The sequence below is a fragment of the Suncus etruscus genome, chromosome 9, assembly GCF_024139225.1.
Source record: "Suncus etruscus isolate mSunEtr1 chromosome 9, mSunEtr1.pri.cur, whole genome shotgun sequence".
Lineage (NCBI taxonomy): Eukaryota > Metazoa > Chordata > Mammalia > Eulipotyphla > Soricidae > Suncus > Suncus etruscus.
In genome coordinates, this window is record NC_064856.1 from 13,098,596 (window position 1) to 13,169,711 (window position 71,116).

Consider the following 71,116-nt stretch of genomic DNA (forward strand, 5'->3'; position numbering starts at 1 on the left):
CACAGAGGTCAGCCAGGAGAGCAGGCATCCTCCACTTTGGCCTGAGGGCTTCTCAAGGCTGGGCAATAGCCTCTCTGCCCCCAATAGACTAATCATTCTCCTTCCCTCCTCTCCTTCCGCAGTCCATTTGGAGACACTTGTGGCCCCTCTGCCAGGAGAGGCTGGCAGGGTTGTCAGCAGTCACTCCATGGCGCCACCGGCCCCGCAGCCACTGGCCCTGGCTCCTGAGGGGGTCAAGTCACACAGGATAGAACCACCTTTCCTGCTGGGATGCAGCCCAGATGGGTGGAATCCCCCTTTCTTTCTTCTTGGCCAGCTCAGATGTGAGTCAGAGAGGATCCCATTGACATGTTCTTCTTGCTGCAGAAGGCTCAAAACCACACACAGCAGGGAGGAGGAGCCTCCTAGACTCTGACCTGCCCTCCAGAGCCTGGCCAGTGGTTCAGGCAGAAGGCCACTGGTGCCACTGATGTACCTGGGCCTCAGCCTCCCACCTACTGCTATACACTGGCCCTACTCAGATGAAGGGCCTCTAACTTAACCCAGCCACAGTTCCTGCCCACAGGGCCAAGTTCAAATGAGAGGTAATCAGGGTCTTAAGTGGCTGGCAGCAAAGGCCGACTGCCTGGTTATAAAATATTAAATAGTAAGAACCTGTGAATACGAACTAGCAAACGAGGCTTTGAAACAGATGTTGTCAACAGCTTGGGATCAATGGGGGAGTTGGAGTCATCATGCTGGGCTACTGACAAGCACCCTGCTTTGGTTGGACACCTGCTGGGTGCTGTGCACTGAGCTGAACATCGCAGGTAGAGAGCTGGAGTAGCTATCTGTGGACCTAATTTCTGGGGCTTGAATTCTGGCAAAACTAAGGGTAGTGCATTTCTCAGGGGAACACCTGCACAGTCCTGGGGGATGGAGGCTTCCAAGAGTGGATGAGCTGAAATTGAAGAATTTCGGGAGTCATTCTAAACCAGTGTTGAGAGCCTACTATGTGCCACACATTGTTAGTGATTCTGGAAGTATGAGAAAAAATTTAACTCTCCCCATGGCACAAAGAGCTGCAAGGGAGCTTTTTTCCTAGGGACACATAGGAGTTTTCAGGGACAGAGAGATCGTACAATGCAAAAGGCACTTGTCTTGCATGTAGTTTACCCTGAGATGAACCCTGGCATTGTATGTGGTCTCCTGAGCCTCCCCCAAAAATGAATCCTGAGCACAGAACCAGGAGTCATTTCTGAGTAGCCCAGATAGGGTCCCAAACCAAACCAAACAGAATAAAAAGACATTTAGGTGTCCCCCATCCTCAGCCTGTTTGGAAAACGAGGACAGAGTCCACAATAATTTGAAGATGAAGAAGTATAATATAGTCCAATGAATAGAGTTCAATGAGGCTGGATGAGTGTGGGAGGGAGAAAGGATGGAAGGACTCAGATGGGGCCTGGCAAGTTGTCGCCTGGAGGGTTGGAGTGAGACCTGAAGATCAAAGGACAGTGTGTGTGTTGGCTTGTGAGCAGTCCCATGGCTCTCAGGGTCCCAGGATAGGGCAGAGTCTGGCCTTGTTTGTTTGCTTGTTTTATTTTTATTATTCCTATGGGATTGCTCCCAGTGGTGCCTAGAGGACCATGAGGTTCTGGGAATGAAATTGCAGCCTCCTGCATACCAAACAGCTATTGAACCCATTGAGCTCTCCCCAGACACAGAGCCCAGTTTTCTGAGCTACCACTTGTGAGGGGGGGAAATGAGTCCTCCCTCTCTGTCCCCACAGTGGACATTCGCAGGTCTGAGTGCTGGGATAGCTCCTCAGTCCATTCCACATGGAGAATCTCCCAGGAGCTTCGACCCTTGGCTCCCACAGGCCTATAACCTCCTAAAACCAAAGTATACAGGTAGGTTTCTCTTGGGCTGCAGAAGTCAGCTGGTGAGTGGGATCACTGAGATCCCCATCAGGAAAGACAAGGCGAAGGTCAGGTTCAACTCCCTAGGAATGGATGGAGTAGTGAGTGCCCAGAGCCCTTCTCCCTCCTGCCCAAGTTAGAAAATGAAACTACCAACATCAAGGTCACTTCGGCTGTGATGTGATCCACAGAAAAGTGTGAGAAGAGGAAGAGGAGAACCCACGAAGTTCACTGCCATCCCACGGGGATCAGTTAGTGTCCTGGAATCTGATTCTGGCAGTCTAGAGTTGCGCTACGCAGATTCAAGACTCCTGCAGATCCACATTTTGAAAAGTCTAGAATTTGGTCACTTTTTGACTTGAGCTCACTTTGAGCCGGAAACACGGCCCAGCGGTCGATTCTCTTAATAATGCTCACAGCCCTGGGGAGAGCCCCACACACCGACTCTGAAGTCAGGCGGGATTGTCCCCCTCCCGTTTGCTGCCTTGAAATTGTCTTCTCACTCCTCGGTGTCTGCTCACCCGCACAACCCCCTCCGCCATCCCTCCTTCCAGCCTGGCAGCCACACATTTGCCATCTGCATAGAACCCAGTTATTAGCACAACCGAGCGAGAGAGGGAGTGCAGAACCCTTGCTGTCTGCTACTCTGGAGCCTTCAGTCAACAAGGGAGTCACCCTGAGCTCACTAAAAAGATGAGCTACTGAAGGAAAGCACAAGAATACACCAAACACACACACACACACACACACACACACACACACACACACAATAAAGGGCCTCAGGCACACCGACACACAAAGGCACAGAGGAAACCATACACAGCCCGCAGGGACCCGTGCAGACAGAATCCAAGCACCGTGTGTCACAAAAGGCACTCTCTGGAATCCACATACATCAGCGAGACAGAGGAAGATGGGCATGGCACACCTGAGTGCTTGTAATGTGGCACACATAGTCCTAGAGACACAAACACATACATGTCTCTGAATACTAGCAAGTGTCAAGTCCCAGAAAAGTAGACACATGTGACATGGGCCAACACATTCTGGGTAAGGCTCTTCTTGCCTTGCACGTGGCTGACCTGGGTTCAATCCTTGGCATCACATTTGGTCCCTTATTCCTGAGTACATAGCCAGAAATAGTTACTGAGCATCTGAGCATCCTTGAGTGTGATCCCCAACCCCTCTTCCCTGAACAAAAAAAAAATCAAACAAAAATACAAATAATATAGGTTCTGAGGATGCAGCTGAGTGGTGAGGGACTCCTTTGCAGAACTGATGAGCAAGTCATCTCCAACCTTCCCATCCTCTCTCTCCCCTGCCTCCCATCCTCTGCCACTGCCTTGGGACATGATACAGCAGGGCAGTTCTTTCTGCACTCTGTCCAGGAGAATCTATGAAGGTGACACAGAGGAATATGGGGAAAGGGGCAGAGTTCATTTCAGCTGTGGAAGTGCAGAAGCCACAGGAACACAGGAAACAATGGTCTGGGAAACTGTTTCAGTGTGATCTATAGGCACAAAACTGATGGCCTGGGAAGGTAGTGAGCTTCCCATTGCTAAAGGCGATAATCTAGAGAGATTTATGAGCCAGGTGAACATAGAACACTAGAACAATGGAAGCCTGAACATCTTTCTGAGCATAGCATCCTCTGTCAGTTCCACTGGGCTCCTAAAGGATAGTTTTCCCTCCCTCAAATTCTTTTTATCCAATTCCCTATCATTAAAAACATTTTTTAGGGGATATAGAGCTAGCACAGGGGTTAAGGAGCAGATTTTGCACACAGAATCCAGGTTTGACACCAGCCCCCCAGCATGGCTGCCCACTACCACCAATATCCCTGGAGATTCTTAGCATCTCCTGAGTACACCGTAGAGTGCACCAGCACAGCATTCTCAGGCGCTAGACTTGACTAAGTGGGGTCTGGTGGGGTCTCCAGAGCACTGTTTGGGTGCCCCCCAACAACATTTTAAATCAGAGATAGATCTCACTGGGATAGCTATTTCTGGGTTTAATCCCTATGACCACAAACCAGCATTCAAAAACAACACAAAACATGTTAAAGAGGGGCTAGAGTGATATCAAGTGTGTATGTCACTTGCCTTGCATATAGTGACCCAGGTTCAATTCCTGGCATCCCATATATTCCCCTGTGTATGGCAGGAGTGAGCCCTGAATGCAGAGCCAAGAATAATTCTGAGTATTTCTGGGTGCAGCCTAGAAATAAAAAAATGAAGAAACGTGTTAAGAGTAGTCCCAACGAGTATGTTTATTTGTTAATTTATCCATGTACATTTCAGAGAACAGACACACACAAAGAGGAAAGTTTAAATTACTGAGACAAACATACATGGACGATTCCCTGAGAGGACAGGGAAAGTGTGTGTGGTGTGTGTGACATTCATTGAGAGCTTCTGGGTGCCAGACCTGTGGCACAGATCTACTCTTCAGATTTTCCAGATAGTTCTGTAACTAGTTCTATAAGTGGCTGTGTATCTCTTCCTTCTCACAGCTGAGAAACTGAAACACAGGGAATTGGAGTCTCTCACCCAGAGTCACACCACCTGGAGCTGGAATCTGGACCTGAGAAAACTAGCTCTGAAGCCAGGTCTCTTGCTCATGTGACATAGAGAAGGAGTGAGATTGGCATACAGTGAGGAAAAGACACACTTAACTCTTCTGGGCAATCGTGACCAAGGAAGAAGGGGAGGACAGATGGGAAAAGAGGTGGATAGGTGATCATTTTTGTTTATTTGGGGCCACACCCAGTAGTACTCATGGATCATTCCTGGTAGGACTCAGAGAATTATATGGGATGCCAGAGATCAAACCCAAGTGAGCTACATGCAAGGCAAAAATCCTACCTGCTGTGACTCCAAGTGACAGTGTTCAGGACACTGAACCCTGCCCCAAGGTCTTGAACATTTTAGTGGTGTAGAGGTGAGGTAACTGTGTACATCAGAACCATAAGAGTAGGGCCTGAGAGATGCGATAGTTGGGTAGGGTACTTGCCTTTCATGTGGCCAATACTGGTTCAATCGCAGATGCCCACCCAATGTGATTCTTGAGCACAGAGCCAGGAGTAAGCCTTGAACAAAGCTGGGTGTGGTCCAAAAACCCAAACAAAAAAACCCATAAGAATAAACACCAGTGTAAGCATGTGACCAATATGAGTCAAATTAAAAAGCAGAATTTGCTAAGGGGGCAGGGTGGGGGATGGAGGGGACCTTAAAGGATCATTGGTAGAGGGAAGCTGACACTGATGGGTTTGGAACAGGAACTCTGTGTGCTTGAAATTCTATTAACTATGTTGTAAACCACAGTACTTAAATTTATTCTTAAAAATATTTAAATAAAAACAAAAATAGAACAAAATATGATTTTAAAATGAATTTAAAGAGATTCTTTAAAGTGAGTACATGTCTTTAACTACTAATTATCGGTGATTATAATTCTTGAAAAGTGTCAGGATTTCTAAGTCTTGCATCCCTACACCATTCTACCCCCTACCCAACTCTCTTGTTTTTCAAAAAGACCTGGCTAGCAATAGATTTATTTTCCTCTCTTGAAGGGGACCTCATGTTCCAGAAATAGGATGCAAAAAAAAAGAAAAAAAATCCAAGTTACAATCTTAAAAAGAATAAAAACAGTGGCCAGATTGGAAGGAAGGCACTATAAGTTTAACAGAGAGCATCAAATGAACCCTGAAGAAGTTTGCCAAGGAGATTTGGTATCAAAAGACCACCTTGTTATCCTTCACTTTTATCTCTCGGGCAGGCAGTGCAACGCCGAAAGCCTCAGTCTGCTCATTCATACAAATGGGTAGATAAGAGTAGAATAACTACGGCAGGTAAATCAAACCATCCAGTCCAGCCTTGAAGACAGCGTGGCTGAGAGGTTCCCAGGACATGGAGCTCTGGAAACCATTGGTGGAAGCATTGGGGGTAGCTGGGTGGGGACAGGTAGGTGAGGTCCCCTGGCTATGTCATGAATTGGAAACAGAGGAAGTGGTACGTGTGGCTATCCCTTTCCCTGAAGGCAGACCAGTTTCCCCCAGGGGCACACACTTCCTCTTGGAGTAGGAACGAGGCCAGCAGACATACTGGCTGCTGTGCCAGGAAAGGAAATGCAAGTTCAACATTGAGGACATTTGTTCCTCAAGAAAAAAACCCAGGAGGTGGGGTATGGAGGGCTGCACACTGAGCTCCAGTAGAGCTGCCTTCGCCTTGGGCATGGGGCTGCTTTCTGTCCAGTTCCTACAGTAGGTCTGTGGGGCCACTCTTTCCTGAGCCCCCTCTGGTGCTGGACAGGCTGAAGACACCCTGCCTGTGCTCAGTGAGTGTAGTCAAGAACCATATAACCCTGACACACAGAAATGGGGTGTGAGAGGTGAGCATTGCCCTTGTCTGTGTGAGGCTCAGAGTCCCAGCACCTCAGACCCCTGCTGCCATCAACACAGGGAGGGAGCCAGGTGGGTCCCAGAACCACCAGGTATTGGTGATTCCCCTCACCCAATAATTATATGGGGAAAGAGGATAAGAAATGACTTAGTCCTTTTGGACAGTGTGGCTGGTGCAGCAGATTGCCTGGTTAGAGCTCTTCCACTTACATCTACTGCTTGCATGGCCTGCCTGGGAGTCACAAGATCAGTGGCAAGCAACATGAGAGTTGAAAATAACCATACTGTTCCTATTCTAAAAAGAAAGACCACAGGAAGGGATGAGTGAACTAGCCATCTAAGTGGGAAGAGAACAACTGGAAAAGTGAGTGCAAAGGCCCCGAGGCAGGCTTTAGGGTGCACAGACACAAAGAACTTGGAGATGAGTGACCCTGGAGGGGAGTGATAGGGGTGAGGGAGGTGGATCAGTGAGTGGGATCCAAGGGATTTGTGAGCCACATTGAGAAGTGGGATCTGATTCCTTGAGTTGAAAGGGAAGATTACAAGAAGGTTTTGACTAGAGAGTGACAATATGGAAGCCGGTGAAGAGATTCAGAGAAGAGAAAGGGGAGCCTAGAATGATGCATGGGGAAAGTGTTCCGATTCTTTTTTGCTTGTTTGTTTTGGGGGCACACCTGAAGATGTTCAGGGATTACTCCCGGCTCTGTACTCAGGGATGGATCCTGGCAGTGCTCAGAGAAATCATATGGGATGCCAGGTATCAAACCCGATTTGACTGCATATAAGGCAAATGCCCTACCTGCTTTGCTATTACTTAGGATCTGATATGATTCTTTAGAAAGCAAGGGGGTTTATTTATTTATCCACCAAGGAGATTTATTGGCAGGACAATGAGAAGGGAAGGAAAGACAGAGAGTAGGGAAATGGGGCAACTGCCAGAGCAGAAGTGGAGAAGATAGGACAGAGGGAGGAACCCAACAGTGTTTTCAGTCACTGTTGGCCAACGCTGTATCTGCATGGCTGTACCTCCTCCTCCTCCTCCCCTACACTCTTTTTAATCTTTCAATCCTGCATTATGAGTCACAACAAAAGGACAGTGGGTAGGGCATATGCCTTGTCTGTTGACCCAGTTTGATCCTTGGCTCTCCACATGATCTCCTGAGCATCACCAGAAGCGATCCCTAAATACGGAGCCAGGAGTAAGCCCTGAGCACTGCCAGGTATGGCCCCCATAACAAACAAACAAAAACCCTGCCTTCAATTTATTTCCAGGTAAGGAAACTGAGGCTGAGACCCACCCGAGACCACCCTGTGAAAGGCACCATCTGGAGCTGGATAGGCCTTCCCAAAGGGAAAAGAAATCTTGTGCTCACTGCATTTCATCCCCTGGCCTGCATAGACCTGCACTGTATCCCTGGCTTGGTACAGGCACCACAGAGGTCCAGAAACCTCTCTTAGAGGAAGGAGACAGAGAGGAGTCCCTAGAAGAAGAACTAGAGAAGTCTAAAGGTGCAGAAGGGGGTGCAGGGGCTGAGGACAAATAATAAGTCTAGCACCCCAAGCAGAGTGCTCTTGCCAGAGTCCCTAGCATCTGAATGCCTCAGTTCCTCATCTGTTCCTTATCTGCAGAATGGGAATAAGAACTGCATCTGGGCAAGAACTTTGGGTGAGGATCCTGCTAGAGGGAAGCAGCTCAGACCTGAGTTCAGACCGTTGAGTCAGCTAAGGATTGGGCTGAGCAGAGTAAGCACTCGACTCTGAACAGTGAGGCAATCTGAGTTCTGCATCTCAGAACTTGCATCTCAGCCCTTGCATCCCCATCTTGCAGGGTCCCCGCCCAGATGTGGGGGCTAGGGAAAGGAGGGGGTGCTTTGGGTTCCATGCAGCTGGGCTCTGTACAGCCAAATCCCTGGAGCCAGAGAACAGTGTTTAGGGCCTGACAAGCTCGGTCCCACCCCTGATGCGCTCTCGGCAAGCTGCCTGCCTGCCTGCCTGCTTGCAAGTCATTTAGTCACTGACTTCCCCAGGAAAGCACTAATTACAGCGCAGCTCCCCCAGGCCCTGGCTCTGGGATCTGTCACAGTCCCTCAGCTTGGGGCACTGGCTACAATCTCTCTGAACCAGAAGAGAAGACAGAAAACAGAGGGGCAGCAGAACAGGACAGCTGGGCTGTGCTCACAGACACTCCAGTCTGGTTCTTCAGGGCTTCTTCAAAGTGTGGTCCACAGACCAGCGATATCAACATCACCTGGAACAGTACGAAAAATGTGCCTTTTTCAGACTAGAGAACTACTTAGGATAGGAAGTAAGGTGCTTGTCTTGTGCATGGCCAACTTCCAGTTTGATCTCCTGTACCATATATGGTTCCTTGAGCCCCACCAGGAATGATCCCTGAAAACAGAACCAGGTGAAGTCCCCAAACAAAGAACACATTCTGTTTTGTTTTGGGGAGCCACACCCAGTGATGCTCCGGGGTTACTCTTGGCTATGCGTTCAGAAATCGCTCCTGGCATGAGGGACCATATGGGACACCAGGGATCGAACCCAGGTCAGTCCTGGGCAGATGTGTGCAAGGCAAACACTCTACCACTGTGCTATCATGCCGGCCCCACAAAGAACACATTCTTGGGCTGGAGAGATGGCTCAAAGGACTGGAGCATATGCATCGTGTGTGGGAGCCCTGGGGTTCAATCTCCTATACACCATGGTCCCCTAAGCGTTGCAGGGTGTAGTCCCCAAATAAACTCCACCAAAATGCCCAGGCCTTACACAAGACCTCCCTAATTTAGCAACTTGGGGGTGAGGCTGGTCATCTGTGTTTTATGTCTCCTCCACATGATACTGACACCCAGGCAGGGACCTAGGGCTGGGGTTCCAGGATAGTCAGGGGAGAAGGGAAGAGGGGTTGTGAGAGGTGTGTGCAGAAGCACAAGCTCAGACAAATACATCAAACCCAAGTTCTAAGTATCTTTTAGCTAGGAGCGTGGGGCAGGCCACTGTTCAAGCAAACACTGACTTCTCCCTCCCTCCACAAGCAGCTGTTGACCACAGAAAGTTCTAGAAAAAAGCAATGGAACAGCCACATCTTTGCCCATGTGAACAAGTTTAACCTCAACTGGAAACCCCATAGGGGCCGTTCTTTCATCTCGAATTTGGGCAACTTGCAAGGTACGAAGTGGCTGAGATAACCTACCCTATGGTGGTTATCTACATCCCAGAACATACCCTGCACTACCAGCCAGGCCAATCTGTGGGGGTGAAGAAGGGCAAAAGTGACATCAAGTCAGGCTTCACTGATGGGCTTGATGCAGGGCACAAGGACACAGTGCAGGGTGCGCATTACAGGTGGTGAGAGTTGGCTTGAGAGCAAAGACTAAGAGTTTTCACCTGTAAAAGGAAGGATCTCTGCCTTTCAGTAATGGTGCTACTGGGCTGCAAGAACACGTTTCTAAAGTGCAGTGAAGACGTGGGAGTGGTTTTCATTCTTTGGAAAACTGACTTCAAATCTTGCCCAGCGTCCATCAGGTCCTCCAGGACTCTGAGCATCTGGTCCTGGCTGTTCAATGGTGGCTGTGGGCAAGAACTCACAGAGAGCTGCAGAGCAGGGGTCTGGGGGGAAAGGCCCTCTTGGCCCCACACCCACTTCCCCAGCCCTGCTTGGGGACAGGCCTTTTTCCCAGGTCCTGGCTGCCCGGGAGTCCTTGCTGGTTTTATTTTTGTTGTTCTGGCTCTACAGCTGAGGCCTCTAACTCCAAAAGGCTCCTCTTGCCCAGAAAAATAGGTCGCTGGCAGCTCCAGCCTCCTGATGGCCCCACACAAAGGCCGCCTGGCGGGTCTGCCTGTCGCCCAGCCAGCCCAGGGTTACGGGAAGAACGGAGCCTGAAAAAGGCAGCTGCCAGCAGAGTTGTGGCAGGGTCCCACAGACCCCCAAAGTCCCTCTCTGTCTCTGGGCAGCCCCTGACCCCTGGGAACACAGCAGAGATGCTGAGGTTTGGGTGAGATGGTGTCCACACAGGGGCGCCATCCCCCCATTGCTGGCAGCCAGGTTGGTTTCCACATGTGGGTCCCCTCCCACGGGCAGACCTGGATCTTCCTATTTTACAGATGCAGAGGCAGAGGCTCCTACAAATGTCCCTTCCCTTCGGGTCCCATCAGTCAAACTGGCAGGCTCTTCTCTCCCTCCTGGGGCACATTCAAAATTCTTCACCCTCCTGCAGGTCCCTAGGACAAAAGGGAGGAATGTGGTCAGGCAAACAGATCCCTCTAGCTTCAGAGGAGCAGGGGACAAGGGTGAAAAGAGGACACCCAGAGGAGGTGGAGGTGATGAAGGCTCAGCAGAAAGCAGGTCAGGTTCTGGATGAGAGGAGGAGTCAGCAGGATGTGGCTGGTGACTGTCCATGTGGAGATGCATCCAAGCACAAAGCAGAGATGGGGCCACCTCTGGGTGGTTCCAGCTCCAGCATTTCTCCCCATTACCTGATCCCACGAGGCAAAAGACTTTCTGTCCCTCTATTGGTTATTGGCTTGGTCCACAAGATGGTCAGTTCCTTGAGGAGGGGTTTGTGTGTGTGATATTTTTAAAAATGTTTCCCACCTGTCTCAGTGCTATTTCTCTCCTCACTACCTGCTACCCCAGGGCCTGGCTTTCAATGCTGCAGAAATATAGGGGGGCATGAGTGAATAGTGGCTGTACGAAGGCAATTTGGTTTTAATCCAGGGCAGTCGAAGAAGGTGGCTGATTCACCTCAATTATCTGCTCTAATCTGTTGGTGTGACCTCAGGCAAATTGTTCTCCAACCTTGGGGTGTTCAGCTGCTCATTGGTCTCTGCCGACACCCAGTCTTGAGGGACAGCCAAGGGGGGTTTCCACTTGGGCACCTACCCAGAATCCAGGGAACCAGGAAAGCATTCCCTGGGCTGGAGGCTTAAACTGGGTGCCTTTCCCAATGTGGCTGTATGTAAATAGCAGGAGATTAGACTATTTCCTTACCCTAATCCAAAGGTTCCTAATTCAAAGCAGTTTGTGTGTTATGAGGAACAGCAGAGCCTTCTGGAAGCAAAGGCCGGGTGGCTGCCTGGCTCTGACCTTCAGTGAAGCACCCAGTTTCAGCAACAACCCAGGAAGATTGGGGGTTGGTTAGAACAGGGATGACTTTCCCAGGGGCCTCAGCAGGAGACCTTGATGATCTCAGCCAATGGTGGCTTAAAGAACTAGAAACCCTGTACACCCCATCTCAGATCCTAGGGGACCTCAGAACTCTCTCCCTGAGGCTTGGTTCTATGCCCGTTTCCCAGCCCAATCTCAGTTGGCAGCCCACTGGCCTTTTGAACATGTAGATCTCACAAATTGGAGCATGGAGCTCTCCTGTTTTATAACACTTAGTCATGGGGCTGAAGCAATAGTGGGAAGGTACTTGCTTTACCTGGGTTTGAGCCCCAGAATCCCATATAATCCCTGGGTGTGGCCACAAAACAAGACAAAAATTAATATGCCAGCAGGTTTCCTTTGAGGAATAAAGGGAGGTTCTTCATGCAATCTCTAGGTCAGGCAGCTGGGGCTGGCACCCCTTGACCTTTCTCATTCTCCTACCACATGGGGGCCCATTGCCTTGTGTGTCTTTCCTGCTTCCTTGAGTCCCCTTCTTGGGGTTCTGCTGCCAACCTCCTTGCAGGGAGCCCTCACCCTTATCTAAATGCTCTCACCCTGCTTGCTCTCCGCGCAATCTTCTGTTGTTCATTAATTATTCCTGCTCGTCTACTTATCCGCCTCCCCACTGGAATGTCAATTGAGTGTGGACAGCAGCCTGCTGAGGGTCTCACCCAAAGGGAAGGAAGCCCCCTGCCACTTCCCACCCTGCTCAGACCCCAGGACACCCCCAGGACAGTGGCGCAGCACCTCTTCCATGATTTCTCCCAGGCTTGGGCAGCCCACAGTACCTGGCAGGTAGCTTCCCAAGTGCTGTACAAATAATAATTTTAATCCCCACTCCAGCACTCTCACAATGCATGGTCACCTGCATGGTCCTCCTTTCAGGCAAGGATGCTGAGCTGCAGAGGCTAAGACATTTTCTCCAGTCTACACAGCTGGTAAAAGGTGACTGCAAAGGTCTGAACCCATGAACCCAGACCCAGGCACTATGGTTTGTTGGTTATGTGCACCCAAGCTAGCATGATGTGGCATTTGAGAAGGAGGCTGGGGAATGGGGTGGGATTACTTTGCCAAGGCCTTTAGCCTGGGAATCCGGACTATAAATGTCCTCTCTAGCCGCAGAAACAAGAAAACTGCTGTGTGCTCCTTAAATAAGCCCACTCCCTCTCTGGGTCTTCGTGATCTTTGCAGTTCCAGGGCTGGCCCTTTTCCCACTGAGATGTTTTTTTGTCTTCTGTTGTCAGCGTTGAGAAGCAAAAGCATTATTGCCTAATGCTTATTTCCAAAGGCAAACTCCGACCCTTCCTATCAGTTGGGGGTCTTGGACAGTCTTCCCAAGCCATCAAAACAGAGAGGAGAGAGGACAGAGACAGAGATAGAGACAGAGACTGAAAGAGAGGGACGAGAAAGAGAGAGAGAGAGAGAGAGAGAGAGAGAGAGAGAGAGAGAGAGAGAGAGAGAGAGAGAGAGAGAGAGAGAGAGATATTTTTCTTCTGCAGGAGGCTTCACTCTAGCCCCCTCCAGGCCTGTTATCCCAGTTCGCGCCTTTCCCAGGGCCTCTCTTTCCTGGAGCCCTGGCCCCTCCTGCACCCCTCAATCGAGCCTGCTATGCCAAGCCCCTGTGTTTCCCCCTGTGCCGCCCGCCCGCCCGGGAGTGAGGGAGGAAGGAGTGGGGCACCTGGCAGCGGGCACCCACCTCCCCGGGGGAAGCCGGGCCCCTTCCCGTCTGCTCCTCGGCCAGCGCCCCCTGGCTCGCCCGCTCGCTCGGCTCGCTCCTTCTCTCCATTGCGCCTCTTTTCCAGGCGGCACCGAAGTCCTTCCTACACATACGCTATTTTTGTACCGCTCTGCTCTCCCCTTCTTCTCCCCCTTCCTTCCCTGCATCTCACTTACTTCCTGCTCGCTTTCACCTCGGCTGGGCGCAGGGGAAGCCCGGTGCCCACCCTTCGGCCCCTACTGGCCCGAGCCGAGAGGCCCTGGGTGTCGGGGACCCCCCAGTCGGGGAGGGAGGGGCGCACGGGGCAGACCTCCGGGCGGGCCGCGGGCCCCTTCGCGCGCGCGCTCTCGCACACGCGCTCTCCCGGCCTCCGGCCTCCCGCTGGCGGGCACCCCAGGAGCGCAGAGGCGGGCGCGGGGCGCGCGGGCAGCCACTTCCCCGAACCCCCTTTCCCGGGCACCCAGGGGCCGGCAGGCTAGCCGGCGGGAGGCGCGGACCGCGGAGAAGCAAGTTTGCGCTGCGCCAAGCGGAGCGCGGGGCCCGGTGCCCCCTCGCCAAGCTGCCCGCCGGAGGGGCGCAGGTCCGAGCACGGGGGTGGGATTGAGGGGCGAACGCGGCGCCGCCGAGGGAGGCCGGGGCGGGACCCGCCGGCCAAGCGGGCTGCTCTACGGGCTTTCCCCGCCGGTCCCGGCCCGGGCGGGCGCGCAGGGGCCGCCTCCCCGGCGGGTGCGGGTGTGGGCGCGGGGCGGGCGCTGGGGAGACGGGGGACCCCGCGCGGCGTGGCCGGGCGGGAAGCCGCGGTCTCGGGGCGCCCGGGGCGGGTGGGCCAGGCGGGGGTGGCCGGCGGCGCTGGCCCTCGCCCCTGCCCTCTCTCTCCCGCGCGCTCTGCTGGGTTCTGCTCGGCTCTGCGCCTCTCCGCGCGCACTTCCCCGCGCGCCCGCCCGCCCGCCCGCTCCCCGCGCTCGCCTCTGCGCGTCTGTCTCTCTCTCTCTCCCCGCGCTCCGCCCGGCTCCCCCGGGTCTGCTCCGAGCTCCAGCCGCCTCTCTTCTCTCCCTCTCTCTCCCCGCCGCCGTCCCCGGCTCTCCCCGGCGCGCGCGCTCGGGGTCCCGCTGCCCCTCGTCGGCTCCGGGGCGCGGAGAGGCTTGGCGAGCCCAGCCTCGCCTCGGGGTGTCGGGGAGGGCTCCGGGGCGATCGGCGGCGGCGGCGGGGCTCCGGCGCGGGTTCCGGGGATTGGGGGGGAAGCCCGGCCGCGGGGGGCGGGGGAGCAGTGGGGGGAGCCTTAGTCATTTCCCCGCTCCAGCCTGCGCCCGCCCGCCCGAGCGCGCACTCACGGCCGCTCTCCCTCCTCGCTTCGCTCCGCAGCCGCGGCCCATGGAGCCCGCCGGCCCGGACCCCGGCCGCCTCGGGCCGCTGCTCTGTCTGCTTCTCGTCGCGTCCTGCGCCCGGACAGGTAAGCAGGAGCCCCGCTGTCTTCCCCCCGGCTGGCTCGCCGGACACCCCCCTCTCCAAACTGCAGGCTCAGGCCGCCCCTGCAAGCAAGCCTCTCTCTGTCTCTGTCTCTCTTTTTCTGGGCGCTTGCCGAGCCTTAATGGGGTGTGTGTCTGGGGCGATATGGGGGAGAGAAGCTTCGGATCTGGCTTCTGGGGAAGGAAACCGAGACCCAGAGAGGGCCAGCGACTCGCCCAAGGTCACACAGCCGAGGATGGCACCTAGTCTCTGCGTGCGCAGCCCTGTGCCTAGGCACTGACTGGGACTTCGGGGAGATGCTGAGCGGCTTTCACCCAGTGCCTACCCACCAGTCTGATGATGGCCCAGGCAGGCTGGCAGAGGCTTTGGAAGCAAGGCGCTCCCCCCCCCCCAATGTCTTCCATTTACTTGACTTGAGAGTCTGAGAGGATTAGAATGGGGGATACTCCCCATCCCAGCTCCTCCAGGTACTGCCTGGGATGGAACCCGAGACAGGCTGTTGCAAAGGGAAGAGTGAGCTCAGCCCTCTGTCTTTCCACAGCAGAGTGGAACCGTGTTAGTCTGTGTGACGGAGACAGGGGCAGGGAGGCCGCCCCAGCCCTACCTGGGCTGAGCAGCTGGGATAACAGAGCCTGCTGTAAAAACATGCCTGTCCCCGTGGTAGCCCCAACCTTTAGCTGGGTGGTGGTACTCCCCCCCCCCCCCAACCCTTTTCCTCCTCCCTGCAGCGCCTTGCTGCTCAGGTGCTTGGCTGGGCTGTTACCTGTGGCTCTGAACCGGTCTTTTTTAGTCGGCCTACATCTAACACCTGCCTGTCTCCCAGGTGGGCTCTGGCACTACCCCAGCGTTTTTGCCAAGGGGTGAAGTCACCGCTCAGGAGTGCACCAGCACTCTTAAAGGGGCTCTTGGGAGGGAACAGGGAGTGGTGAGGGGAGCACAGAAAACAGGCATGCCAAGAGTTGGTTGGGGTAGGTGTCATGTTTTTTTTTTGTTTTGTTTTTTTTTTTAGCTCCTTGAAACTGTTTTCAGGGAAGTCTGAGCACTTCCCTTCCTGAGAAGGGAGGTAAAGATGAGCTCAGTATGTATGCACAACCCCCTTGTGTGCATTTGCCTAGAGACTGGTAACCATCTGATAGCGGGGAGATGAGGAGAACTAGCAAAAAAAAGAGTGGGCGGAGGGAGGAGTGGGGGTGGACAGCAGCTTCTCTCTGCCCTGCAGTTTCCCCTGAGCCCTGGGAATCCACGTAGGCACCCCCCTACACCACCCCTGGGTCTTTTGGAATCAGCCAGGGCCTTGCTGGGCGTCAGGGGGCACTGATGCATTGCATGTCTCTGATGAATGGCTTCTCCGAGCTGCTTCCTCCCTGAGCCTACCCAGCACACCAGCAAAAGTCTGGTGGGCTGTTGGATTGGCCTTCCTGGCCTGGAAAGGCAGGGCCTCCCCCTTCCTCTCTCTCCTTCTCCTCTTTCTCTTCCTCTTCCTCTTTCCCTTTCCCTCTTCTCTGCCTCTCTCTCCTGCATATGAGTTTCCTACAGCAAAGAATGGGGCCCAAGTTCGTTTCTGAATGTCTCTTCTAGACCCTTCTTCAGTCAGGACCCTGGGCCTCTTGTCCGCAGGGACTCAGGCAGGACTCAAATGGGGAGTCTGCCTTTCCAGGGGCAGTGGTTTGGAAAACCAACACCCATCTTGGGAACAAATCGGCCCCTTTTGCCTATAAAAACAATCTATAAAATGGTAAAGATTAGGCCATAAAACTTCCGTTCCAATCCATTCAGCATCAATAGCCTGAAAAAGTGGGAGCAACGAAGGGGCCAAGATTAACTTTGAGATAAATAAATCTCAGGCACTAAGAATGCATTTCTTGGTTGAGGGTGACAGGGAAGCAATGGGGGTGTCACTGCCATCACTCAAATCTCCTAGGATCCTTCACTCTTTCTGCCCGGGGGTCCTGGCAGGGCATTCGGCTGGTTTGGCCTAAAGAGGGGGTTTCTGGCCCCCTCCCTCAGTGATGCTCGCGAGGCATGGAATTTCTGACAAAGCAAACAGAGGCAAGACTCAAGGGTAGGAAGGTAGAAAGAAGCAGTTGTCCAATTTTCTAAGAAAATGGATTTGTTCGAGTGAGAAACTCAAATGTCAGGCTTAGGAGGCGGCTGTAGATTGAATGACTATTAGTGTCTCAGGAGGAACTGTCAGCTGGGGGTGCTGTCACATGACTGCTGGGGTGCCCTAGGATGGCTCTCTGGAGTGGGACTGGCCATGTGGATCATCTTGGGGGGGAAAGGGGGATGTGGAGGCAGGGGCTGAGTTTTCTAAAGATTGAGTTCAGTCTGAGTGTTGCCAAAGGGAAATTCTCAAAAACATATGGTGAGGTCAATACCTTGTGTTTGGTGGTGATGGTGGAGAGGGGGGTCAGCTGAGGCCTGCTCCTGTGGTCAACTTCTCAGGGGAGGTTCTGAGATTTAGAGAGGGGCCCAGGGACCCCTGGGCAGCAGTTGGTTTTAGTGACATCAGCAGCATTTGAGGCTGCAGCTGTGGTTCCTGGATGGTTGGAACTTCTAGTCACTGGGGGCTTAGGAAGACGACACCTCACAAACTCTGATTCATACCTAACTCAAGCTTGGACTCTGGCACTCTGACTGACCTCTGACCTGGATGAAGAGTGGCAGGCTGGTGGTGGTGCCCTACCATGGGTGATGAGGTTTCTCTCACATCCCCTTTCCTCAGAAGAGAGGCTCTCGGAGGGCTTTGGCAGCTGTGGGCTCACTACTGGCAGATCCTTTAAAGTCAGGGTATTCTTTGGGGACTTTCTGCCATTAATTATCCCTATCCCCTCCCTGTAGAGACTCCTGATGTGATTCATTGCTTTTCCTTGTAGTGATTCAGCACGCATGAAGTCCTGATGTGAACCATGTGGTTGGGAGGAGGGGGAACCGATGGTTGTTGGATGGGAGCTAAGTGGCATCTCTGCAATCGTCTCCTCACTCGGCAGTACCAAGCCGGAGTTGGCTTTTGTCCCCATTTTACAGATGAGGAAAATAGAGCCCCAAAGCCAGGAAGTCACTTGTTGGAGGTGGTGGCCTTGGCAGGTGGCCCTGAGGGGAAGAGCTCCTAGGATCTGTCCAAGCCCAGGGGACCTGGGAGAGGACCCTCTGGGCAGTTTGTTGAAGAAAGGGATCCTGCTAAGCCGATGGCTGTCACTGAGTCACAGCTCTGTTCTGAAATGGTGACAACCTCATGGAGAATCGTGGGAACCTGAAAAGGGCCCCCTCCTCTGGGCTGCCGAGCTCTGGAGCCCCCAGAGCTGTAATATTCCTCCTTGCATCTTCCCCATGCCCTTTGCGACAGATGGCGAGGGGGTGTGTGAGAGGAAGAGTCTAAAACTGTCGAGTGCGGGGCTCGACGCAATTCCTCGCGGCTCCCAGTGCTCCGTGCGACAGGTTATTTTCCTATATGGAGCCTTGGACTGATGGAAGGGTCCCCCCACCCCTTCTGTCTTAAACATGCCCAGATTTCAGGCCTGTCAACACAGCTACAATCCTGTCATTTCCCTGTTCCAAACTGTTGAGTGGGTTCAAGTTTTCTTTTGAAGGAAAAAAATTTTTTTTTGTTTTTTTCATTAAAAACTACCACTGAGCCTGGGTTTTCTGCCCCTGGGCCTGCTTTCTTGCCCTTTGTCTGTTAAATTGCTGACCTATTGAAATAGATGAACAAGTTAGACTGGCTTCCTTCCTCCTGGCCAAGCACACTCCAGTACTCTGGATCCTAAAAGACCCAGTGCAACCCCACAGTTGTCATCTCCCAAGTTGGATGCAGTTTACTTGTGTGTGTTGTCCAGACACACGATCGAGGGCCATCTGATAAGTGTGATACCCATGAATATGACCCGTCCTCAGCTTGAACTTTCTCCTCTGTGCCTTTGCTTATGCTGTTCCATCCATCAGAGAAACCCTTCCTTGTCACCCCACATTTTCAGCTGTCCACATCCTCCAACCCTTCTGCCCTTTTTCGCTGGCCCCTCTTTCCAAGGGAATCGCTCCTGAGACTCTCCCTTCCCCACGGAGTCTCTCCCCCCCACCCTGGCAGGGCCTATTTTAACTGCTTTCTCCTTGTTGCTTCTCATCTTTAGGCATGTTTAACACCTGATTTGCACGGTGGTTCTGCCACCAAGCGATCATTCAATCACTTTATGTAAAAGATCCTCTATCGTAGGCTGCGAAGTCTGTGAGCTCAGAGCCAGCCAGTTCCCTGGCTGTGTCTCGAGGCCCCACTGCCTGCATGGCTGCATGGGTGGACAATGCACAGAATTTCTCTGGGTCTCAATTTTCTCATCTGTGTGCTAGAGATGACATCAGCCATTCTAGCCCCAGGATTAAGTCAATGAATGCACACAGACGGCTCCAAGGCGGGAGTTGCATGTACCCGTGCAGGGCACACATTAGCCAGGCTGGTAATCGTCATTGTTTTTGTTCTATTCAGATCTCCTTGCCTCTAAAATTGGGGCTGACTTTTTTAATAAAGCACCTAGGACAGCTCTTCTGACACACGGGGTCCTCGCAAAACAAATGGCATTTATCTCGAGGAGTTTTGGGTTTTGTGGATTTTTTTTCCCCCCTGCTGCTTTTATGCTGCTGGGGGATGGACCCGTTAAGCAGAAAGCCTGGTTACTGTGATTGAATCATCAGTGGCTGCGAAGGCGCTGTGGGCCCTGCCAGCCTCTAGGTGTCTCTGTCCCAGATCCACAGGTCTGGAATTGTGGTTCTTGGACTGGAAACGCGGCAGGGGGCCTGCCCGGCCCAAGTCTCCTGGTGTGGGGGCCCAGCAAAAGGCAGTCCGAGGGAGGCCTGTCTGCACAGTCCCACTCAAGCAGCCGCCAACCCCTGCTAAGACCTGGGTGAGATGCCAATCCTTGGCCTCCAGGCCAAGGCTTTTAAAAAACGGAGCTATGCAGGAAGTTTCCATCATCTAAGCTAGAAATCTGACAGTATCCTGAATTCGGTGGGAAAATGCTAAAGGAATAATAAAGGGAACCATTGTTTCCGGCCACTTCCTGTGCTCAGCACTTGGCATGTATGATTCCAGGGTACTCACAGTTTCCCCCACTGTGGAGGGCCAAGGGGAAGGAGGGGGTACTGTCATCAGACCCACTGGGCCAATGAGGAAACTGGACTCAGAGAGGCGGAGCGACTTGTCCAGGCCACACAGCAGGAGGCAGGGTTCAGGCAGGGTGGGGTGGCCAGATCGAACCAGGGCCTGAATGTTCTCCAGAACTCACATCACCTCTTTGGCAGGTAGGGAAGGCGAGGCTCGCCATGCTGGCCCTGCTGTCTCAGATCCTCTCATATTTCTATCCCTCAATGTGACCCCTGATTCCAGCAGGCCTAGGTCGCCCCCTTCCCAGGAGGTGCTTCTGCCGTATCCTGGAGAAGGAAGCATCTATTTGCACAGCTGAAAGACTTTCCTGTGCTCACCAGGCCTGCAGAACAGGTGTTTACTGTGTCTATGAGAGATGGGCCAGCTTTGCCCCATGTCCCGCCAGGCCTTCCTTCCAGAGCAATGCAAAGCAACTGAGGTGGAAATGGGAAAGGGTGCAGAAGCTCTCTGTGTCTGTAAGATTTCCGGGCAAATCCATTGGAGAGTGCAGGGTGCTTGAGGGCTGCAGATTAGTGCCAGGAACAGTAGGAGATTAGGTGGTGGGATCAGGAGGGATAAGGGAAGCTGGGGGTAGGCATGAGGCTGCACCCAGGAGACAGGGAGTCATACGGTGGGTGCCCAGACTGGCGGTGCATCTGCAGGGTGTTTTGCCCTCCAAGAACCCGTGGTTCCTAGACCCAGTATCTGGTAGGTGCTTGCCACTCACTGCAAAGCCTCCATCAAGCCACACTCTCTTCTGGGTTTTTCCTTTTGATACTTTCATCAGGCATTTGCACAGAGAGCAGAGAATGGACTGAGGCACAGGCAATCTCAGGATCCATCTGCCACTCCTGTCTCTCTGGCCCTCTCTGTGGGGCTTACAAGGAGCCCTGTAAGGTGCATCACGGAGTCATCTTGTGTGTGTGTGTGGGGGGTCCCTGATGCCCACATCACAGATCAAGACACTGAGACTCTGCAAAGTACATTTGGGCTCCTTCCCACACCCCTCACCTAACAATTCACAGGAGTTAGAGCAGATCCAAGTTTCAGTTTGCTAACTCCTTTGCTGTCCCTATTTGGGTCCTTTCATTTACCACGCCCAGCAGTGCTCAGACGACCATGGGTACCCAGGAGCCAAACCCAGGACTCCTTTATGGAAGCAGTAGCCCTTTGAGCCAACTCCCCAGCCCGTTATGGTCATTTTAATTATGATTGTTCATTTAATGGCTGTTCTTTGCTATTTTATGTTCTCTGCTTCTTGTTTGCTTAATTATTTGTTTGTTTATTTTGAATAAATAATGCTATTGCTGAGCATTTCCTCTGTGCTGGGGTGACTCTAGGCATTGGGATTATAGCTAGGACCAGACAGACAGAAGTAGGTACTGCTGGGGACGGTGGGACCCGTTTATGAAGATGTAAAATCAGGCCCATGTTAACAAATATGGAGGGAGGAGATTTGTGCAGGAAGTGAAGTGGGACAAGGGTCCAGGCAGTGGGCAAATGGGGCCATTGAGGGCCTTGCTGAGGATCCAAGGCCTGAGGTAGAGAAGCAGACTGTGGGGGCATGCAGGGAAGGACATATCACATAGGGAGAATGGTAGGTGCAAAGGCCCTGAGGCTGGGAGGAGTTTTCTCAGTTCCTGGACCAGCAAAGAAGCTCCTCATAGTACTACCTGCCCCATTATCTGTCTGTGACCCTTCCACAGCTCTTCATGAGGCCGCAGAACAGGACCTGGGATGGGGGCAGGGACTGAGCAGGCATCAGGGAAGATCTGGTTCTGTGACTCTGTCAGGCATGGCCAGGCCTGGACATTATGTCATTGAATTCTCACCATCATTCTGAGATGGGAGTATTAGTATTTCCTCTGGGGGGCCGGAGAGATAGCATGGAGGTAAGGCATTTGCCTTGCATGCAGAAGCTTGGTGGTTCGAATCCCGGCATCTCATATGGTCCCCCGAGCCTGCCAAGTATTTCCTCTGGATCAGTGAGGAAGCTGAGATTCAGAGAGGTAAAGTGACTTGCCCTAAAGTCACACAGCAGGTCCTTACAGAGTTGGGATTTGAGCCTAGCCCTTGGCCTGTCCCATCCCCCTCTCTGCTCTCTTCCCTCCTCTCAGGCCCCTCTGGCTCTCTCCACAAAGCAGCTGGGTAGATGAATCAGATCCTCTTTGACTCTGATCCACACTTTGTGGCAGGTCCCACATCCCTCAGAATAAAGTCAGGTGCCTTCCCACATGTTTTTTTCTGTGGGTGCCCCTTCTTTGGGTTCCAATTAGAACCCCACCTCCAAAGAACTTTACCAAAGTTTCAGCCCCTCTGCTGAGATGGGGATCTGAGCTTCATGAGAATAGGGCCCAAGTCTGTCTTTGTGACGGGCCTTCCGAGACCCCCCATATATGGCCTAAGAATAATAGATGTGTGTGGCCACAATTATAGCTCAGTGGTCACTGCTGGCATGTGTGACACCCTAGGTTCAGTCTTGTAGGGCTCTTTATGCCAGTGAATTGACTGAGGGAAGAGGTGAGTGCTGAGGGCAGGGTTCACTTAGAACCCTGAGGTCAGGCCATAACCCTGGTCCCAAAGCAGAGCTGTGCTACCTCACCCCCACCTCCACTGTAAACATATCACCACTGTGGCTGGGCACATGGCCACTCCACACAACACTAATGGCGGTGTCACAGGGAATCCCCAAAGATCAGGAAACGTACAAGCCCCGTGCCAGCCAGGGTGCAAGGAAACAGCCAAGAAACCTCAGAATTTGTACTTAAAATTCTGGCAACACCAAACTCCTCACATCGATGTTCAGACCATGATAAACGAGCAGGCAGCAGCAAAGACGTGATGCAATTAGAAGCCACACAGGCCAGGCATGGTGTGGAGGACTCTGACCGCCCCAGAGGCTCCTTGTGGTGGCGGTGTGGTGGGGAAGGCTAGGCATTACGGGTGGCATCCCATGGAGGAAGAAGACACCAGTGACAGCTTGTCAGCACATGACCTTGGCCCAGGTGCCTGCACCTCTGTGAGCTTCGGTCTCGCCCTCTTTGCAGTGGGGCTGTGGCGGCCTGTCTCCCTGTCCTGTCCAGGTCTGCTGAGTCTATTCTCATTCCTGGTGATCTCGGTGCCTGAGGCTCGTTAGCAGCCCTGAGCTGCCCTTGCTATTAGAGTGTCATCACCATTTTCTGTTTGGTAGCATGAAGGAGCAAGTAGAGGGCTGGAGAGAGTCTAAAGGAGAGATGCTTGCTGTGCACTCTGGTTTGATCTCTAATACCACATACTGTCCCCTAGGCCCCTCCAGGAGTAATCCCTGAACACAGAGTCAGAAGTAAGCCCTGAGCACAACCTGGTTTGGCTCAAAATAACACACAAAAGGAAGGGAGGGAAAGAGGGAGGATGTGCAGGGGGAGTTCATCCTCTTTTGCCACAAAGGAGACACTAAACCCGAACTCCAGGCCCCAGCAAACATCAATTTCCTCTCCATTGAGTGGAGAGTCAGCAGCGTGGCTACCTTTCTGTGGGCCCCTCCCAGGACTAAGAGTCTAGTAGCCCATAGGCCTGTCCTGCCTTTGGCCTGACAACAGCCCAACGCTTTCCATGCCAAGAGGGGTGGTGTAGAAGGGACACCAGTCACGGGGCTGTTCCTGATTCCCGTTTAGGACCTGCCGCTTACTGGTAGTGTGTTCTGGAGCAAATGCCTTTGTCCCTTTAGAACCTCAGTTTCCCCTTCTGCAAACAGACACGCATGCTTCCACCCCAGGCTCCCTTGTGGGGAATGCTGAGGGTTAAGGGAATGAAGAGCCATGCAAAGTGCTTTTCCGAGCTGCAAAGAGAAGGGGGAAAGTGCTATAAAAGGCAGCAGTGAATAGTGTCAGCTTGGGGGGAAATCGTGTCCGAGAGCTATGCTGTCAGCCAGCTGCCGAGCGCTCGAAACCTTGGCAAATGCCGTTTAATAAAAGCGTGTCACTTTTAAGGCGCCTTGCTCGCAGCTGGGGAAAGGTGTGCGCTGCCATGGCTGCCTGGGGAACTGGAAGCCTTAGCTGGAGGGCACCCCCACCTGGCAGTGTTTGCCTTTGAGAGCCCCTATCCTGCCCTCTGTCATAGCCTCCTTGTAGGCTGTCTTGGGTGGGTGAGGGGTGGCCTCAGCTTTCTGCTTTGTGTTCAGAGAGCCTTATCCCACAGAGCAGTGGGGCCTAGCGGTGGTCTCCTCTTGACCTCCATTTGTCCCTCTGAGAAATGGGGAGATGAGACAAAGGTTTTTAGGTGTTGAGGCAGGAAGCTAGAACACTCAATGGGTTGTGGGACTCAGTATCTCCTCCAGGTTCCCCAGATTCACTCTATTCCCCTAGGGCTGGTGACTACACAGTTGCACCTTAGGGGTGCTGTCTCTACTGCTTTGCAGACACTGCCTTGTTGCAAACTTTTCTCCAGCAACTCCATGTCTTGTCAAAACTCTCCCCAAGCTCCCCAGAGCCTCAGTCCTCCTGGCCAGCAGCATGCCCAGATTTGCAAATTTGGGCGCCACTGCAAGTGGTCTCTGCACATGTTAGGGCCAAGCCAGCTCTGCTGCAGAGAACCTTTTGAGGCTCAGGCTTGCCTCTGTGATCACTCCCGGGCATGTGCTTATGGCCACCCTGCATGGATGCTCACATGCATTGTGTACTAGGACAAAGCCTCATGTCCTGACCATCATTATTTTCATAGGGGAATCCAGGGGATTCAGACATGGCCTGTAAGTGACAGATTCAGAGTCCAGACTAAAATAGACATGGGGCCAGAGAGATAGTATAGCAGGTAGGACACTTGTTTTCCACACAGACAATCCAAGTCTGATCCCCAGCATCTCATGTGGTACCCCCGAGGCCCAAAGGCATCCTGAACTCTCAGTGCAGAGCAGGAGTAAGCCTTGAACATGGCCAAGTGTGACGCAAAAACCAAAAACTGAAAGAAACCAATAATAGAAGAGACTATTTAGTCAACACCAGGCTCTTACAAATGAGCCTGAAGGATGTCACAGGAAACAAGACCTGCTCTCAATGGGCTTCTATGAAGGTACTTACACGTGAGTGAGTCAAGAGATGGTGCAGCGCATCAACCTTTGGGTGATGGGAGAAGAATAAAGTGAAGCAAGGGCCAGTGAGGGGGAGATTCCCAAGGGCATTCTGAGGCTCTCTAGGGGATGAACCAGGCAGAGAGCATGGTCAGTGCTACAGCGAGAGTTGTGTGGAAAATCTGGTGTGACTATGGACAAGGCTCTCAGGTCCTGGTCCCTGATCTACTTCTTTCATTGTGGCAGTAGCTGCAGGATGCTTTGCAGCCAAGAAAGAGTTTTACCTGGCTTTGATTTTAGGATCTCCTTTAGTGGCACTGGAAGACTCAGTGGTACAGCTGAAGTGATGGAGGATGGTGTGGAAGCCTCATTCAGGGCCCCATTGAGAGTCCCAGGGGCAGGAGAGGTCAAAGCAGGCAGAGGTCAGAGAGCAGGATTCTGCTTCAGAGACAGATGCGGAACTGAGGAGAGGGGGATGTTGAGACAAACTCCCTTCTCTATCTTGTTCTGTTCCCTACTGACCCCCTGACCCCAGGGACAGAGAGGATGGCACCCCTTGTTTACAGATGAGGGGGTGGTGGCTTGAAGGAAATGGCACTGCCTAGTAAGAAACCAACAGCTCTTTTGTTGACTCTCTTGACCTGAGAACTTTGCTGTGAAACAGAGGTACAGGACAGGCGTTTCAGGTCCCACTCTTCTGCCTTCCTTGGGGTGATGTGTTGGAAGAAGAGCCTGGGTCCTCCCCTCCCTATTTGCAAGCCCCCCTGTGTCTCTCTTTGCTGGCTCCTGTAGAGATGAACTGAGGATGTCACTGCCCAGTGGATTGACTTTGACCCCAGCAGACTGATCTGCTATTCAGAAGCCAGACTTTAGGGTGCTGCAGGACTCCAGCTCATCCAGCTTGTTTACATTTATAAGCATGACTCCAGGATTTGGCCCCACTCCCTAGATTATTCAGCACCCTCCTCCCACCTCTGCATCTTTGCACGTGGGCTGTAACCCTTCTGGAATGCCGTCCCTTCTTCCTAACCCCTGCCAGCCTTCAAGATCCTATTCAAGGCCCACCACCTCTAGGGAGCCTAACAGGTCCCGCTTCCCTGCTGAGACCACTACCCCTCAAGCCTCTTCTGGCTCACTGATTTTGCATCAGTGCTCACTGCCTGTGCCTGAGTCTCCTCCCCATGAGGACTGAGATTAGCAGCCCTAATAGGACGGAAGATGGAGAGGCAAGAATGAATCAGTCTGGCTGCAGAGGGAAGTCTGAGCCTGGCTGTGATCACAGGACCTCAGAGAGCTCCAGATGACCACACTGGGAGCTGCATTGTGTACATGAGTCCAGCCCCAGGGTCCAGCTTCTCATCAGAGTGAGAAGCACTCTTCCTAAAGCAAGAAGCTTCTCTTAAGACCTGGAGCTAGAGGGATCTGGAGCTGTAGTAAAATGGATAGAGCTTTTGCCTTGCACACAGCCATCCAGGCAGGGCTCAATCCTTGGCATCCCATATGGTCCCGCAAGCCAGCTAGGAGTGATTCTTGAGTGCTGAGCCAGGACTAAGCCCTGAGTATTGCTGGATGTGGATAAACTCTACCCCCACTGCCCCCCCAAAAAAAAAACAAAGCCTAAAAAGAAGACCTGGGGGCGGAGCAGTTAGTTAAAGCACTTGCCCTACTCAGCTGAAACATCTCAGTCCTTGGCACCACATGTGATCCCCTGAGCACTGCCAGGAGTAAGCCCATTGGTATGGCCCAAAGACAAAAGAAAGAAAAGAAAAAAAGACCTGAAGCCAGAAAAATGGCTCAGAAGCTAGGCCATGAGATCAAACCCCAGTGATGCCAGGAGATGTTCTCAAAGGGCTGAGCTTTGCATGTTTTAGGTTTAATTTCCAGAGCCAAATAGTCCCCAAGCACAGCTCAGGAGCCACCCCTGAGCACTGAACAGGAGTAACCCCCAGTATTCCTTGGTGTGGTCCCCAGACTAGCAAAAAAAATCACCAAGTGATGCAATGCTGATTGCTCTGCTCTTAGGAATCTCTAGCAAAAAAGGGCCTGAAGATGGCTCAGTGACTTGGGGAGGACCTAGGGAGGGGTGTGTGGTCCTGAGCCCAGGGGCCATACACATTCCATGGGGACCCTGAGTGCCCCACAGTTTCAGGTCCTGGGGTGGAAAATAGAAAAGAAAAAAGGGAAGGGTGGAAGAGAGAGGAGAGGAGAGGCAGGTTTTGGATAGAACAGATGAATAGAACAGCTAGGGTGCTTTTGCCTTGCACGTGGGTGACCCTAGTTCAGTCCCTGGCACCATGTATGGTCCCCCGAGCTCACCAGATGCAAGCCTTGAGTGCATTGAGTGTGGATGGTGTGGCCCAAAAGCAAAAAAAATAAAAATAAAAACCTGTTGCATATTCTTGTCCATTGAGAGTTCAGGGCGGTCTTGAGTTCAGCGTCTCTCCTGTCTTTCCCTGTTGGCCTGGTGTGTGGAAACTCGGATGTGAAGGAGGCTCTAGACTTGGTACCCAGACACATGGGAATGTGCACCCTGCTTGACCCAGCACTGTTCAGTTCACACACACACACTTTCCTGTCTTCCTCTCCAGCACCCACATTTACACCCTTCCCAGAGGTCCGCCTTTCCCTAGCATGCACACCCACAGCCAGCCAGCACCATTGTTCCAAAACTCCCCTATTCGTAGGGTTCTCCTCTGGGCTGGGCCTTCCAAACTGTCCTGTCACATCTGCCTGCTGCACACAGACCTGCACACACATAGACACACTTGTTCATATATATACATACTTGTATGCAGATATCACACATACACATGTTCACACCTGTACATGTACTCATAATGCTTATACTTACTCATGCATACAAACACATGTACATGTAGGTACATGCTCACACACTTACATGGACACAGGTGTGAATGCCGGTGCATATGCACTTGCTCACACACTCTCCTACACCTGCCTTCTCTCACTTCTGTGGACCAAACCCTACATTGATACTCCCTGGCTCCTCACTTTAGGTGGCAGATGATGGGGTGTAGTCATAGGGTCACGGTGGCACACCCTCATCTCCAGAGGGTGGGCAGCATTGATCATAGTCAGGGCGTGGGGCTGCTGAACTGCACTGGAGTGTCATTTTCATCCACATATCCCAGGAAATTGTGCTCAGAGCACTGCAGCTGTTGCCAGTGACTCCGGGTCCTCCTGGGAACTGAGAAACATGCAGTGAGTGCCTGTGTGGGCAAGGCCAGATCCAGTAGTAGGATGGTGAGTGTAATTCTGGAGATTCTGCACAGTCTAGCCAGGGCTGAGCCGGCTCCTGGAGGGACCCCAGGCAGGCACCACCTGCCCTGTTTCCCTTCTGGCAAGTTTTGATTTGGAGTTGATTTGTTTTTTCCATTAGAAAAACATCCATGCTTATTTTTTTCATTTCGGTTGGAAATTGTTTTCATCTTTTCTTAATCTCTAAAGCTACACATGAACGCCATAAGAAAAAAAAAACAAATATATTTTCCCAAGCCCTGTGGTCAGCCCTCAGCTCCTGCCTTCTACAGCCACACACCCTCATTGGCCAAGTGCAGGATGACAAGTGTGACAGGAGGGTGGGGCCAGAGTAGCGGGGCGTGGAGCAGTGTGGCAAGGAGGTCGGTGTGTCACCATTTCAGAGTTTGCTCCAAAAATAATCACAGCATCAAACAGTTGCAAGTGCAAGGCCCTGGGTTCAACCCAGTACCACCACCACCCCCCCCCCAAATATAATTCACACTATTTCCTTAAAGTCTGACTTCTCTGTTCAGGTGCAAAGAAAGCATCACGAGGCCGGGGACACAGTTTCTGCTCTGGGCTTAGGACATACATACAAGAGATCTCACTTTTCCCATTGACCTCCCTGTGCTACTGGAACCCTCAGTTCCTCTCACAGCTGGACACAGCATCAGTAACCACACACTGGGCTGGCTCCTCCCACTCCTCAAGAACTCATTCACAGGTTTCAGTTCATTCATCTACTACCAACACCACTACCAGAGCAGGAAGTGTTCACTGCGAAAATGAAATGAAATAAAAACCTTGGGGCCAAGGAAGGTTCAGTGTCAAGATGGTTCCGTGGTTAGGGATGGTTCAGTGGTAGGGATGGTTTGGTGGCAGGGATGATGGTTCATTGGTCTGGAGTAGTTCAGTGCTATGGGATGGTTCAATGGCAGAGATGATGGTTCAGTGGTCGGGGTGGTTCATTGGTCAAAGATGCAGACAGGGACCCAAGCTTTGTCTCCAATGCTACCTTCCCCACCTCTAGCACAGCAGGGATTCTCTTGGATATCTCTGTGCTCCACTGGGGTGGATGTAGTGGCTAATACACACAAGGCCTAAGCAGCATTACAACCTCTAGACTGGTTGGCTAAACACCACTGGGGGTGGCCCCCAGACCCCCTGAGCACCAGTTGAGAGGCCCAAAAAGAAAAAAAATCAACATATTATTAACTTTATTTATTTTTGTTGTTTTTTATTTGTGGGCCACACCCTGTGGTGCTCAGGGGTGACTCCTGGCTATGCGCACAGAAATGGCTTGGGAGACCATATAGGACGTTGGGGAATCGAATAATGGTATGCCCTAGATCAGCCGCATGCAAGGCAAATGCCCTACTGCTGCATCACTGCTATCAGCAAAAAGCAAAAATCGGGCTCCAGCCTCATCCGTCTCCTGGCTCTGGCTTTGCTTCTAGCAGCTTCTCTCTGTGTGTGCTCTTTACTCCCCACAACCAGAGACCCATTTCACATGCATAAGACTCCCAAGAACATACCATCTATCAGGAAAGACCCTTTTTCTGGACATCTGCTGCTCAGCCCTGTGTGATCTATAAGTCAGCAATTTATTGAGTATCTATTACTCTCTGAGCCCTGTATCTGGAACTGGGCAAATAGGAAGTTAACAAAACAGACCAAATTCAGGGTAGACTGAGAAATGGGGTCTCTTATGTAGTAAAAATGAGTGAAACATACACCTTATATGTATAGATGGTTCATGTTATGAAATTTAGAATACACAAAAGATAAGTGTTCTTTAACATCCACCTTGTTTAGAAAATCTGGAAAATACCCAGAATAGGAGAAAAAGAAAAATGCATCGTTTTTGGATTCACGAGCCAAAGAGAGTTGTGTTTTATTGCTCTGTATAGTACCTTGCTGTTGTTTATTTATAGATGATTTGATTTGATTTTACGAAGTCACGATCATACCCAGAGCACTTTTTCCTTTTTCTTTATTGTTCAAGTAATACAAATGGAAAACATTGAGGCAAAGCCCCTTATAAATCCGTGAGTCACAATTAATCATTTTTAGTAGCACATGTGCATTGTTTTCCAAGCTACAAGTTTGGGCCCCCCCTCAAAGCTGCCACTCAGTAACGATTGTCATTCAGTACCATCAGCTCGGTCGATATGAATGTCTTTAGGGTTCACCATTGCGCCGACAACCAGTCCTCTTTATGCGGATGCTGGAAAATGTCCAGTTGCAGTTGTTTTGTTGTTGTTGTTTTTTGTTAAGCTGTGTGCCCAGATCCCTCATGATCGGAGCATGGTTTTGCATTATTTCTTTAGTTTCTCATTTTGAGGTCATGAACCGACCAGTGATCATCTTTGAATCATCTTTGAAAATGATGATTGTGTGTTTCTACTTTCTAGTTTTCTCTCCATGCTGCAAACGAACGGGTGTCATTTGCATAGTCACAGCATCCGTTGCAATGATGCCATGCAGACATGGCCTGATTTCCACTGTTTTCAGCATCCTAGAGGGGATCCACCACTATTCACCTTATTGTGAGGCTGGCTGTTCCAGATCCTTCTATAGAAACTTTCCCCCTGGTGAGTGGGAAACCAGGGAGCTTTGATGAGTAGCTCTTACTCCTTTGGTTCATCCTGTCCTACTGCTACTACTCAGGATTGATATTTCAACCCCACACTCCCACAGTAGCACGAGAGGATATCTGCCCAGCTGCCCTCTTCTTCCAGAGCCTGCTTGGGCCCCTGGACAGCCTATCTCTCTGCCAGGAAGTCAGGAGAGAGCCAGAAATGGTTTTGTCAGCCAGGCCAGCATGCTGTCCCCAGACCCAGAACTGCAGGAGTGAGTTTTAACAAGCCCAGTTCCCAGAACAGAACCTGCAGGAAAAAGAAAAGCAAGTGTGTGGGGTGTGGGGAAGGGGAGAGAAAAACTCTCTACTGGAAAAAGAAAAAAAAAAAAAAAGAAACACATACACATATACACAGATTAAAATAATATTTGGCACTTACGTGGCACTTTTAAAATTCTTCAAACGCCTTATAAACACTAGCTAATTAATTAAGCTGCCTAAATCTGGCTGCTGTTGGTGAAGAGAGCTCAAGAAGAACTTAAAAAAAAAAAAAGAAAGAAAGAAAGAAAGGAAAAGGAGGGCTGCAGCCGTACCCAGCTCGAGATTTTACTGTCGCCTGCCTGGGGTGTGATTGCAGGCTGCTCCCCCAGAATAGCCCTGCTCCAACACGCAGCGCCTGGCTCCACTGCCTCCTCACCCGCTCACACTCCCCAACAACTGCTGACTCACAGCCTGGTGTGTTGGAATCGAGAAGGATAATAATAACTCCCCTTTAGGCCCTAGGAGCCTGGTCGGACTCCAGCCTCGTCCGTCTCCTGGCTCTGGCTTTGCTTCTAGCAGCTTCTCTCTGTCCCTTCCTTCCTCCACAACAGCACCTGTCCAGCATGCCTGTCACAATGGCTTGCAAGCCACGCTGCCCTGGGCAGGGATTGCAAACCAAGTCCCATGAATCTGATAGAGAAAGAATAGAGTTTTGTCCATCACAGTGATGGGCCTGTGATGATGAAGGGAACAAGAACTTGAGTCTTAACCTGTGCTCAGGTCAATTGGCCTGAAGGCCTCCTGACCTTACTGGGAGTGATGGGTACAGTGCCGATTTGTGGAAGTTACAGTGGGGCCCTAGGAATCAAGTGCTGAGCAGACTCAGAGGGAATCCCTGAGTCTTGTCCAGGCCTGCCATCCTCCCCTACTCCCTGCCACTCCCACAGGCTGCTTTTCTGCAGCATTTCCAGTTTGCCCAGCCTCCATGCTGGGGCTCAGACCCCATGCTAGGGGTTGGGGGAACGAGCCTGGTCCACTAGTGTAGGACTGCATACAGATCAACTCATATATTCCTGGGCTGATGTTGTATGCTGAGTCCCTCTGGGGGCTCCCACAAATATGCTGCTGCCCACTGTTGTTATCTCGCCATTTCCCCACCTCTTCTGGGGCTCAGGACCACCCTCAAGTCTAGACTCTTCTCCCATAAGCAAGTCAGGCCTGGGATTATGGATGGGGCTGTGTAGCCTATTTTGGGGGTGTAGCTTGCACACGGGAAGAGCAGAGTAGAGCAGCGTCAGCTGACTAGCCGTTCCCTGGGGTGTCTGCCTCTGCTGGGGGTGCTGCCAAATTGCAAGCAAAATGACAAACTCCTGTCCTACCATAGGCTGAATAAACTGGCCCCCCAACTGTGAGGTGCACAAGGCAAAGTAGAGAGGAGTAGGAGTCGGGGTAGGAAGAGGACAAGGACCACCAAATGTCATTGGAGGGCCAGGAGTGGTCTGGATGCCCATGTACCCCCATACCAGGCAGCCACCACTCCATCTGCATCCTTCTTCATCTTGTTGCTGTCCCTGCCTCTCCTTGACCTTTCTCTGTGGTTTCCTCTCTACATGTCTACAGCCTTTATGACAGCTGTATAACCCCACTTCTGGGACCCTCTTATCCCTCTACTTAGCCCCTGAATCACAAGCCCTCCCCACCACCCCCGCACTATCCAGACCCTTTTCCTCCCCCTTGACTTCTGCGACACCTTTCACTGTCCTGCTTAGGAGCCCTCAAGACCGGATCTAGATTTAACTCCCAAGTGTCCTCATCATCTCAGCAATCAGCATAATCTGAGTAGTAGGCCCTGCCTTGTTTTTGCCTCGTTATAGTGGTGCCCGGCTGGGTTCTCAGTAACTCGGTATCTTTCCTATCTTGAACCAGTGGATAAACCCATCAGATAGAAAAAAGCAGAGTTGCTTTTCCAGCCATGTTGGGAAGTTTTGCTAAAGAGCAGGAAGCACTCTTGGCAGGGTGCTGATGAGTCCGGCTGGAGAACTGTCCAGGTGGGGCAGGTTCCCAAATGAGTAGCCAAGGCCAGAGGTGGAGGGGCCCAGTTAAAGGCAGCCCTTGCGCTTCCCATTTGAAAAATCTTCAAATACCAGTAACCTGAGCGCTGGCCAAGGTCACACAGGAATGAGGCCCCGAGCCAGGACTCCATGCCAAGTACTCCTGCTTCACAGCCTGGGCGAGCCCCAGATGCTGAGTTGGGCTTCTCTGTGTGGGGCCTGCTTGCTGGGCCAGGTCCAAGGCAGACTGTCCTAGAAGTCCTCCTGTCCCCCTTAGAGGCTGCCCCGCACTCTGAGACTTTGCACAGGTGTCAGGAGAACTGTTCCCAATGAGCTTAAATTAGATTTCTAGGGGCTGGAGAGATAGCATGGTGGTAGGGCAGGGTGTTTGCCTTGCATGCAGAAGGATGGTGGTTCGAATCCCAGCATCCCATATGGTCCCCCGAGCCTGCCAGGAGCAATTTCTGAGCGTAGAGCCAGGAATAATCCCTGAGCGCTGCCGGGTGTGACCCAGAAAACAAAACAAAAAAAAATTAGAATTAGAAATCCAACTCAGTCATGACACTTCCAGAGAGGTCTGGGCCGTGTCCCATGGTTCCCCCTCTCTATGCCTCCATTTCCTCACTGGTGATGGAGCCTCTGTGAAGAGGCTCATGAGAAAGTCCCTTGGAGTGGTTCCCAGTATATGCCGACCTCCAAGCCCGTCATGCTGAATGCTCAGTTGGTTGTTGTCAGACATTTGGGAAAAGCTACAGACTGGCACAGATGAGAGAAGAACTGCTTGTGTTTCCCTCAGGAGTGGTGGGTCAGGAGCAGCTGCAGGTGAACCAGCCTGACAAGTCAGTGTCGGTGGCAGCTGGACAGACGGCCACTCTGCGCTGCCTCCTGAACTCCCTGCTCCCTGTGGGCACTGTCAAATGGTTCCGGGAGACAGCCAAGGACCGGGAGGAGATCTACAATTTCCGAGGAGGCAACTTCCCCCGAGTGACAGCTGCTTCAGATGCCACCAAAAGAGACAACATGGACTTTTCCATCCACATCCACAACATCACCCCGGCCGACACTGGGACCTACTACTGTGTGAAGTTCCGGAAAGGGGAACCAGATGAGAAGTTCAAGTCTGGAGCAGGAACCCAGGTCACCGTGAGTGGTGAGTGCGCTGGGGGCGGGGTGGGAGGGTTCTTCATTCTGTGTGTGACCACAGTCAGTCAGAATGGTGCCTCCCCTGCAAGCAGCAACTAAGGGCAGACGTGGTGCTGTCCTTGTCCTCATGTCTGCTTCACGGGTCACTTCACTTCTGCACACTGTGTTGTCTTCTCAAAGCCCCTTAGTGGGGCATGGGGAAGAGTCTGGGATCCACCGCTCTGATCTCCAGCCCCAGCCTGTCCCATTCAGTCAGCCCTTCAGCTTCAAGGATGAAGGAGCTGAAGTGTGAGGTCTGTGTGATTTGCCCGATCGCCACAGGGCCTTACCTCTGCCCCTTGAGAAGGCCCTCCACCCCATTTCCTCAGAACCTGTAGAGTAGCTAGGCATGCCCGGCTCTGCACAAGATGGAGTGGAAGCAGCAACCATTGCCAACAGCAAAGGCTCTTCTCCCCTCACATTTCACTGTTGGCCTTGCAGGGAGGCAGAGAGGGGAGACGGTGCTTCCATTCATCTCACACGGAGGAGAAATGCCCAAGAGTCTATGGAATGTGGTGGGGCTGTGCAGAGGCATGCACAGAATTCAGTATGGTGGTGGTGTTCATGGTGGCAGAGGGGCTGTCCTGTTGTCCTATGTGTGTAGCTAGCGTTGAATTCAGCCCAAGCATGTGTGTGTGTGTGTGTGTGTGTGTGTGTGTGTGTGTGTGTGTGTATGTGTGTGTTTGGGATGATGAGAGCTTTGCATTCCTTCATATGACCCAGCTGGGAAGAAGATTGTTCTAGAATCCAGCCTGATTCCAGTCTCTTTTCTACTTTGTGGAATAAATAGATTCAGAGCAGTCATGTGCCTAGCGGGTCACGTGTTATATGGGGAGGTAGGTCTCTCCCCTTCATCAGTTTCCTGAGGTTCAGGGCTCCCTACCCCCCCCAAGTCCTGTCCCTGGCCTAAGATGGTGGGGAGCTTCAGTAAGCTTTGGGCCACATGAGCTGCCATGGTTCCAGCAGCCACATGGCTCCACTCAGATTGGACATGGCATTGCTGCTTCTTCATGCCACAGTCTTCTGTGGATGGATAGAAGTTGTCATCGACTGTGGGCTGGTAGGACAGCGTGTCCTGAGTAACTGTATCTATATAGCCCTCTCCTGTTGCGCTCTTCTGGGTCAGGACTTACCCCATTCCACCCGTGGCAGAAGAGTATCACCCCCCAGACACTCATGGAAGGCAGTTTTCCTATTGTTGCAACTGTTACTTAGGTTCCAGAGGTACACCCTCACCTCAGGGTCATCACAGTCCTCTCTCTGCTGCTCCTGGTGGCCTTACTCCTGGTCCATGTCCAAGTGAGAGCCTGAAGGAGAAAGAACAGGGAGAGACAGAGAGCAGACTCATTTCCAGGCAATAAGAGAAGGTTTGTCCCCTTCACACATGAGAACACTGAGGCATGGAGGGTACCCCTAGTCTGAACAAGCGTAGGAGTCAGGATTTGAACACCGTAGCAGCCTGGTGCATGCTCTTGTGGTGCTCTCTGGCAGAACGTCTAAAAGTCTTGATCCATTCTGTTCTTGGGTAAGGAGCCTTTTGGAAATGCTCAGCTGAGGAGGCAGGAAACAACCCAGATCAGACGCTGCAACATCTAATGAAGCCCTGAACCTGCTGCTAAAACACAGGATTCAGAAACCGGGGCCACTCAGGAGTCCTTCCTATGTATGTGTGTCTATGAGTGTGGGCATGCTTGTCTGCATGAGTGGATACATGTGTGTACATGTAAGAGTGGGCATATATGCGAGTGTGTGTGCATGCTCGAGTGAGAGTATATGTCTACACATAAATGTGTATGCATATGCGTGGATATATAGATGCATGACTATTGAGTTTGTATGTGGGAATAGCAGAGGGTGGGACAGAGGTTTGCTCCTTTATCTGTAGAATCAGCTCTAGAAAATATAGTATGGGAGGGCGGTGGGCAAAGGAATCCTACAACCCTAAGCCCTGTGCATGCTCATCTGCCTCTCCCTGTGTTATAAGAAAATGTATTATAAGATGCAGTGGCTCCTGGTGAGCCAGAGTTCATGTCCTGCTCCCAGTTGCAGGTGCCTGTGCCCCTTTCTCCATCGCTGCAGGCACTAGCGGCAACTCTGCCCTATAGTAGCTTGAAGTCAGGCTCTCGGAGGGCACATACTGGCCCTGGTAGTCAGCGTCTGTGTCATGAAGGTGGATCCCCGACTCTATCTCTTGGGGGCCATGGAAATTATCCCCAGGACATGTGAGGAATTGAAGAAATCATTCCTTCTTTCCTGTCAGATTCCATCTTCTCATGTGCCAAATGGGGATGGTAATGGATGGTGAGTTTCACAGGCAGTGCTGAGATGCACTGAGACGGCTTCAGAAGTGAATATTCTTAGAGAGGGTGCTGTCATCTTGGAGATGTGTGGCTTTGTTAATCTGAGTGACCTCAAGTCCTCAAGTTTCCCCATGAGGGAAGTGGTGGATTTCTCTTAGATCTGTGAAGTGCATAGAGATATGTGTGATGGCATCACTGAGCATCATTGTGCGCCAGTTGGGGAGCCTGGCTCACATCCCTCCTCTGGCATATCTTGTCTCTGTGACCTCTGACCTGTCACTGAACACTGGGCCAGAGACCTCCTCTGTCAGTGATGTTCTCTCCTCACACCATAGCCTCACACACAGGGGAGTAAACTCTGAGGCAGGCACAAGCAGTGAAGGTGCAGGGAGATTCCTATACACCAACCAGGATGTGCTGAAGCCAGAGGGCCCTGGGCGGTCCAGGCCTTGGGTAGATGTGGGGTTAGGGCCAGAGGTCACCATCAATTCTGGATGCTCATTAGAACATTGTGGGAAACATATTACCTTCCCAGGTATAGCTGCCTGGACATTCAGACTGATCTGGTCAGGTGTGTCTGATCAGCTAAGTAACTGATCTCCTCCATAGGCCACTAATCACAGTTGGACCAGAGCCCAAGAGGCTGATCCTGAGGACACTGAGAAAAAGATATGCAATTGTTCCTTCCCAAATCTCATTCTGCTGGGACTCAGAGAAGGGTGTGGGGATACATCAGTAAAGCATGTGTTTGTGACTGTATGCATGGACCTCAAATTATGTATGAAGCCCTAGAAGTGACCAGGAACCAACCCCCATACACACCCCACCTGGAGCATAACTGGATGCAGAGCGATTCCTTCTCTGTGGTCAGGCAGCCCAGTCACCCCTGTTCAGATCCAACCTTCCCCGCTGACCTTCTCACAGTCAGACATTTATGCATTTCAGCAGGAGCCAAATTCACAAAGATGTCGCAAAGACGTCCACAGCCTGCAGACCGCCCTGCTAACGTGCCTCCCTGGTTTCAGCACACTTTGAACTTCTTTCTAACACGGGCCTGTAGCTGCTTAGTATATTGAAGTAAATTCATCACACTTATGTCCTGAGAGGATTATAGGGTGGGGTATCAGGGGGCACCCAAAGGTGAGAATCATGTTTGGAGTTTTGTGGTTTAGGATTTTGTGATTCCTGCAACATGAGCGTCTGAGTCCTCTGGGGATGTTTTTGCTCCAGTTCTGCCTTCTTATTTGTTTGTCCTTGGTTAGATTTTTGGAACAAATTTTTTGGTAACTAATGTTTTGGACTAATGTCTTGGTAACAGTCATCAGCTTCATCTCTCAGGTTACAACTGTTTACAGGCTCTTGTATCTGTATATCCTGCATCTCCCCAGACTGAGGGTTTGATCCATTCTGTATGGAGACACACTAAGGCTCCTAGGTGCAGATCAGAGAGCCTGCGTCAGTCATCCTATATGGGGTTGTGTGGGCTTCATCCTTCACATCCTGACTAGTCCAAGACCAAACCCTACCTTCTGAGCCATGTTCATAAATGGACACAGACACACACACACACACAAAACCTGCCTCACAACCTGGTGGGGTTAAGGGGTGAATACCCCTAGGATACCAGCCCAGCATTAAGCTCCTAGGACACCCTTGGGTCAATGGTTCCTGGTTCCACCCAATCCCCCTTCCCCTGTCTTCTTTCTGTTGTGAACTTCAGGCTACTGGGGCTGAATCCACTTGATTTATTGGAATAAAACCTGACTTCAAAATGTTGGCTGTGTTTTAGGAAGCAATGATTTATGAAGGCTAATATTTGTCCTATTTGCTGTCCAGTGACCATGACAGGAGGTGTGTGTAATAATGAAGCTTTTGAAGCACCCTGGGGAGACCCCACAGGAAGGTCAGCCCTCACCGTGGACTCGTTGAGGTGTTTTCGGTCTTGTGAAGCCCTTTGGCATCGTGTCATGGGTTTGTGATTAAGACAGTCAATGCCTTGGGCTTTCTCAGTGAGCTTTGATGTAAGCCCCAGACTGACCCCATAGCAAAATTCAATATCAGAAACTGTTCCCTTTGGTTTGGATCCTGGGACTGGTGCAGATGAGGCCGGCTGGAATAGTTGTGGAGAGGATGAAAGCTGTGTGGTATACATGTATGTCCCTTCAGAGAGAGCTCTAGTGAAAGATAGATTTGAGTTTGAGTTTGATGGAGCATCTTTGGCTTGACTCAAAGCAACAGCAGTGCCATTGTCTCACCTCATGCCCTCCTAGAAGGAGATTCCCCTTCCCCAAAATAAACAACGCAAATAAATCCTGAGTGATGAGAAAATAGAAAGATTGGGCTGCCATGCTGCTGCAGACTCCCACCTCTGAGAGGAGGTCCTGGGAGGTGCTGTACTGCCCCTTTGAGTTGACACTGGGTCAGATCTTGGGACTCTACAGTGCTGTCTCCACTGTACTCACCTCTGACCTGGGGGTCAGGGTGGATTGGACATGGCTACTAAGAAGAGAGAAATCTCAGGAGACTCAGACTTCATGTTCTTGACTCAGGTTTAAGGACTCCCTTAGAAAGTAAGGATGGTCCTGAGCTCTGCCTGGACCCCTGTCTGCCTCCCCTGACTCCATGCAGTTGAGAGTCCCCTGCAGTGAGGACAGTTCTGCCCTGCATGCCGAGGGGAGGATCATCATACCCTGTGTGACAGTGCTTGTCTCTGGTGCTGACACATGCCTGGTGCTCACTGTGTCCAAACGCTCCTTTTGTAGCCAGACCTTCTCCCCCTGAGGTTTCGGGCCCCACGGAGAGGGCCCCACCTGGGCAAACCGTGAGCTTCACCTGCAAGTCCCATGGCTTCTCCCCCAGAAACATCAGCCTGCGATGGTTCAAAAACAGGAACATGCTCTCGGCCTCCCAGACCCGCGTGGACCCCGAGGGGGACAGTGTCTCCTACAGCGTTTCCAGCATGGTCAGGGTGCCGCTGGCCCCTGGGGACGTGCACTCCAAGGTCATCTGTGAGGTCACCCACATTACCCTGGATGGGGGCACTCCTCTTCGTGGGACGGCCAACTTGTCTGAGACCATCCGAGGTAGATACCCTCACCCCAACCCTGGCATCTCTTAGTCTGCCCCTGGGTTTTGTTGCAGTGTCCGGGAATCTAAGTCCCATCAGCCCTTCTGGAATGTGTCCATCACTCACTCCTGTTTCCATGGCAGCTGCTCTGTGCCAAGGACAGTGCTAGATTTGGTCACTTACTTTGCAAAAAAGCAGCCTCCCTTCCTAAACACCCACTTGCCTACTATAAGCAAACCTTGCAGAGTTCATTTATTTGATTACAGTTCTGAGATCCCAGCAAATGCAAGGGGTGTATTCGCTGGTTACTGTCCTTACAGTACCTACCAGCCATCCCACCCAATTCCCTGCCCTAGGACCTTCTGTGTCCAGGGCATAGCTATGGTTATTTCATTCATGTGCACAGAGCATCTTCCAGATTTCAGCATTCCTACATGTCTAGCATTGTTGGGTGAATCCTGGCTATGGGTAGAAGCTAAGCAGTGGCACCCTACCCCTGTGATCTGTCTGTTCCCTTAAGATCAGAGCTTCTGCCCTGTGCTGTTTCAGTTCCACCCACCCTGGAGGTCTCCCAGTTCCCTGCGGTGGGGAACCAGGTGAACATCACCTGCCAAGTGATGAAGTTCTACCCCCGGAACCTACAACTGACCTGGCTGGAGAACGGAAATGTGTCCCGAATCGAAACCACCTCCCTCCTCCTAGAGAACAAGGACGGGACCTTTAATCGGACCAGCTGGCTCCTGGTGAACTCTTCTGCCCACCGGGAAAATGTGGCGTTTACCTGCCAGGTGGAGCATGATGGGCAGCCAGCACTCAACAAATCCCACATCCTGGAGGTGTCTGCACCCCAGAAGGACCAGGGCTCAGATAACACCGCTGGTGAGCCCTCCACGCCAATGGCCTTGGTTTTTACTTTCCCTTTTTAATGTAAAAAATATTCTTTTGTTGGCCAGAAAGGTGGTCCAGTGCTGAGGGGCAAGGGGAAACACCAGTGCCATATGGTCTTCCAAACTCCACTGGGTATAGATGGCCTTGAAGGCTCACCAGCCTTGCTGGGTGAGTCAAATACCATCCCCAGCAATGTAGGACCGAACCAGCTAGATATCCTTGGACCATTAAACTATCTGCCTAATTGGTCAACCATTGCTGCAAGTGGGCCCTGAGCACTGCTTGGGGACCTCCGTCAACCCTCAAAAAGTAGTATAGAATTAATAGAGAAATATATAAATATAGTCAAATTTTCAAATGAGTTCCACTACTTCTGCCCTCTACTAAAGAGTGACCACTCAAGAGTGAGCACTATTAGAGCATTTACTGCATGTCATAATTGGTTTTGATACAAATAATAAAGAAAGAAGGGAGTGAGCCCAACAGATGGTACACCTTGCTGTAAGACACTTGCTGGCCTTGCACACAGCTGACCCTCATTTGATCCCCAACTCCGCCTGTGATCCCTTGAGCTCTGCCAGGAGTGATCCTAGTTGTAGAACCAGAGTATGCCCTAAGCAACATTGGGTGTGGCCCCAGGACAAAACAAAACAAAAAATAAGAAAAGAAGGAAGCAGAGAGGTCAGAGTCCCTTGTACTTTATTTCCACCCAGACACCATTCTTCTAGCTCAGTGATTTCAGTCCCATTATGCCTACCCACTTCCTTCTTGTCTTTCTATCCTCAGAGTCTTCCTCAGCTGCCACCGCTAGCCTGTCCCCCCCTGGGTCTGAGGAGGGGGCATCGGGAGGTTGGTGGCACTTCTTAGGTTGCAGCTGCTGTTCTGTGCTCAAGCACTTCGTGATACCATTTCCTGAGGGTTGTGGGTTGTCTCAGGGTATCCACAGAGGGCAGTGAGAGTCCAGCACCCTCAGGGAGAATCGGAGGGCTTAGACCTTGTAGCATTAATCTCTTCTTTCCATCGACATGGCAACCTCTCACTGCATTTCTGTTCCCCTCCATGGGACGTTTCAAATGATGCACACGTGTGGCCTAGAGCAGAGCACAGCCTTTGACTGACTAGCATGGAGGCAGGTTCTCTTTCAGGAACACAGATGCCTTGGAGAAGCCTTGCCTTGTTGGGGTGACTCTGGGCTGTTGCCCAGACTCTCTTAGATTACCCCGAAAGCAGTATACTATCCACTCTGGGCCTCTGTTTGCTCATTGCTATGTGGAAGAAGATGACCAGCCAACATTCTGGACTGTGAGGGGCCACAGTTGTCCAGACCAGCTTTGGGACCTGGCACTGAGTGGGTCCTGGGGAAATAGTTTTAAAAAGCTTTTAAAAAGAGGAAAATGGGGCTGGAGTGATAGTGCAGTGGTAGGGCTTTTGGCTTGTATGTGGCTGACCCATGACAGACCTTGGTTCGATCCCCAGTGTCCCATATGGTCTTCCAAGCCAGGGCCGATTTCTGAGTGCAGAACCAGGAGTAACCCCTTAGCATCACCGGGTGTGGCCTAAAACCCCCCAAAAAAGAGGAAATTGTGGGTGGACGGGCTGCTGGTCAATGAGTTTGTCCTCAGGACTGCACAAGCTGTGATTACATAATACAAGAGGAAGCCAGTATGTGGAGCAGTGTGTAAATAACTATGTCCATCCGGGTCACAATTGGGGGTGTTGACTTGAACCCACTTTTCAGTGGCTCATAACTCTGATCTTGACTATATTCCTAGTTAAGATCTCTCCCTATGCTATGAGGCAGTCATAGGACTCCAGAGTCCTGTGACCACTGCATAGCCCTCTCTCATGTGTGACGTCCCCATTGCAATCCAGAGTTCGTGGTGGGTTCTGGATCAGGAAGTACCTTTCCCTTCAGAAGAAGGATTTTGGTCCTTCTCTCCAGCTTGGTTTTCCCCCAGTGTTGCCAGAACACATTCCCTCCCAGCACCTTAGCAGGGCATCTGCCTGCCTAGGGTCATCCATCGTTATCAATGTACAGTCCACAGATGTGGCCACATGACCAGAAGCATCTCAGGGCCCCAGCCAGATATTTTGTACATGAGGTTTACCTGTCTGTAAGAAGGGGTGATGGTGGGGCAGGGAAGGTGGTGCTAGAGGTAAGGTGTTTGCCTTGCAAGCGCTAGCCTAGGATGGACCACGGTTCGATCCCCGGTGTCCCATATGGTCCCCCAAGCCAGGGACGATTTCTGAGCGCATAGCCAGGAGTAACCCCTGAGGGTCAAACGGGTGTGGCCCAAAAACCAAAAAAAAAAAAAAAGAAGAAGGGGTGATGGATGGGAATTCTCACTGTGTTTAACCTGCATATATGAAACTTCATTTCCTGTGGCCCCCAGCCTCGAATAACAACTGGTACGGTATCTCCATTGCGGTGGGTGTGGTGTGTGCCCTGCTGGTGGCCCTGCTCATCGCTGCCCTCTACTTCCTTCGAGTTCGACAGAAGAAAGGTAAGTGAAGCCCCTTTGTCTTCCGGAAGAGAGTGTCCTGGGCTGTTCTTCCCAGAGAGAAGGATCACAAGAGTACCTGTGGCTACAGGTTCCTGATGCTCTGAGGATGTCCAGCTATTTCTGGTCATCCAACATCCACAAGCTTCCCCTGATGGTACCGAGATGCCGGCCCTGCTCATGGATATGGAGCTGCCAGGTGGGCAAGAGCAATGCACAGGCTTGCTCTTCCTGGATGGCAGGAAGCCATGTCCCGTAGTTCCCTGGCAAATGTCTGATTTTCTCTCTCTGTGTTCCATGGCCAGCCCTTAAGCCTTCCCTTAGGCTACAGGAGTTGGTGCTCAGTTCCTCCTAGCACTAAAACTGAGGGGAGGATTTAGTCAGTGATCCACGTTGAAATGTTGGGAGAGGACCTGGAACCCAGCAAGTATTCCATCAATGTTCACACAGGTTGTTGGTGTTATAGGCAGTTTCAGGACCATGATTCCTTTCCTAGAAAGTACACTGTCTCAAAGCAAGGTGGCTATAAATTCAAACCTGGACATTGTTCCCTTGCTTGTATGTTGCTGTGCACGTTTGTGCATACAGGAATGAGTGAGTGTAGTTTCCTCCTGAGGTTTGCATCTGCCTTTGGCATCAGACAGACCAAGTTGCAGACCCTTCTAACAAACTCTGAGGTTCAGTTTGGCTGCCCCATGCCTCAGTTTCCTTGCCTGCAAAATAGGGAAGAGCTAGAAATGCCTACCATGGAGAACTGTTATTAAACACTAGAGCCATCAGGGTGTAACAGCTTCGGCATATCCTCCAGCCTCAACAACTTGGGGCCTATTTTCTCAAACATAAGGCTTTTGATGACTAGTTATAGAAATCCATTTCATAGCCCAAACTAATGGGGCCGGAGAGATTGCACAGTGGTGTTTGCCTTGCAAGCAGCCGTCCCAGGACCAAAGGTGGTTGGTTCGAATCCCGGTGTCCCATATGGTCCCCCGTACCTGCCAGGAGCTATTTCTGAGCAGATAGCCAGGAGTAATCCCTGAGCAATGCTGGGTGTGGCCCCCCGAAAAACAAAACAAAACAAAACAAAACAAAAGCCATACATAGCCCAAACTAGCATGAATGAGCAGTCTGAGATTTTGGCTACTGCCCTTGTGTGCATATTGTGTATGTCTTCCCCCAGAAATGCTTTCTGTGGTCCAAAGACCAGTCTGAGTGGCCTCTCTGAACCTGCGCCTCTGACTGATGGTGGGCTGTGCACAGTTCTGGCAGCTCTTATGCGTCTTCCTCCTGGGCTCCCAAGTTTCCCTCGCTTGGCACTGAGTGCGATGAGCTGAGCTGCAAGTCAGAGAGGGCTGGAGCCAGCCTCCTTTCTGAAATCTCGAAGCAGCTCCTCCATAAACTGACCTGGAAGGGGTCCCCAAAGTTGCAAGAAAGAACCCTGCCAGACACAAGGACTTCTCAAACTGAGAAGAGTGTCCATAGGAGGGAGCATTCCTGCTTCCCACCAGTGCAATCCCAGTGCTTCTAGAAGCTGATCTCTGGCATTATTATTTTTTCTTTTCATTTTATTTGTGGTGTGTGTTTGAGGCACACTCGGCAGTGCTCAGGGACTGTACCTAACTTGGTGTTTGCGTGTCACTCCCAGATCTGGAGACCATGTGGTAACAGTTATTGAATCAAGGCCTTTCACATGCAGAGCACACACTGAAGTCCATTGAGCTCTCTCTTCTAGCCTTAGTGGTGGATCTCTAGGATCATGCTAGTCTCCTGGCACACAGAAACTCTGGCCGTGGCTTCGGCATTGGCAGGTCGGTGTTCCAGAGCATTTGGAGGGCCATTGGCACTGGCCTTTGGCACCCATGTAGTCCCTGGGCAAGCAGGTTCTGTGTAGCTCCAACTCTCAAGTAGGCCCCTGGGAAAGAGAGAACTCGCATCATTCAGCTGCTTGTTCTACACCAGGCATGGCTGTGCCCCTCACCCTTGGCCATGGCTTTATTTTACAGAGAGAAAACTGAGGCGTGTAAAAACAATGAAATTTGAGGGGGTTAAAAAAGTGAAATTTGTTCAGGACCTCCCCATTGACAAATTGGGAGTGGAAATAGGAGGGATGTCAGAATTCAAACCCAGGCAGTTGGGTCTCCATAAATCACATCTGGGACCATGCTGCATATTTTCTCCCCCCCTGATGTGATGTTCTTGGAGAACCCTGGAGAAGAGGCATTTCTTTGGACTGCTTTCTCAATATTCACACTTCTGATTCCAGCTTTGAGGCCTTAGGAGATAGTCTTTGTTATAAAACCAGGGCCTTTGGAAGGCCAGAGCAATGGTATAGCAGGTAAGGCACTTGCCCAGTTTTAATGCTCTCTACCCACTATGATCCCTTGATCGTTCCTGCCAGGAGTAATCCTGGAGCACAGAGCCAGGAATAAGCCCTGAGTGCCACAAGGTGTGGCCTCCCAGACAACCAAAAGTAAACTTTTTGAGGGGGCCACACCTGGTGATGCTCAGGGGTTACTCCTGGCTTGAGGGGGACCACATGGGACTCTGGGGGATCGAACCGTGGTTCATCCTAGACTAGCGCCTTACCTCTTGCACCACCGCTCCAGCTCCCAAAATTAAATTTTAAAATAAGTTAAGGGGGGCAGAGCAAAGCAATAGTACAATGACTGCCTGCCTTGTATACAGCCTTTTCGGATTCAATCCCTGGGATCCCATAGGGACCTATAAGCCCTCCAGGAATGATCCATGAGTACAGAGTCAGAAGTAACCCTTGAGCCTTTCTGGGTAGGCTCAGAACCTAAATAAATAAATAATAAATAAATAAATAAATAAATAAATAAATAAATAAACAAACCAGAACCTTTAATGGCCCATTTTGGAACCTCTTGAACTGACTTGTGTCCCAGCACTCGGCAGTTCCTTGGCCTCCTCTCAGACACGCTTCACTGCAGCCTACAAATCCAGTACCTGCCCATAACCAGGCAGTGCAAATGTTCGCGCTGTGCCAGGCAGTCTCGAGCCTGTTAAAATGCTGTGCCGAGCACATCTGAGCATGCATGTTGCTTTTTAATTACGATTTTACAGCAAAATAGGAGTCAAATGGTGGCTGAACCCTGGCAGTTTCTCTGTGGGGAGTCCCCAGAGCCCACGTTTAAAATCTCTGAACCAGATGGACCCTTCTTTCCCCCATGATCCTTTGGTAGAAAGAGGTGACTTGGAAATCAACAGACATTCAGATCTGCCCTGTGAAGTTAGCAGGAGTCTGGGTTTCAGAGAAGAACAGGCTCACTTGAAGTCCCACCAGAAGTAATGGGTGACAGACACTCATCCCTGCTCCCTCACATCTCTCAGGTTGGGAAGATTGCCCTGCCTGGGTCTAGGTTGTTGAGGGCCACAGATTGAGGGGCTCACAGGTCAGGGTGGGAAGCTCAGGATTCAGTTGGCCCTGCCCAGAATTTTTTGTTTTGTTTTTGGGTCACACCTGGCAGTGCTCAGGGGTTACTCCTGTCTCTGTGCTCAGAAATCACTCCTCGGAGGCTTGGGGGACCATATAGGATGCCAAGATTTGAACCACCATCTGTCCTGGATCGGCTGCATGCAAGGCAAATGCCCTACTGCTGTGCTATCTCTCCAGCCCCTCTGTCCAGTCTCCTGAGGCTGTTTATAGATCTACCTTTGGCTACTCCCAAAAAGTATGTGTGTGGGCCCAGAGAGATAGCACAGCGGTGTTTGCCTTGCAATCAGCCGATCCAGGACCTAAGGTGATTGGTTCGAATCCCGGTGTCCCATATGGTCCCCCATGCCTGCCAGGAGCTATTTCTGAGCAGACAGCCAGGAGTAACCCCTGAGCACCACTAGATGTGGCCCAAAAACTAAAAAAAAAAAAAAAGTTTGTGTGTGTGTGTGTGTGTATGTGTGTGTGTGTGTGTGTGTGTGTGTGTGTGTGTGTGTTGGGGTAGGGTAGTCCTATATCCAGAGAATCCAGAACATACATAGATTCATCACTTCTCTTGCTGTCCCTGGGAGAAAAATTATCATAATAATTGATGATAATAATAGGAATAATAATAACAATAACAATGTATGCAAGCAAGTTTCTAGGCTGGCTAAGTGACATTGGTTCCTTTTTCTCTTTCAGCCAAAGGCTCTACTTCTTCTACCAGGTAAGTCCTTCTATGGGCTGTGGAGCTTTCAGAATTGGTGTCTGTTGTCTGCCAGCTTCCCAGCCCCCAAACTCCAGCGCAAAATCCACACCCGCTGACCTTACAGTTGAGCTTGTCAGCGTTTCTGGTTCTTTTCTTCGTGGGCATGTGGTGCCAGGTCTTTTTTTAATTAAGGTCTCTAGCAAGGGGATTCTGGGCGTCTGCTCCCCAGGGCTAAATCCCCCACCATCCTGCACACTCAGCCCCCAGCTCTGAGCTGTGTCATCTGTTATGTCCCTGAATTCAGTAACTGTTTATTGCAGACTTTGGCATGGGGTGCCCAGGTTAGGGTGAGTAGAAGGTAGCTATGCCCCACCCCCAGAAGCCTAAGGTCAGGTTCAGAGCTAAGGTAACATCATATTCCTAGGTGGAATCATGTCTTAGGGGTGATTTTTATTGAGACCCTCTGGCATAGTGGCCTGTTCTGAGAGCTGAGGACACAGCTCTACATAGGAAACCAGAGAGAGATGCGGACAGCAAGAGTTAGGATGGAATTCTCAGAGGTGACAAACATGAGGCATGGAGGGTCCTGGGGGATGTGAGTAGAGACAAGAGTTGGAGGGCTGCTATGGGTGTGTAACTGTGGGAAAACATGGGGTGATTTGGGGAGGATCATGCCAGCAATGGAGGAGTCCTGAGGCTGGGGAGGGAGGAAATGATGTCAGGAAATGGGCCTTTAGTCTCTCAGCTGAAGCCCTGCAACAAACTGTATTCGCCACCTATATGTCTCAGCTTTAGGAAGTCAGCCGGTACCCGTAGACTCAACACCCCATGTCTCCTCATAACTGCATGAGCGCCCTGAGAAAAGGCAGAAAACAGGGTCTCAGCAACTTTGCATGGGTGTGGCTTTTGTAACCAAATGGTTTGGCACCGCTTTGTGAGTTTGTATTGGTTTTTATGGACTTCACTGCTGGTTCTGGTGTGGAGACCCATGGCCCCAACCTGTAGCTGTTTGTAGGACTCATGTTTGATTACGGAGGGTCAAGGAGCCCTAGGCGGGTCAGGATTTGACTTTGATACAAACAGGATCCTGATGGCCAGGCCAGGGAGGTGGCTGATGCAGGGATCCAAGCGGACAGGGGTCCAGGCTGGATGCATTTCAGTGACAGAATCAAGAGGTGGGCTGTGGCTCTGGGGATGCCCACAATCGTGTCTCTGTGTCTCTGTATGAGCTGTGAGGGGACATACTGACACGTGACCAGAGTCCAATTTCCCAGGAGTCACCTGCACACACTCCTGCCACGACATTGCTGTGTGTCCCTAAGGAGAAAGCCTGGCCCCTGGTTTGCCCTCTGCAGGTGCTTTTTCAGTCTGAATCCTGCGACCTTTCCAGCTCCCTGGCCCTAAACCAACAGCAAAATTGGGCACTTCTTTGCCTTGGGATGTGTTTTACCTTCAATTCCCTACACCTTGTGGAGGGCAAGACTCGGCTTCCAGTCTTTATCTGAAATGCACTGTGGCTTCCCAAAGCCCCCCACCCTGACGCCCTCAAGACCTTTGTGGCCTGACCCTGCCGACATGCGCAGTGGCACTAAAGCCATTTCCCAGCCATAGATCCTGTGCCTCCTCTCTCTCCACCCCGTGTCCCCACCTGGACCCCTGTCACACATCTTCTGCTGTCCCCAAGGGGTAGTAGTCACAGTGGCTCTGAATCATGCCCCTGGAATGGCATGGTTTGAAAGTGGAACATTTTGTTTTCCAGTTTTGTTGGGGGGCATCCCCAGTGACACTCAGCTGGCCAGGCCAACTGATTGATCGTAGTCTCACCCAGCCAAGTGGTGCTGCTTGAACTCAGAGGTTCTGGGAGCCACCAGGGCTTCACTCAGAGATATTGGGGGCTTGGGGTACTGGGACTGAACCCAGACTCTCATGCATTCCTGTTCCCGAGCTGTCTCCCATGCCTGACCCTCTTTTCACCCACTTCTTGCTTCTTCTTCTGGCTTTTGCCATGGCAGCCCCATCCAGCAGACATAAGGACCATCCTGTGATATGTCCTCTGTTGGCCCATCAGTACTCTCAAGGTATCTCTGCATTTGTCCTCATTCCAGCTCACCCCTCTTGAACATAGGGGCCCTATCATATCCCTCATTGTCACTGTAAAAAGCTGCAAACGATGGCCATGGAGTAAGTTTGTCCGTGAAGGCTGTTGAATGAGTGAATGAATGATGCTATCTCAAACCATGGGCAAGGTCCCCCATCACCACTTCCCCATCTCTGAATTCTTAAACTCGCCTCTTTGTGAGTCTCCTTTTTTTTTTCTTTTTTGGTTTTTGGGTCACACCAGGCAGCACTCAGGGGTTACTCCTGGTTCTCCATTCAGAAATCACTCCTGGCAGGCTCAGGGAACTATATGGGATGTAAGGATTCAATCCACCATCCTTCTGCATGCAAGGCAAATGCCCTACCTTCATGCTATCTCTCCGGCCCCGAGTCTCCTTTTTTTATTTCATTTTTTTACTGTTGTCATTACTTCTCGACTTGTCTTATCTCCCCCATTAGACCATACATTTCTGAAAGAAAAGGGCAGCGTCAATAATAATAATGACAACGGCGTCGGCAGCTAACATTTATGGAGCCCTTGCTGTGTTCCAGGAACCAATCTATGCTCTTACCTATATTAGCCCATTGGTGATTTTAATTAGAGCAAAAGCCCTGTGATTTACAGCCATCCCGTTTTAATTGAAAAGCAGTTCCAACTCTAGTGCAGAGCAGAGAGGCTCACCGGAAGGATGGTTAAAACACAGATTACTGCTCCCCCCACCTCCAACATTTCTGACGCAGAATTTGTTTTTCTAACCAGTTCTCAGGGGGCCACCACTACTGCCGCTGTGTTTTTGAGCCGCTGTGTTTTTTGAACCCTCATTTTAGAAAATGATGATGGTCCCTCCATATGGTTGCAAAAAAACTGAGGCTCAGAGAAGCCCTGAGACACCCCTGAAATCCCACAGGTAGCACATGTGGCTCTCTGGCTGCATCCCGGACCACTCCGCCCGCTCCAGTCCTCTTGCTGCCTGTTTTTCCTTCCCCCAAGAGAAGCCAAGCATTTTCTGCCTGCTTTTTTTTATTTTTCCAGCGTGAGCCTACCGAGGGAGCCTCGAGATCACTTGCTCCCTTTCATCTCTCTAAACCAAAGCGATGATGAATGAGCGGTAATGGTGGCTTCCCTGGCAGGCGCCAGTTTCAGGCGGCCAGCTGGGATCTGACGCTTTCAGGAGGACGTTAGTGTGGGCAGCCATGGGGCACCTTGGGGAGGTGCTACAGGGAGGGGGTGCCGCCGCTCTGAGCTCAAAGGCCCTTCAGGTTGCCGGGCTGGTGGAGGGACTGGCTATTTCTAACTCCCTGGCTTGGAAACATGCATGCAGAACATTGTAATCTTCCGCAGCCCAGACGAGAGAAAAATGTATCTCTGCTTCCTTAATTGGGCACTGGGGTGCGGGCAGCCAGTCGTTTGTTCACTTGTCAGACATTTGCCGCCGTTTTATTCTCAGGATATTTAGGGTTTCCCCGACTCTTTCATTGACTCGCTGGATTGAACCCTAACTCCATGCCACAGAGGGTGGGTGCAGAGGTGGGGGAAGCAAAACCAAATCTGAGCCCCCGTCTTGTGCCCCTTCCGTCTGATGGTGAGGTGACCCTTCATGTACTTGTTTCTGGGATATTCATGCTTCCTTAACTATTGGTTGCCATGTCTGAGTGATCATCAGGTCTGGAAGGGCTGGTCCTAACCTCTGACCAAACCAGCCACCAATCAAAGCTCATTAAAAGAACTGGGGACAGTGCTGATAATTAAGTTAGGTTTGGAAGAGACATGGGAGTGGTCACGGCTAAGGAAGGGCCGTTTAGAAGGTAGCTGAGAGTTAGGAAGGCTCCAGCCCTGAGACTCTGGGCCAAGCATTGTGCCAAGCAGAGAGTATGGTCCACTCCAGGAAGCCCAGGTAGTAGAACCTGTGAGAAATACAGAGGAGGCCCTAGGCAGGACCAGCCTTGCCAGTTAAGAGACATAAGTAGCTGTCACTGGGTGTTGATTTGTGCAGTAAAGTGATGTAACCACTCTATCAGACAAAGCTCAAGCTAACTCCTGGCTCTATACTCAAGGGTCACTCTTGCTGAAGATCAGAGGACCAACACACAGTGTCAGGGTTCAAATGGGGGTCAGCTGTCTGCCAGACAAGCGCCTTATCCCCTATACTATCTCTCTGACCTCTGGTTGGAAGACGATTTAGAAACAGGATCCTTGGCCTTGCGGTGTGGATGAAGCCGTGTAGGCACAGTGGAGAGAGCAGAATTGGCATGTGAATGCAGCGTGGGGCCGAGCAATAGCTGTGCCATCTGCTGAGACAAGCCCAGGAGAGAGGGGGAGAGACAGACGTAGAAACAGGGGGCGCTGTTTCTAAGCCCACCCACATGCTGAGTGTTTGAGCCCACTCTGAGAAGCAAGGTTGGGGACTTTGGCGAAGGTTTTACTGAGAAAGGATCATTTGAAACAGGAGTCAGGGTTGGGAAGCAGATGAGGACAGGAGGACTGGGAAGCAAATGCCCACTGGCAGGGCGGTCTGGCTGGCCTTTATCCTAGTCACCTCGGAGCACCTCCTTGGTGATGAGGAAGCCTGACAGGCAGAGACAAACAGACAAATCAGCCAGATGGGAAAACAGACACAGTGACTCCACTAGCTCAGCAGTACCAGCAAAGACTTCCTGGAAAGGGTCTGGAGAAAGACACAAAGGTCAACCAAGAGAAAGCATCCTCCAGGGGGTCTGCAGGGCTGTCATTGACATTAAGGTAGCATCAAGGAATTGTATGGACATAGTTGGGGAACACACAAGGATGTGGGGTGGGACATCGCGGGGCTATGAGCAGGGGCCAGTTCACCTGGGGCTGGGAAGGAGGAGCTAAGTGGGACTTGCCCAGAGCCCCTAGACCCACCTCCATGTCTTCCTTACCAACCAGTGCCCCTGCTCCACACCCCCAGGGTTGTTCCTGTGGCCACGTGGGGCCTGTCATGCCCCAGACCTGCTTCCTGCGCCAAGCACTCATGCCAAGTCCATTAATAACCCTGCTGCCAAACCTCATTGCTCATTTCTGACGTTATCCAGGCACACATCCCCCCGAGTCGCCGGCTGGAGAATTTACAAGGCTTCTGTAAAAGGGCCGTCTCTGGCGCACTCTCCACCTTGACCGTGACCTCCCATGAGCCAGGCTAGGGCCTCCAATTACAGGCTCAAGTGCATGAACGGCCCTTTGATGAACCAGAATGCCTGGTTGGACACCTTTCTTTATTCTAATGATAACACCTAGACGTGTCTAACAGAGAACATTTGGAGAGCCTGGGAGACTCGAAAGATGAAAGAAATATCACCCAAAGACCACTGCTTCTAGCATTTGACGGTCGCCTCCCACGGTTACCCACACATTTTTCATAATTGAACGCATTCTGCAGAGACTCTTGCCTTTTCGTTTACCATTTTAATGTAATCATTCGTAATAAAAACAGAATATCATAAACCTTTTACATCTTTATCAAGAAGTCTATTCTTGATTGCCTTAACCAGTCCCAACTGGCAGGGCTATAAAATGTAGACGCCCCACTAACACTTCCCACCATCCCCCACCACCAGCAACCACCCTATGACAAATGTCTTAGTACATAAAGCATTTTCTAGATTTCGAATTTTATTTTAAAAAAAAGATATGCAGGAGCTGGAGCAATAGTATAGTAAGTAGGGTGTTTGCCTTGTACCTGGCCAATTTGAATTCAATTTTCAATATCCCCTATGGTTCCCCAAGCACTGCCAGAAGTATTCTGGAGTGCAGACCCAGGAGTAACCCTTGAGCATCACTGGCTGGGGGGCAAGAAAGGATGTGCACTTATGATTCAAAAGACAAGGACACCTTTCTTTTTTTCGTTTGTTTCTTTGGTTTTGGTTTTGGGGCCACACCTGGTGACGCTCAGGGGTTATTCCTGGCTATGCACTCAGAAATCACTCCTGGCTTGGGGAACCAAATGGGATCGAACTGGAATCCATCCTAGGTCAATGTGTACAAGGCTACCGATCTGGCCCCAGGGACACCTTTCTAACTCTTGCTTTTGTCAACTTGAATGTACTGCTTTGTGATTCCCACCAACAATGCACGGGTGGGGCCAGAGAGATAGCATGGAGGTAAGGCATTTGCCTTGCATACAGAAGGTCGGTGGTTCAAATCCCAGCATCCCATATGGTCCCCTGAGCCTGCCAGGAGCGATTTCTGAGCACTGCCGGGTGTGACCCCCCCCAAAAAAAACCAAAAACAAAAAAACAATGCATGGGTGTGCTGCTTCCCTTTGCATTGTTCCAGCACTGGGTGTTATTTTTCTCAGAGTGAGTAAATCCAGTGATAGCATGTAGCTTCAAAACCCCTCATTCCTGGGACAGAGCCGGTGGTGCAAACAACAGAGAACAACAGTTGCATTTCTTTGGGGAAGAGCCCATCTTGGCCTCTACCCAGAGGAAGTGGATCCTAAATGTTCCTCTTAGTGATTTGCATGAGTGCTCCAGATAGTGAGGAGGATATATTTATCCCTGTGCCTCTTTTCTTTTTAGGTTGCATGAGCCCGAGAAGAATGCCAGAGAAATAACCCAGGTACAGTCCTTGGTGAGATGCCCTTCCTGGGAAACTGGATGGTGTGATTTCCTCGCATCGGCAGAGTTGCAGATCCAGTTCTAAATTAAGCCTCCTCCCAGGGGAGTGGGTGGAAGAACCTGACATTCCTACTTTCCCATTTTCTGCTCAGTCCAATCTCTGTTCCAGCCTGGAGTCTGTCCCAGCCTCCAAGACGTGTACCTCGGGGCACAGTGCTGGGACAGGCCCCGTGATGCACTGGCAGTGGAAACAGTGCCCCTACAGCAGGCCTGCAGTCTCCCTTCCTTAAGTCTGGGCTGTTTGCCAAGACCCGTCCCTCTCCCAGGGGTGCCCTCCCGCCCCCTCTGCCTTAAAGCCCCTTTGCCTTTCGCACAGAGCAGCACTGCCCAGCTATGGAAAAACCCCACGCCACATACAGGCACACTCCTCCAGCTGGCCACCTCGCCTCCGCATTGTTGAGATTTCTCAGGCAACATGCTTGGCCTTAGGCCGAGAAACCCAGCCCTGGCCTCCCAGCAGTGCTGTCAGACCTGGGGGAGCAGATGGCTTTTTGTATCTTGTGTGGAGCCAATCCAGTGCTGACCATTGCACGTGACAGCACCACTGGCTTTGGCTTTCCTCTGGCAGTCATCATTGGAGCTGTCATCTGCAGGAAGGGGAGGGCTGGGACTGTCAGAAGTTGGGGTATCTGTGTAGGCTATGGCAGCTCTCCAGACCAGGCACTTCAGGACATGGGCTTTACGGTAGTTAGGAAAACAAGGCATGGGCCAGAGAGATAGGATAGCACATAGGGCACTTGCCTTGCATACAGCTGACCCGGATTTGATCTCTGGCATCCCCTATGGTCCCTTGAGCACTACTTAAAGTAATTCCTGAGCACAGGAATAACCCTTGAGCATTGCCAGGTATGGCCCAAACCACACACACACACACAAACACACACACACACACACACACACACACACTTTTTTTTTTTGTAAATAGAAAAACAAAGTAATTTCTAGTCATGGGAGAAGGTAAGCCTCCTGCTCTATCCTTCTACCTCTGGACTTCTTCCAGGAAAGGATGGTGGTGAGAACTGATAATGAAACCTGATACAATGCAAAGCTCAGTCAGCCCAGACTTACCACTTACTGTATGCCAGGCCTCTGGGCAGAGACAAGGCAGCCACCAACCAACTCTGTTCAGGCCACCAGGATCCAGTGCCAATGTTTTTTGTGGTGGCGGGTATGTGGATTGGGAGTGGCTTTGTGAGGTCAGTGAAGGTTTCCCAGAAGCAAGCAGGCAGGCAGGCTCAGAACAGAGGGAACCACTCACTGCTTAAGGCCTACAGGCTTTAATCCTTTCCCAGCAGGGCAACTCTGACCAAATGATTTTTTTTTAATTTTTTTGTTTTGTTTTTGTTTTAGGGCCACACCCGGTGACACTCAGGGGTTACTCCTGGCTATGCACTCAGAAATTGCTCCTGGCTTGGGGGACCATATGGGATGCCAGGGGATTGAACCGCAGTCAGTTCTAGGCTAGGGCGCGCAAGGCAGAGATGCTTTATGGCCTGCGCCACCATTCCAGTCCTTAAAATAATGTTTAAATCATTTCCTTTTCTGACCAAATGGTATTTTAAAATAATCTTTTTTTTTGTTTTTTGTTTTTTGTTTTTGGGTCACACCCAACAGCACTCAGGGGTTACTCATGGCTCTATGCTCAGAAATCACTCCTGGCAGGCTTGGGGGACCATATGGGATGCCAGGATTCAAAACACCATCATTCTGCATGCAAGGCAAACACTTTACCTCCATGCTATCTCTCTGGCCCCTAAAATAATCTCTTTATTTAAGCACCATGGTTACAAGCATGTTCTTAATTGGGTTTCAGCCATAAAATACACATCCTCCTTCACCAGTGCAACTTTCCCCCCACCAATGATCTGACCAAATGATTCCCCTCCCTGAGTTTCCATTTCTTTGCCTGTAAAATAGGGTCAAGAATTTGTAGCAAGCAGGACTCTGATGATGGGGACAGAGAGCCTTCTAGCCTGGGGAACTAACCTAGCAGGAACATTTTCCCCACTCAGAGTAGGACTTTCCCTTGGTGTCTGCTGCAGTCACCAGCACAAAAGGACAGTCTTTGATCATTCTGTTTGGGAAGGTTTATTGCAAGGAGGGGCACATTCAGACATATTTAGTGGGGTTCATGTGGTGCTTGGGATTGAGCCCAAGGCATGTGCCACAGCGATTTAAGCCATTCTCCTCTGGCTGGAGAGTTTCAAGTTAACGATCAAAGGGATCAGATCAGCCCATAACGCAGTTCAAGTATGCCTGCTCTATGTGCCAGACTCCACTCTAAGAGCTTGACCCAGATGGTCTGATCCAATCCTCCCAGCAAATACTGTGACTGGCCACACTCTCGAAATGGAGGAACCAACACCCAGAAGAGGCTCTGTGCAAAGTCCCTCAGCTAGAGTGAGGGCGGAACTCCAGTCCCTTTCTAACTAGAATCCTTCCCCCCAATTTAGCTCTCTGCTAACTGTGGCACCTGGATGAGATGGAAATCATTCCATGCTACCCTCCCACTCATTCTTTCTTTCATTCACTCGTACCTAGTGAAGGCTTGTTGAATGAACAAGCCAATGAACTAATTTCTTCCTGCTTCCCAAAGTGGTCAGCCTGCCCTCAGGCCTCCCATGCACACACACTCAAGGCAAAAATTCTGGGTAATGAGTCCTTTCACAGGGAAAGTCAGCTAAGGGAGCACGCAGCAGGCACCCTAAGTCCAGCCACAGGAAAGACTTAGAATGAACCCATCCCTGCTTGGTAGTCCTGTGTGTCTTGGGACCAACCACTGGGTAAGATGGCATAGAAGCAGGGCTATGAGGTCCCCATGGGGGTGGGAGTCAGACAAAGCTTTCAAAGAAGGAGATAGCATCCAGACTCAGTGTTGGTGGCTGGGTAGGCAGCTGAGGAGCTCCAAATGATCTTTCTTGGCCCCCGTTTAGATCCAGGAAACCAACGACATCAACAACGACATCACCTACGCCGACCTAAACCTGCCCAAGGGGAAGAAGCCAGCCCCACGGGCCGCTGAACCCAACAACCACACAGAGTACGCCAGCATCCAGACTGGCCCACCGTCTGGGGGACCCGATGACACACTCACCTATGCCGACCTGGATATGGTCCACCTCAACCGAGGCTCCAAGCAGCCTGCGCCCAAGCCTGAGCCGTCCTACTCGGAGTATGCTAGTGTCCAGGTGCAGAGGAAGTGAAGGACGCTGTGGTCACCTCTGGGCTCTGTCCTTGCATGGGCAGCCAGGATAAGGACTGCCCTCCCGAGCCTCAGGGGGGCACAGGCCCTGGAACGCAAAGGGTCAGGGTGGCTCTTGTCTCTCTCCACTCACCCACCCAGCCACCTGGCATTTCCAGGGCAGCCTTGCCTCACACCCCCCAGCATTGCCATCTCACAGGGGCTGGTGTTGCCAAACCAGCCAAAGACCTGAGCTGGGAGGTGGCCAGATCCATGGGGGTGGGGGTGGGAATGGGGGAACAGAATAATCTCGTGCTTCTGCTCCACCGTGGATCTTGGTCACAGACGGAGGGATCAGGCCTCCTTCTGCTGCACAGTGTGATCTTCCAGGACTAGGAGGGGGAATTTCCAACCACTCCCCCACAACCTCTACCACCATCACCACCGCTACCGCACAAATGTGTCTCTGGGGGAAGCATTTTCCCTTTGCATTAAACTGCCCCCTCCTTGGGACAGCTGGAGAAGGAGCCCAGAGGACTTGCATCCTAAGACTTGGTGACAGGCATTGCTGTCCGTGTCATAGGACTGAGGAGTCACATGTCTCCAGAGGAGGAATCCAGTCCCAGCACCACCACTACTACAGACCCTCCTCCTCCTTTTGTCGGCCCCTCTAAGACTCCTGGAGGACCCGTCATCCCAACTGTGACACGGCTTCGCCCCGGCTCCTCAAGTTCCCCAGCTTGCTTCCTCCGGCTAGCACTAACTCAGCGCCATCCTGCTGTGGACGCCGCCTGTAAATTATTGACAAATGTGAGACGTGCAATCTTGAAACTGAGGTGTTAGAAATTTTTGATCTGTGGTGTTTCGTTTTCGAAGTTTGTTTTTTTTTTTTCTTTCCTTCTTTGGTTGGTTTTTTTAATTTTCTTTCTTTCCTTTTCTTTTTTTAAAACAACAGCAATGTTCTCTTGACTCTTTGTCATGTGTTGAAGTACATGGTTGGGTCTTGTGCAGTCTAAGGTTTTAACGGTTGGTTGCCGTGGAGGGATTTTTTTTTTTTTACAGCAAAAACTGGACTCCTCCAAATCCCTGAGGAGGGGGGGAGGAAGGCTCCAAGGGGACCTTAGTGCTTCGCTCCAGGACTCTGTTAGCCACATTCACAGCCAAGCCTTGTGGCTATTCCTGCTGCCTTCTGTGGTACTTTCGCCACCTGCCCCCCACTTTCCCTGAGCTGCTGCTTCTGCACAGCCGTCGTGTCTCATCTCAGAAGAGGGTAGTCAGGTTCTTCCCCTTCACTGTCTCTCAGCACTTTAGGGCCAAACAGGGTTTGGAAGTGCTGCCCAGCTCTTCCCCACTCTTCAGTGACCCATTCTTCATTGACCTTCCCCCTGTACTTGGGCTCCTAGCTGGCCAACTCCCCACTTTCGCCCCACAGGAGCCATTTCCTGTGCTCCGTTTAAACCCTATTAGAATCAAATCTAAATCTATCTTAAATAGCTAGGAGCACTGGACAACTGGGAAACCCCAACTGGTTCTGCTCTGGCCCTTGACCTCAGGAGGTCTGGCATTGGCTGGAGTCCATGACCCTTAGGAATCCCCCCTTCCAGTTTATGGGGAGGGCTGCCTGGATCCCAAGGCAAGCCCATGTGGCATGCACGCCCCATTTCATTCAGTCTTCATGTGTCATCAGCTCCTAGATTGAAGCACTAATCTCCACTGACCCCTGAGTCTGGCATTGGCCTCCTAGGTACCCCAGGCTTGGAACCAGAAACCCTCAGCCTTTCCTACCAGCTCTGTAGGTGAGCTTGGGAAGCTCAGTGTACACACACTCGCACCCCACCCACCCACACACACACACACACAGTTTGGGGGGGGCAGTAATTTGGTGTTTGATGTGATGCCATACAGGAATGGTCCGTGCCAACAGGCCATGTGGTCAGCTCTGGCATCATGAGTCAGGCTTTCTCCATGGCATCTGGGATCACAGGGCCTCAGCCACCTGGCCTGGGCTATTTCCAAATTCCAAAAGGTTGACTCTTATGGGCCTGTAGCGCCTCTCCTTTGCCAGGGGGAGCCCAAAGCAGTGCACCCGCTTCTTGCATATGCACATGTGGACATGCACCAGGATTGTCAACAAGTGTTTTCTTGATTGGGGAAGGGGAGTAAGTAATTGAGGACAAGGAAATGGTGTTGCTTCCCTCCAGCCTGGCAGCCTGGAGATTCCCATCCCTTGTATATGGAAGCCCAGGAAAAGGAAGAGGTTGAGTCAACAGTGCAGAAGAAGCGTGGTTGCGGGAGTTTATTTTAAGACTGCTGGCAAGGAAACAGGTCCTGATTTTGTATATAGTTGCAACTTAAACTTTTTGGCTTGCAAAATATTTTTGTAATAAAGATTTCTGGGTAACAACAACCTCTGTGGGTATTGAGTGTCCTCTCTGCGAGTGAGTCCCTGGAGTCGGAGAGAAATGCTCATGGGACTCTGGACTCTGGGTTGGAGTTCTCTTCCCCCCCTTCCCTCTCCCTCTCTCTCTTCTTTTTCCCCCTCTTTTTCCTTCTCCCCCTCTCTCTTTTCTTCACTCCTCTTCCTTTCCCTTGCCCTCTCTTTTTTTTCTCCCTCTCCCTCTCTGATTTTGCAGAAACAGGCTTTGTTTCCCTGAACTCCCAGAAGTCTGGACAGGAGGTGTGTGCAGCACCTGTGTAAACAGAATTTGGGCAGACAACTGCATTTGAGTCCAGCTCGGCCAAATCCAAGCCGACAGCCGTCCAAGAACCCACCTCTCTGAGACTGAGCAGTCATTAGCATGAGAGGGACAGCAAGGCAGCTGCTGATACTTCCGAGTCCAGCCCTCTTGGGCCAAAGAGATTATAGTGTAGGGGTTAAGGCATTTGCCTTGCACATGACCAACTCCAGCTCAATCCCCTGCAGTATATACTGCCAGGAGTGATTCCTGAGCACAGCGCCAAGAGTAAATCCCAAGCACCACAATATGGCTCAAAAATAAAAGTTAAAAACAAGAGGCCAGAATAGTAGTTAGGCTCTTGCTTGGACACAGCTAATCTGGGTTCAATCCCCAGCACCCTACAAGATTGCCCAAACACCACCAGGGGTGATTTTCTTGAGTGCAGAGCTGGGAGTAAGCCCAAACATAGCCAAGTGTGGCCCAAAAAACAAACATCCCAAAAACAATTCCAGCTGTGTGAACTTCAGTGCCCAACCACTGAGTTAATAATTGCTACCTCATGCGGTGGCATTCTCAATGTTAAAGGATTTGCATAGCTTGACACTAAGCAATGCCACCTACAATGGTAGGTAAAATGCCAAGTGTTTTCTGGTATTTACTCATTTAATCACCTTGCCATTAGGTGGGGATGGGGGAACTTTTGCTATCTTTATTATACATATAGTAAGCCTAGGCATAAATTTAGTTATTTACCCAATATATAAAACAACAGAACTCAGGTTTGACCCATAGAGTATAGCAGTACAGCCATCCTGTACTGCCTTGTTTTGATCTGATCCTTGGGCCAAGGAGATTGAGTAAGACCTGAAGCTGATATCCAGCACAGCATGCCCTATCCCACCACTGCTGGGGATGGCCCTGGTGACCCCCAAGTACTGCCAGCCTCATGGACTAAACTCTTGCCAGGAATGACCCCAGCACCTAGATCACTACAGTATGGGGCCAGAAAGCTGGAGAGATAGTACAGTGGACAGTGCACTTGCCTTGCTTGTAGCTGACCCAGATTCGATCCTTGATATACCATATGGTCCTTGAACACCTCCAGGAGTGATTCCTAAGTGTGGAACAAGGAATAACCTGTGAGCATCACTGGATATAACCTCAAAGCTAAAAAAGTGGGGGAAGGGGGAAGGAAGGAGGCCTGTGTGATGTAGTTCTATGTATAGGGCTCTTGCCCTGAAGCAGCCAACTCAGATTTAATCTCTAGTACCCAATATGGTCTCCCAAGCCCTACCAGAAGTGATCCCTGTGCACAGAGCCAGGAGTAAACCTTGAGGTCCTATGGGTATGGCCCCAAAATCAATAAAATTTTTTAAATTAATATAGATCTTATAACTAGCAGTAGCCAGTATGCCCATTTTTCAGAGAAGGAAAGTTAAGATTCATCAAGTACATGGAACCTGGCCAGCCTTGTGCTATCTTCCATAGAGCCAGCTCTTATCTTGGACTCACAAGTCCCTCTAAGGCAAGGGTCTCAAACTCAATTTACCTGGGGGCCGCAGGAGGCAAAGTCGGGGTGAACCTTGAGCGCAAAGTCAGTAGTAAGCCTTGAACATTGGGGGCGTGTGACCCAAACAACTAAAACAAAACAAAACAAAAAAGATTCCTCTAGGTCAGGGCCACAAAATGTTGAATGGAGGGCCACAAATGGCCCGCGGGCTGCGAGTTTGAGACCCCTGCTCTAAGGTCTACTCTGAGCTCTGGGCCTGGACCATTTAGTCTGAGACCATCTGAGGACAGGAGCTTCCCATGAGGTCAAGGATCACCTGCCCAACCAAGCTCAGTGCCATGAGGAAAGACTCGGGACTCAGTCTCCCTCAGGACTTAGAGAAATGCTGCCTGAGATGAGATGTTCAAGGAACTGGTGCTGGCCAAGACGGCAGAGAAATGCCTTCTGTCTGGAAGGATGATGGGATGTGATGGATCATATGCCTAGCAAGGACACCAGGGGGACATATTTCATGCCATACCAGCATCACATCTTTATGAGCCAAATGCCCAGTATGACAGGCTGGTCAATAGAATGGAAGCTGGGTGAACAGAATGTTTGGCAGAAACCAGCCAAACATTTGAGGACACCTTGTGTTCCTTGGTGGACAGAGAATGATAGGGCCTTGTTCCACTCTCAGAACTGTGATCATCCCAAGGCCTGGCTTCTACAGCTTCTGCTCACAGTGTGTGCTCATCAGACAATTTTGTGGCCCCCTCCTGATGGGGCAAGCGTGTTCTCATCAGCCAAGAATTGATCAAGCTTATTTAACTTTCCCATAGGCACTTACTACATGTCAGACAGTTTCCCAAGCTCTGCGCAAATATTGACTTACCTAATGTTGAGGTGATCTATTCACTTAACAAACGTCTTGCTACTTCTCTGATGAGCCCCTTTCATTGGGAATTGGAAGATTCCAGAAAAGCAGCTTCTTTTGTTCAAGAACCAACAGCCACAAGGTGATGTTGTGAGTGAGGCTCTGTTAGGACACAAGAAGGTTTAGGGATTCTGGAGAGACTAAGGAGGCTGTAGGCAGAGATAGAGCACGATGAGTTTGCTGGGAACCAGGAAACACCACATAGTCTCATCACTAAGACAGTAGAGTGTTGGTATGTCTTGTTCACCAGGACTGGTCACCTGGACCACCATGGGATTGTCTGATCCCTATGTTGGAACCCCACATTCCCACAAACTGACCCTCAGCACTTTCATTTGCTTACTTTGATTGGCACTGTGCTTTCATTTAAACATGTTATGACAGCATTGAAGATGATTTTCAATAGTATACATAACTCATACAAACAGGCAAAGTCTTGGTTCCAGGTCAAAGTGGGGGCTATCCCAGGAAGGAGACCAGAGCCCACAAAGCCTAGAAGCCCAGTCTCTTCTCCATCCCCTCTAAGCAGTGGCTTCATACAGGCTTTTGCCTACAAAAGTCAAGCTACTTCCCTGTCCCCAAGACCTGCTTTGGAAAGATGGGTGCGTTGGCCCCCTGGGAATTCAATCAATTTCTTTCTTTTTTTAGTTCTGGGCTACAGCAAGATGTGCCCCAGGGTTACTCCTGCCTAAGCTCAATTACTCCTCGTGGACTCAAGGGACCATATGGGATATCAGTGATCAAACCCAAATTGGCTGTGTGCAAGGCAAGCACTCTCCCCACTGTACTATCACTAGATCCATTGGTCGGCTACTTAAAGATGGTAATAGGGTCCTGAACATGCCAAAAGGGTTCAGAGAACATTCCATGTTCATTTGGGAAACAGCCTCCCAGAGACTCAACAGCATGTAAAATAGTGAAGGCAAAAGGACAAAGCTGAATATTGTGGGATTAATGGAAATGATCCAATTCTAGCTCACTCAGTATGCACCTTGTTACTCATTGGTTGGAAACATCTTTGAATGTAGCACCTTGGATGAGTGTTGAGACCACCTGGTCCCGCCTCTAGGTGTGGCCATTTTCCTCAGATTAAATACTCGGATTTGGAGGAAGATGATCTCTGGTGTTTCTGGACCTCCACTCATCTAGCTGATTCTTAGGAGCAAAGGGCAAACATGTGGGAATGCCTGAAAGCCATTTCTCCCTCCATGCTTGTGCTTGTGAATTATTTTCCAGACTGCCATTTGCTTCCAGACTCGAATCTCTCTGATGTTTTAGTCTTAGAACCCGAGGATATAGTGCTATAGAACATGAAGGTCAAAGCAGCCATAAGGTTAAACCATTTATTTGTCCTCATTTCATCTACTTAGAGTCCCTTAGCAATGGCCTCCCCACTCCCCGCCTCCCTCACCTTGGAGGCCTGTTCTCATCCCTTCCACAGACAAATAATCTGCTGCCAACCAGATTGGTCACCTGAAACTGGATACTCCCCTCCCAAACATGTCACACATACATACTTAAGACACACACATGCACACATAAGCCACACTCACACCTATGTATCCTATATATTTCCAAAGACCCATTCACACCCCACACATTCCAACACACACACAGCCATATTCACGCCCCACACACATCACCTGCACACACATCTAAAACATTCCCATATACTCACAAGCACTCATTCATGCTCGCACATTCATTTCTTTCCATCCATACTCATAAACATGTATATTCCCACATGCATATCACACACGCACATGCAACCTACTTATTCTCACGTATTGCCACACTCACATCCATTACATACATACTTCACATATAAACATCCGTCCATAATCACACAAGTACACATATGCAAATACAGTCTAATCATACTCTCACACAAATACAGTCTAATCATACTCTAACACATTTCCATGCACGGACATACCAACCGCATTCACACAGATTTCTTTTCACACTGAGACTCACACACTTGCACATGTTCATTACACAAGTTATACTCATATATGTTCACACAGTCACACATTTCACACTCATTCAAGCATTTACACATTGTCACCCACTCGCTCACACCTCTTCATACTTTCACACACAACAACACGCACATCCAACACACACACACACCAACCAGACTTTCTAAAGCACAGAGGGTTCCACTTTCCTCACTAGAGATTGCCTGAGATCCATCCACCTCACAAATCTGAGGGGGTTCCTTCTTACCACCCTTGTTTCAGGACCTCATTCCTTATGTTCACTGATCTGTATAAGAGGATGTTTTTCTTCCTTCCTCTCTCAGACTGGGCTCTGGCTGTACCAGTCTTTCATCCCACCAGACATCAACAGACATTGATTGGCTTAACACAATAAGTCTGACCCCACAATAAGTCATTGCTTCCTTCCAGGGCATCGACTATTCCCTGCTGTACTGTTGAGCTTCATTCCCTCTTTTGGGATTAGAGCCAGGGAAGCACCATCCAATCCCAGTGCCCTCCAGGCCCATCCAGGCACTCAACTCCTCATCTCTCAGAACCTTGACCTCCTTGAAGTTGGAGCTGAAGAAATAGAACAGCGAGTAGGGCATTTGCCTTGCATGCGACTGACTCAGGTTCAATCTCCAGCACCCCACATTATCTCCTGAGCCCACCAGGAATGATCTCTGAGTGCCGAGCCAGGGGTAAGCCCTGAACACTATGGGTATGGCCCCCTCAAAAAAAAGTTTAGAAGTTATTGGGGCCAGAGAGATAGCAAGGAAGTAAGGCGTTTGCCTTTCATGCATCGGTTTGAATACCGGCATCCCATATGGTCCCCCGTGCCTGCCAGGAGCAATTTCTGAGCACGAAGCCAGGAGTAACCCCTGAGCACTGCCGGGTGTGACCCAAAACACACACACACACACACACACACACAAAGAAAAAAAAAAAGAAAAGTTGTGGAACAATTGGCACCCTAACGGAACTGAAAGTGCATAGCTGTCAGGTTTAGAACCAGGATTCTAAACCCTTCCACTGAACCATGGTGACTTTCATCTCCAGCTCAGGCTCAGTGCTGAAGCTCTTGAAAAACTGATGCATATCCCCAATAGGCCAGGAGCCGGTGACCCTGGACTAGACCTTTGATGTCGCCACTGGGGAGTTGTGGGCTTCTGCTTAGCAAACAGGACAAGCACTTGCAAAGATCTTGCTCTATACTGGTGCTGCTCAATGTATGACCCTGGTGGATGGCTTGGGAGACAGCTGGCCACATGGCTTCGCAGGCGTGTCCTTCTGGCCTAACATCAAGGACAGCAGGCCAAGCCCTTGTGGCAGAGGGTGCCCTTCCCAGACACCCTCTGGCCTGCCCTGGTCAGGGTCAGCTGGTGCAGCAGCTGGTGGTATGGCAGCAGCCCTGTTCCCAGATGGAGGTCGGGTGAGAGTTTAATGGTGAGAAAGCAGTGGCCTGTCTCTAGCTGTCACTCCCGTGCTGCCTCGGCGGCTCCCTCAGTGCCAGCAAGCACCCTGAGCTCATGCAGATTAGCGCATTAGTGCCGAGAGGACATGTGGGGAGGCAAAGGCTTGGGGCGATTGGGCTGGGAGATGCCATTACTGCAGGACCTTTTGCTGGAAAATTCTTCTTGGGGCAATTAAATCTACAGCTGTCTCCTTGCGGAGTGCCAGCTTGCATTTTAATTATCACGAAAAGAGGGAAGTAGGGGAAAGGACATGAGGCGAAGGATTAAAAAAAAATAACAATCTTCTGGATAAACATGGCCCCTGGCCCTCATCTCTGCATTGGGTATTGACTCAGAAACTGCTTCCACCAACATCCATGTCCACCCCTACCTGGCCCTTGGACCTGAGGCTTCCGGCTCAGGTGAGCACTGGAGGCATCAGGGTTTTTTGAGGGAAATGAGGGAGGCAGTGGCCAAGCTGTGATCCTATTTGTTCTTCACAGTCTATGAGGTAGAGACTATTTACCTATGCTTAAGGAAAAGAAACTGGGTCCGAGCATAACCAATAAAACACAGCAATCACTTAACAGAAGTTAAAAAGAAACAAATAATTGACCCAAGTAGCCACACAGAAGTTTCTAGAACAAGGGGACATCTGAGTCCAAAGAGCACTGGCTGCATCCATCTTTATATAGTTCTGAGAAGTAGTGAGACAAATGTGCTGGGACAGGACTGAGAAGTGGGAACAAGTGGGGAGAGGGAGCTTTGGGAGAGATAATACATATACATATTTTAATGTCCTTTTAGTTGAGAGTTTAAAATGAGGCCACTAGGGCTGGAGAGATCATACAGTGGGGAGGACATGGCCTTGCTTGATGCTAGTCTTCATTTAAACTTTGGCATCCCATATCCTCTGAATACCTCCAAGAGAGATTCCTGAGTGCAGAGCCAGGAGTAACCCCTGAACATTGCCAGTTGTGGCCCCAAGTCAAAAATAAGTAAATAAATCAAATGAGGCCACTTGTTTGCTTGTATGCTGCATCTTCCTAAAGCTGATTGCATCATTACTATCACTGAGTTCATAGCTACCTAGACTTGCTCTAGGCCAGTTCTCACCCAAGGCACTTTTCGTGGGCTACACCTGCTTTTCTCAACCAGGGGCCTTATGGTTTCCCATAAACCTCCAGGATAGTCTAAGGAAGACATTGGTAGAGATCACATTAATGGGGCTGTAATAATTTGCTGAGGGGAATAAACAATCAGGCAGTCCCCACCCCACCAGGAGTGCAGGTTAAACCTGAAGACATTGGATGCCAGCACATACTATGCAATCATGAGGACTGACTGCAGGAGAATAACAGGATGTCAGATCCACCATAATCGATGAAGACCTCCACAAAAATCCACCTGACCTGCTTATAGGGGAGATGGGAACTTTTTAAATTGAACAAAGACACAACAGTTCATATCTCTTCCCTGGCTTTTCCCTTCCCAGATGTGAGCTATATGATCTACTGTAGGCTGCTGGCAGGGGCAACTCTGGCAGCCTCTGTGGAGACTGTCAAACCTTGCCCTGGAGCACCCAACCCACAATAAAGACCCCCAATGGTCAAATCTATTTCTGCCTCTGCCTCTTCTATTTCACCACCTTTCAGGGGCTGCACATGGCATGAGAGTAGCAGTCCCACAGAATGTATGTTGGGGTACACAGAAAGGAAAGGGGGTAGGAAGAAGCAGAAAAAGATGGGAGAAACACTGAACTATGCCTCTCCTCCATGCCACCAGCACTGTGAAGGGCCTTTTCCCACTAGAATAAACTGAGGCACAGAAAAGTTCAGGGGTTTTCCTGACATGATGGTGCAACTTAAAAAGAGCATCAGAGCCAGTTATCATCCAGACAGGACCCTGAGAGCCTTAAACTTCAAGTTCTAAGTAACCCAGCAGCTTGGGCCTTTCTCAGGCTACCAAACTGGTAGAGAAGGAGATGCAGAAAGACTTTCCCCAGCTGGGAACATTGGACAGCCACAGTCTCAGGCCCATGGCAAGCAGTGGGACATCGCCAAACAACCACAAAGACTAAGGGGAAGCTACCCTCAGCAATTAGCTTACATGACACTCACAGGAGCTGTTCCCTGACCCCTCCAACCCCGTCCCATATACTCCACATTCCTGAGCCACCTGCTCCCCACTTCAATTTCCTTGGGAATGACCAAGACAAGGCCCATTTTATAATCTCATATTTCAAGAGATGCGGCCAAAGTCTTTTGAAGTCACTGGGCCTGCTCTCAGCCTTGGCCCTGAGAAGTTATAGAATGTGGAGCCTGGGCATTCCCTTGGCTAGGCTGCCCAGGAAGCTGAATTCCAGCTCACTTGGGAGCAGCAGGACAGGTGACAGCAGGGTGGTCTGGACCCTGCCCAGTACCCCAGTACTAGATCTTTGGAGATCCTGAGTGGCCTGGGCCACTGAAATGGAACATCCACTCCTCCGGGTAGAGTTGAAGACTTTGGGGAATGACCTGGCTTATTCCTTTGCATAGTTCAATATCCAAAAGCCACGTTTCCAGATGACACACAAGGATAGAAATTACACAGTGCTGTCAGAAAGGAAGGACATTTGACACTGATGCCCCAAACATCTAGGTCCCCTGGACTCTCTCACCTTTTCTCTTCTCAAGCCCAGAGACAGCCATTCTCCACCATTAAGTGACTATAATTCTGGAAGTCAGATATGATGCATTAGTTTGCTACTTTCCCTGCCTTACTATTGTGTAATGTGGGGCAAATGTCTTAACTTCTCTGTGTCAGTGACCTCTGCAGAACTGTGCCTGGAGTGGTGTGGACCTACCCTCATAGATTGCTGAGAAAGAACCAATGAGGCAAGATGATAGCGGAAATCATGATGAGTGAGAACAGGGCCCAAACTGGGGTCTGTAATTTCTCTCTCTCACACGCTTCTTTATCTATTGGAAGCACTTTTCCCAGGAAGACCTGGAGATCGATCTCATTTCTCTCAACTGCCTCCCAGTATTCTTACATGCATTCATTCATTTGCCAAGTGTGTACACTGGCAGCTTCCATGCATTAGGCAAAAAACATGAAATGCCAGGCCCTTGCTCTTAGGTCTGATAGGAAACGCATCAACAAGCTCCCACTGGTAACGAAGATTCTCTTTCCTTGTGCTAAACAATATGAAGACAATAAACTGGGAAAGGGGATGGAGGACATGGGGGATGGAGAAGAGCACAGATACCAAGTTCTCACTCCCTGCCAACTCTGCATTGATTCTGCCACCAGGACAAAGAGAGTCAGGAGGGGGCAAGAGCAATAGCACAGTGGATAAGGCATTTGCCTTGCAAACCGCTGACCTGGATTCGATCTTCTGCATCCCACATGGTCCCCTGAGCACTGACAAGAGTAATTCCTGAGAAAGGAGCCAGGATTATCGACTGAGCACTACTGGGTAGTGCTAAAACCAAAAACAGGCAAACAAACAAAGAAACAAACAACAATAACAACAAAAACCCCAGAGGATTAGGGCCAGACCAATAGCACAGTGAGTAGGGCATTTGCCTTGCACACAGCAGACTTGGGTTTAATTCCTGGCATCCCATATGGTCCCCTGACCCTGCCAATAATAATTTCTGAGACAGAGACAGAGCATCACGAGCCGTGACCCAAAATCCAATTAAATTTAAAAAAATAAATAAATAAAAGGGAGGACAGGCAAGGCAAGAACTGAGCCTTCAACATTCTAGTTCTAGGCACAGGAAACAACCAGGACACGGTGTGCAGGAACTTGAGTGGGAAGAAGTGTTGGCAGGTATAGTAAGATGGGGGCAGGGGGGAGACATGAAAGATTTAGGCTGTATTGGCTTTTATCCTGAAAGTGAAAGTCAGAGAGGTTGCAGAGCATGAATTTATACAACCAACTCAGGGGATCCCCCTAAGGACATGAGGAAGAGTCTAGGATGTCAGGACCTTGATTCATGAAGGAAACATGCCAGATCCATAGATGCTAGGCTGAGGAGAAGGGATGTGGCAGGGATGAGCCCCACAGAGCCAGCAGTTGGTGGAAGGAGTTGCCAAGAGTGAAGGAACAAGTTGGGATGTTATCCTGATCTTTCTTTAAGAGCGAATCCTCCAAGGGTGGAGGCCCAGGCAGTTTCCATGTCTCCTCTGCTTGCACACAGTTATGCAACCAACATTGCTGCAAAAAAATTCCTAGAAGTGGGCTGGTTGGATGGAACACACAGCCTTTTCTTTCTAAGTCATGTCCATATGGCCATATGGTCCTCCATGTTGCTCCCGCCATGCAGATTGAGTTCCTGCCTCTATGCTGACCTTTTCTCTCTGCCCGCCTCCCCCCTCCTCTCCCCTCAACACCACACATACACATACACACACACACACACACACACACACACACACACACACGCACGCACACACACACACACATCTGGTACCTTTTAAGTAACACAGAGCCTCGTGAGTATTCTTACTGCAATCTGAAATTATGCGTTGTTAGGAAGAAAAATCTCATATTTGAGCTATAGCTCAAACAACAACACAGAGATGGCCTTTTTCTGTGGGAGCTCCAGCACCTCCCTCCAAAGAAGCCCAATTGACCCTTATTCTTCCAGCCACAGAAAATTTGCTTTTCCCTCGCTGTAGTGTTGTGGAATAAGGCACGGCACTGAGATGGAAAAACAGGACCTGCCGTTACAGGCAGTGGCAGGCCATTCAGGAAACCCTTCACCCTGCTCCTGTCTAAACACCAGGGCTGGACAGTCATTATTTGCCCTAGAATGAACCCCCATGCCTGGGGATCCCACCCCTCACACCTGGACAGACCCCTGGCAGAGGCCACCACCTGCTGAATGTGTCCTCCCAGCCTTCCGCCCACACCCGCCCCTGCAGTCACACTCCCCGTTTTCCTAAGTGGCCTTTTCCAAGAAAACATTTTCTTTTAATCAGCAGCCACAGCATCTGCAGCAGCGTGGCAGCCTAATCTTTCTATTTTCTCATCGCTCAGGGTTTATTTGCGTTGTTTATTTTGGGGAAGGGGAAGGGCTGCTAAGATTTCAACGATTCATAACGTGTGTGCGTGTGGAACCTGATTTTCATCTTGGCACCAGAAAAGCTTTTACAGAGAGTTTGTGTTATCTGCCCGAGACTGACCCGGTGAGTCGCTTAATTGAGAGAGGATTTTTGCAACACGCTGCTTCTTCATATTTTATCTTTTAAGACAAGTGACTTATTTTCCTCTGGAGCGAGAGAGACGGCTAGCAAAGTCTCTCTGCACAGAGTAATTATTATTCATTAACTGCTGATGAGATGTCAGCTGCCAGATTGAATGCATGTCTCATTTTCTCAGGGGCTCTATCAGGGAGATCTGGGGGGGGGTGCTCACACTTTCCAGGTAAGGAAACTGAGGCACTCTGAAGTTTAGGAAGCCCAGGTCACAGGGCTAGTTGAAGGCAGAACTGGGGAACAAATCCATCTCCTGGAGTCTTTACTTGGTGAGTGGGGTTTGGGCAGCGCAAATTGCATCCACCTGGAATGACTGACATTTCCAGAATTCTTTTCCATGTCAGGTTCTGGGCCTACGTAGGCCAAGGTAG

The 71,116-nt window shown here is 50.7% G+C and overlaps 1 protein-coding gene across 1 annotated transcript; it reads left to right on the plus strand.

Annotated features, from left to right (window-relative positions):
• Positions 1–13,669: 13,669 nt before the first annotated feature.
• On the plus strand, positions 13,670–59,364 carry LOC126017341 (tyrosine-protein phosphatase non-receptor type substrate 1-like). Its single transcript, XM_049779247.1, has 9 exons — positions 13,670–13,743; positions 14,526–14,613; positions 33,756–34,109; positions 39,204–39,524; positions 40,058–40,387; positions 42,790–42,900; positions 47,033–47,057; positions 53,676–53,715; positions 56,708–59,364. Exons 2-9 carry the CDS (start codon positions 14,535–14,537, stop codon positions 56,975–56,977), a joined length of 1,530 nt encoding a protein of 509 aa, XP_049635204.1. The 5' UTR covers positions 13,670–13,743; positions 14,526–14,534; the 3' UTR covers positions 56,978–59,364.
• Positions 59,365–71,116: the final 11,752 nt, after the last annotated feature.

Bases quoted from the DNA above. Each gene is read 5' to 3' on its own strand.
- LOC126017341 (XM_049779247.1), top strand. From the start codon at position 14,535: ATGGAGCCCGCCGGCCCGGACCCCGGCCGCCTCGGGCCGCTGCTCTGT. The intron at 40,388-42,789 runs GTGAGCCCTCCA...TGTGGCCCCCAG, and splicing joins GGGCTCAGATAACACCGCTG to CCTCGAATAACAACTGGTAC. The intron at 42,901-47,032 runs GTAAGTGAAGCC...TTTCTCTTTCAG, and splicing joins TCGAGTTCGACAGAAGAAAG to CCAAAGGCTCTACTTCTTCT.